The sequence below is a fragment of the Chanodichthys erythropterus genome, chromosome 5 (assembly GCF_024489055.1).
Source record: "Chanodichthys erythropterus isolate Z2021 chromosome 5, ASM2448905v1, whole genome shotgun sequence".
NCBI lineage: Eukaryota > Metazoa > Chordata > Actinopteri > Cypriniformes > Xenocyprididae > Chanodichthys > Chanodichthys erythropterus.
The window spans coordinates 30,444,068-30,516,156 of NC_090225.1; the positions used below are offsets into that span (position 1 = coordinate 30,444,068).

Consider the following 72,089-nt stretch of genomic DNA (forward strand, 5'->3'; position numbering starts at 1 on the left):
CATGACAGTTTCTCGTGCAATGCCAACTGAAGGCTCAAGGTCACGCACATTCTACAAAGGTTTCCTGCCTTGCCCACTACATGGGCAGATTTCTCTGGATTCCCTGAATCTTTTCACTGGGAATTTTTTCAAAGCGGTGAGCCATGACTCATCTTTGCTTGCAAAGACTGAGATGCCCTTTTTATATCTTTTCCTTTGTACTTTTGTCAGATAAAACATGATTCAAGAGAATTAACAAGCCACAGATTTTTGATTTTATTGCATTTTACAAAATGTCCCAACTTTTCTGGAACTGGGGTTGTATATTAGACCTGTCCAATAAACCTTTTGAGACACAATCTGAAGCTTAAAAAGTAGATCCAATAAATGGATCCATTAAGCATTCACCACTAAATTCTGTTTTTAGGATACAAAGTGAATAATGTTCACAATGTCTTGTATAATGATTCATATATATCATTTTATAACCTGCATTTTACTATGGCTTTGAACATGACTCAGCCCAGTAATAATTTAGAATCAGAACCATCCATTGTAAAAACAGCACCGTTCTTATCGCTGTGAGACCATATTAATATCTACAGTGCCTCTGTATGAGATTGTGTTTGGGACAACAAACATTTTTTCCCTCAAAAATTATGGTGGACACAGAATGTGGGAAAGGGACAAATTATAAAATAGATAGCTGTCTAATCATTGAGTTGTCCTGAATCTACCGGTTACATTATTTGTATTATTATTTTTTATTCCTGGCATTTTGTATTTACTGCAAATCCTACTTCAAATTGTCCCTAGACTATTAATCTGTTTTGCATGAAATTTGGAGTGTATGACTTGAGACCCTCCCAAGACTCTCTGCTTGTGTATACATTTCCAATTATTATCATTCATTAATAAACTTTTTTTAATCACATTGCCTTTGTCTTCGAACACCCCTTAGCACTGATAAAATCACCATTATGTCCAGCCTTCAGGGGCCTTTAGGATTAATTTCTTTTCTAAGAAACATCACTTGTTTCCGTCTACAGATTGTTACCTTAGCGACCAGAAACCACTCAATCTCCATCATTATTCTCCCATTAAGCTCTACTGAGACTGCGGCTGCTTCACTAATTAAGTGAATAAAGAAACATCCCCAGCACAATTGTCTGAACACTTGAACAGGCTTGGTAGGATTTGTTCTTTCATGAAATTTCTAATTGAGTGCATGTAGCTAGGATACTTATGTTATTGTATGGTACAGTTTGAAACAAACTCCCACCATTTAGCATTTAATGCATTTGAGAATAGTCTTATGAACAAAAACACTCATTATTAACACTCTAGTAACTACTATTAACTAACAAGTAACTCTGATGAATGAATTAGTAAGTAATAGAGCTCAGTTGAAGGTGGTAGTTCACTATTAACTAATCAGTAACTACTGTTTTTTTCATTCCTCCCAGAGAACTACTAAGAACTACTATATACAGGTTCATAATTAACATGAATGATTCATAATGTATAATTAATTCTATAGTAAAGGACTTGGTAAACCACTAGTAGTGACTGAAGTATTACTAAATACTTAAGAAAGAATTACTTATTATTTGGATCAGTATTCTAAAGTGAAAAACATGATAACTCTAGTAACTACTGAAGTCACTGTAAACTTTTGATGTTTTTGTATGTTTTTGTACAGTAATTCCTTATGATATATTTGGTAACACTTAAGTAATAACTAGTGGGTTACTATGATCTTCACTTTAGAATGCTGATCCAAAAAAGAAGTAGTTACTTTAGAGTTATATAGTAACTCTTGAGTTATTACTATCCAATACTTTACAAAAACCTCAAAAGTTTACAGTGACTTCAGTAGTTACTAGAGAGTTATCATGCTTTTCACTTTAGAATAGTGATCCAAATAATTAGTAATTCCTTCTTTGGTAATACTTCACTCATTACTAGTGGGTTACCAAAGCCTTTACTCTAGAATTAATTATACATTATTCATTATTCACATTAATTACGAACCTGTATATAGTAGTTCTTAGTAGTTCTCTGGGAGGAATGAAAAAAACAGTTCCTGATTAGTTAATAGTGAACTACCACCTTTAACTGAGCACTATTACTTACTAATTCATTCATCAGAGTTACTTGTTAGTTAATAGTAGTTACTAGAGTGTTAATAATGCATTACTCATTTGTTACTGTGTAGTTATTCATTAATGAAGGATCAGTATTCTAAAGTGTTACCGGTGGTTGTAACGTTAAAGCTGTTTGTAAGAAGTAGGTATTTAAATAACATTTCAGTATGTTGGTTTTCTCAAGCCAACAATTAATCTTATGAATACCTATAGTCAATTTAACACTTTTAAAAACCTTTTTAGGGCCTTCTCTTGCTTTTCTTCAAGATATTGTCTTTAAAATGACAGAACCAGTATACACAACTGTTCAAATGTTTGGAGTAACAAAGACATTTGCTGTATTTGGAACCACATACAAGCAGACTACATTTACTAATTTCACAATACCTTTCTATGGCAGAAATAGTACGAATAGTTTGCTAGTATGCAGTTCCAAATTCACCCATTCACACTAAGAATGAAGTGCACCGGCTAAAAGCAATCATTTATTTGCACTCACTGTCTGTGTTGGTTTAGTGCCCAATTCACTTAAAGGATTAGTTTACTTTCAAATAAACTTTTCCTGATAATTTACTCACCCTCATGTCATCCAAGATGTTCATGTCTTTCTTTCTTCAGTCGAAAAGAAATCAAGGTTTTTGATGAAAAACATTCCAGGATTATTCTCCTTATAGTGGACTTCAATGGACTCCAAATGGTTGAAACAGTTATTTAAAAAAAAATAAAAAAATACAACTGTATATGCTTTATAATCACAAATGATCACCTTGCATGTACTTCTGCTTTCTGTATTCTTCAGAAAGCTTACGCTGTATGTCTTACACCTTCCCTATTCTTCTTACGGAAAAAAATTAAACTGGCACCGCGTTCGTTCCGTAAGTAGAATAGGGAAGGCGTAGGACATACAGCGTAAGCTTTTTGAAGAATATAAAAGTGTCATTTTGGTGGAAGCACTTGGAAGGCGATCATTTGTTTATATAAAGCATATACATTTACATTTTGTTTTAGAAAATAAATGATGGCTTCTCTAGATTAGACCCTTATTCCTCGCCTGGTATCGTTTAAAGCTGAAACTGTAATTTTGACCTTCAACCATTTGGTGCCCATTGAAGTCCACTATAAGGAGAATAATCCTGGAAAGTTTATCAAAAACCTTAATTTCTTTTCGACTGAAGAAAGAAAGACATGAACATCTTGGATGACATGGGGGTGAGAAAATTATCAGCAAAAAGTTAACTAATCCTTTAAGAAATTATACATTTGTGACAGCATCCAAAGGTAATTTGCATGGTGAAATTACAAAAAAAAAAAATACTGTAGTGTGGCAAGGTCATCTAGATAGGTAGGTTTGATTTTCAGTACATCAGTTCTGCTGGGGTGTAGAAGATTCAGCAGACCACTATGATCTGGTACTGGTATAATATGATTCAGAAACTATAGATGCATCCCAATTTGCATACTTATACAATATTCTCTGCCATTTTGTAGTATAAATAGTGCGTACACTGAAAATTCCAAAAAGAAAAGAAAATGCACTTTATATACCCAGATGATGCATTTAAGTGAAAAAAGTGTGGAATGTTGGACACTTTAGAAATCAAGAAATCAAATCTAACCAGCACAGAGTGAGAAATGGAAAACCCTGCTGCACAAAAACAAGAGGACACGCACATCACAGACTGCAGCTGGAGAAACGGACGCCTCACTGGAGCTCAGCTAGAAGCTTGATTGAACAGCAAATGTCAAACAGAGGTTTCATCTGCAACAGTGAAGAGAAGACTGCTGGCCTTTAGACCGAGTCTCAGAGAATAAGACACAGCTGACACCAGCAAACAAGACCAACAAGGGTAGAACTATGAGATCGACGATAAACGATAACAAAAGAGTTTATGGATGGATGAATCTAAGCTGTTGGGAACTCTGTGATCGATCATAAGGACTGCAAGACACAATCAGACCTTTGGAAGGAGCTAGAGAAAGCATGAATATGAATATGATTTTAAAAAGAGAAAGTTCTGCACAGCTGTCATTGGTGTGTGTGAGGATTCAAAGTTTGAAGAATACAGCATGTATTTAAAACAAAATTTGATGCAATGTTGGTGAACAGAAAACATAAAAACATTTTAACGTTGTTGTATAATGAAATTTGCAGCACATCATTTTTAATTAACATAGACGTTTTGATGAATATGGGCATCTGGAATATGGAATCAGAAAAAATGAACACCATTCAACAATGTCATTTTCAATCTGTGAAACTATGGATCAACTTCCAAATCTCTGTTCATGTACAGTGTGCACTGCGATGTCTGAATAGTATATAATCATTCTGGAAAGTGAATGTTTATATTGACAACAAAAATATTCACTTGTAATAAAGCAGAAAAAGCAGCAAATGTGACCAGAGGAAACAGCGAGGAAAACAAGCGTGGGTGAACAAACAGTGGGCTGAAGCTGGAGATAATAAAACATTGATAGAAAGAGACTGTAAGAAAACCAAAAAATAACAGCGTACAGGTTTGGACTGGCATGAAGGCGAATAAGCAATAACTATTTCTTTAACATTAATGAGAAACGAACAAAAGCAAGTGGCAAGACATCTGTAGGATTTTTGATTAATGTTGAATCTAAGTATAAATAATGAATCATAACCTTTGCTTTCATAAAGTCATTTTATTATTTCAGTGGTTAAAGTCATAAACGTACTGGCCCAGAAACAGCGCCTGCTTAAGATTGTTTTCTGTGCAGCTTCATCATTTACAAGAAATAATTCAAGGATAAAAATCAACATTAAAAACCAAATCTGTCTGCCTTGGAATACAAATGAAAACATACAATGTAAAATGAAGTCCGTAGTGTACCATACATATGTTTTTTTTCTTTTTTTAAAAATGATAGCGTTGTTTGTAAAAGTGCATTCTGGCACTTGGAGGGAAAAACTGCTCACCTAAACCAAAGCTATAGATAATAACTACCCTAACCTTAATTACAAAAGACTTTTATTGTACCTGCCTTTAGAAAGCTGGAAGCACATTTGAACTGCGGCAGAAGGACTATTATGGTGATAAAGCACAGTGCAGGTCTGTCGGACAGGTCCAAAAGTCGGAGTGTTTCAGCTCACGGTCCTGAACCGCATTAGCCCTTATTGGATTTTAGTACAAAACATGTTCTTTACACACAATGGGTTATGAAGAAACACCTGGTAGTGAAATACAGAGCTGCCCCCTCACGTTCAGATCAGAATTAACCGTGTACGCCACTTTGTTCGAATGCTTTTCAATTCTGAAATCAAGTCCAAGCGATGGGAAAGTTCGTTGATTAAGAAACTGGCTACACATTTTTGTGTGTTTCTAAAATTGACACCACCTGAGCTGCCACACGTATATAAAAGTATCAATATTCACAAGCAACTATACAAGAATTTTTTAAATCAGTAGGTCCAAAAATGCCTGGGCTCCGTGTGTCACCGAAAGATAGAAATGCACCCAGTGTTTTGAAAAAATAAAAAAATAGAGCAAATATATATATATATATAAATTTCATATTTCTATATTAAAGATTCCGCTAAGACTTGTAGTGCAACTACCTATTTTGTGTCAGAAAAGCAAATGAAAAGCACTGGATTTGAAGAGTAAAAACGTGCATTCCTTCGCAGGTTATTGCTCTGGAGGTCTTTAGAAAAGAAGGCACCTTGTCGTGGGGCTCGCCCCTGACACAGATGAAGTTAGCGGGGCTGGAAAAGGGGCTCTGGTGGTCCCAGGAGAGCATGAGGGTGGTCAGCCCCTGGGAGAAAACAGTGAGGAATGGCTCTGCGGGGGCTTCAGGGAGAGACACATTGGGTAAGAGACATCTCGGAGTTAAAGCGGTCACACAGACGTGGTGGTCACTCGCTCCACAGCATTATTGACCTCGTTTTTGTTGGAATCCAGGCCTTTGGCAGCGTTCATGTCCTTTCGGATGTTCTCAGCCACCTTCTTCATGTTCTTGAGCTCGCCAGGGTGAGGAGTGGCCCGTCTCAACAGCGTTCTCTGAGAAACGGATAGAAAAAGAAAGATTGAGGAGGTCGTACAATTGCCCATCATGACAGCCTTCAAAGCATTTTAAGGCCCCATGAAACGTTAAGTATTCACTGTATTTCTGATTGAACAAAAGAAGGTTGAGGCTGGACACATTTTGTTTTAATGAGTTAGTCTCAGCATGGTGAGATGATAACATATTAGTATGAACTCTTACTATTCCTGCAGTTTGCCTACTCTGCACCAGGGTCAGAAATTAATAGGCAAAATGAACAAAAATACCCCTCAAATTCAAGATAAGGGGTAAAAAAATTGAACAATTAAACTAAATCAGATGATATTAAAGGATTAGTTTACTTTCAAATACAATTTTCCTGATAATTTACTCTCCCTCATTTCATCCAAGATGTTCATGTCTTTCTTTCTTCAGTCGAAAAGAAATGAAGGATTTTGATGAAAACATTCCAGGATTTTTCTCCTTATAGTGGACTTCAATGAACACCAAATGATATTCTACTTATACGATATACTATTACCTATTCTGCTTACTGAAAAAAATTTAACTGGTGCTGCGTTCGTTCCGTAAGTAGAATAGGGAAGGTGTAGGACAGAAGCACTTGGAAGGCGATCATTTGTTTACATAAAGCATATACATTTAAAAAAAAAATTCTAAAATGACAGATCGTTTTGCTAGATAAGACTTTTATTCCTTGCCTGGTATCGCTTAACCCTCTGGAGTCTGAGGCTGATTTGGGGCTTGGAGAAGTTTTGACATGCCCTGACATTTGTGCTTTTTTCAGTTGTTCATAAACATATAAATGACAAAAGTGTCATTACACTGTATTCAGCACAAACTAGGCTACAATAATATGTGAGGAACATGTATGTACATGTTTGTATTTTTGAAGGAATAATGTTTATGCGTGGTTATTGAGGAAAAAAAAAAAAAACTTAAGTCACTGAAATAATGAATCATCATGAATAATGGGTCATTTACACCTGGGAAGACAAAAGAATCACATAATAATGACCTGAAATGACTTGCATATTAATTAGGACTTTCAGTCAGGTAGGCTGTGAAAAAAACCCTCTGTAATAATGTCTCAGCTCATCATAAACAGCAATACTGTGAAATATTATTACAATTTAAAATAATGGTATTCTTTTATATTCTTTAAAATTTAATGTATTTTTGTGATGCAAAGTGTCTGAACAATTATGTTACCTCTGTGGCATTTCATATTGGCTTTTAGCTTAAAAGCATGCACATTTGGAGAAATATTGATGGATTCTTATATATTTATGTCAATTTTCTATACTGAGAAGTAATATTTATTGTCATCACTATGAGTGCTGGATACTGTGTTTTCAATTCATACTTGCAGCCGGAGGGTGCTCTCTGTACACCTTTAGGCCACAAATCCATATAAAGAAGAAAAGGAACTAGGAACTAACGGCATGTCTTCTAGAGATCGTTAACCATGGCTTTAACGTCCAAATAAACACTTTTCAAGACAATAAATACACGATTGAGATGATGAATGCATGTATTGCCTCTGAATTTGTGTCTGAATAGCGTTGGCTCCGTGGGCGTGGCCGCATTAGCGGATAATGAGCTGAATCACGGACTTCTGACATGGCTCTCTTTTCATACAGATTACATAAACACAGAATGTTTGTTTTCGATTTGACTTACACGATTTAAAACGTGACATTTCAACATTTCTTTAGATATAAGTGTCATTTTTTTGTCATTAGTATTCATAAGTTACAGTTCATTTTCTGAGAACTATCAGATTGGACTTCGTTCAGAGGGAGACGAGAGATCAAGCATCATGTTAGTTTTCTTTATTTTACAAAAAGCACAACATTTTGTTGTTACTCTGAGTGTACACAAATAAAAGAAGATATTCTATAGCTTCAATTGATATATTACTTATGTCTCTATGACAAGAAATGATAGAGTATTTTAAGTCTGTTTTGCTGCAATGTGAAAAAAAACCCTGAAAATCGCCTCAGGGAGTTAAAGCTCTTTGAAGCTGCACTTTGGATGTTTTTATCCAAAACCTTAATTTCTTTTCAACTGAAGAAAGAAAGACATGGATATCTTGGATGACATGAGGGTTAAATTATCAGGAAAATTTTATTTGAAAATGAACTAATCCTTTAAGTATTTTTCACTATAGGGGCTTATAGGAACTATTGGCTGAAGTACCCGGATTTTGCTGTGTTCAGGAACTAGGGATGATTTTAGTTCTAGGAACTCTTTTTGGGGGACTAAATTAGCTCCTACTTCAGAGTAGGGTCTAAACCAGCACTACAGGAAATACCAGTGATGTAAGTCTATGCTGATTGGCTGAACGCACACAAAACACCGGCACCCGCCATTTAAAAAAAAAAACTATAGTTTATAGCTTATATATTTACTCCACAAACTAACTCTACGAACATGGAAAACAATGATAGATGGACCTCTCGAGTTGCAGAGAAAATCCAACGTAACTTTGAGGGGACCAAGCGAAACATGATTATGTATTTCTACTCAGTTAGCGGCACTGGGCATCAACCACACGGCAAACGCTAATCCTTTTTCATATACTGTATTCTTTCTTTGTATAACAGTTCTATCTAATAACATATTAAACAGGATGTTATTGCATTACTGCATTACTGAAAGTGTTAAGTGATATCTTCCTGGCTTCCTCATCTCTCATCTTGAACATTCAGTGGGGCTAAAGGGTATAGTTCTGAAATGGTTTCAGTCCTATTTGAGCGACAGATGTTTTTCAGTTAACTATAATAATAAAATAACATCTTCCTTGGGGGGTCCCACAAGGTTCTATCCTTTCTCCTATCATTTTTTCTTTATATTTGCTCCCTATGGGTAGCATTTTTAGAAAGTCTCATTTCATTTTTATGCCGACGACATGCAAATGTATTTACCAATTAGACATTCCACAAATGCAGTTGAGTCATTTCTAGAATGATTAAAGGAAATAAATATTGGATGGCTAATTTTTTTTTAATGTTGAACGAGGAAAAAACAGAGGTTATTGTTTTTAGCCACCTAAAGAACTCGACAAGAAATGTATTAAATTCGAGCCCTCTGGCACTGTATTTGAAAACAGCAGAAAAAGATTTAGGTTTTCTAATTGATAATAACTTAAAATTAGATCAGCAAATGAACTCAGTGGTTCAGGCCTGTTTTTATAATTTGCGTCTATTATCTAAAGTAAAACCATTCCTAACAAACTCTGACTCTGAAAGAGTAATCCATGCTTTTATTCTATCACGGCTGGATTTCTGTCAGTCTTTGTACTCTGGCATCACTGCCACATCTTTGTCCCGACTACAATCGGTACAAAATTCTGCGGCGAGGTTACTAAAGAGGAAGGTGAAGAAATACGAACCAATTACCCTCATGTTAGCTTCCTTAAATTGGCTGCCGGTCTGTTTTAGAATCAAATGCAAAATTTTATTGTTTGTGTTTAAATCCTTAACTAACCAGGCCCCATCATATTTGGCAAACCTTTTAATTCCATATAATCCTCCCAAGAACACTACGATCAGAGATTCAAAATTTACTTGTAGTGCCTAGAACAAAGCACCTATATAAAGGCGATCAGGTATTCGCTGTGATAGGGCCAAGACTTTGGAATGAGCTACTGTACCTCTGCTGATCAGGTCTGCCAACCCACGGTCAATATTTAAGAAATTGTTGAAAGCACATCTAATGTTGGTAGCATACAATGACTAGATGTGGTCTTTTATATATTGATGTGGTGTTTTATGTTGTCGATGTATGTTTTCCATTCCTCCATGTAAAGCGCTTTGGTGCAACCTTGGTTGCCTTTTAAATTGTGCTCTATAAATAGACGACAACAATTTGAACAAAAAGCTGATTAAATAGCTTCCCCGCCAAAGACTACGACGTGCCCAAGTAATGTTTTTATTGCTTGTATCTTCTCTTTTTTTTGTCTGTGTTTTGATCTGGAGATTCTCTACTCTTTCAGAAGTTACGTCACAGCGCCCCCTACCATATAACAGTGAAAACACAGAAAGCAGGATAATTATGTTAATGGCCAGGTAAGAGTTAAACCGATGTGTGCCATTTGTTTAGAGATTGTAAACATAATGAAAATATTATTAGACCTATTCTTCCTTATTTATCATACAGACCAATACCTTTGCAAAGTTATAAAGCTCATTTGTTGCTATTTCTAAGACTAACCTATCAAAACGTATTTGATTTATGAAAGTTGTTAGTAGTCTCTAATGATAGGATTTTTATGAGTTTGTTGTCATAGTATTCCTCTCATATTTCAATATTCGTGTGTCTGCACTGTATAATGAGTGTGTTGCAGATCTGTGTTTTATTGGTTGTTCAATGGACTGTTCAATGTTCAGTGATATCGTTCTTCGGTGTCTTGGTCATTATCATTATAGCTACTGTGTAAACGTCCCTATTCTCATAGAATTATAATGATTATTAAAACTGTATAGTTATCATTACCATTATAGTTATCATCTTTGGTGTGAACATCTCTCTCTCACAGTCTTGTTTTCATCCTTATAAAATTAAGGTCTATTCTCTGTAAATAAGCTTTAGAACTTGATATGCATCACTTCTGCAAAACACCCAATCATGCTATATCTATTGAATACATTAAGCTGAGCCTCTTTCTTCCTCACCTCTTCGTCATCCTCATCATCATCGTCCTCCATGAAGCGAATGGTGCTCATCCTGTTCGTGGCTTTGTCGTCCCAGGTGTCGTCCAGTACGCCACTCTCCACGAGACTCTCCAGAGCACCACAGCGCGCCAGGTTATCTGAACCTGAACACAAACATCAGTTTTTGGTTTTGTTTTATACATATTTTTCTGTCTTTGGATCAAACACATTCTCTAATAGTGGTTCAGAAAAAAAAAGTGCAGGACAATTTATTGCATTTATTTTTCAGAAAGGCACATTGAGGAGTTTATACTCCAATGAGAGGCTGCTGGGAGATCACCGTTTCAAATCCAGTCTTAGTCAAGGCTTACAGAGAAACAAACCCCCCTCACCTGTCCCGGCCAACAGTGACCTGACCTCCAACACATACAAACATATCAGCTCCTCAGAGGAAGTGATGTCATATTTAATGGCCAAACAAACACACACAAGTCATTCCATGAAACAGGCACCTTTTCCATTTTAGAAAGCGGAGCAAACCTGAACTGATCTAGACTGAATGAGAAAAGTTGTCCACGAAAGCATTTTTCCCAAGACTAGTTTATCTTTCCAAATGTTTTCAAATGGGAGCGCAAAACGCCAGGAGAGTAACGAGGCACCGAGCATCTATTTCACACTGAAGCTCTGAGCGAGAGTTGATGAATGTTCAACTTTCGGTAAAACGCAGCACTCATCACTTTCACTTTTCATGATTTTAATGCATCCTTTCTGAATAAAATTAGCAAAGGGGTGGATGATTATGATTTGACTTTTTTAACTTTAGTTAGTGTGTAATGTTGCTGTTTGATCATAAACAACATCTGCAAAGTTACGACGCTCAAAGTTCAATGCAAAGGGAGATATTTTCTTTTACAGAAATCACTGTTTAAGAACTACAACAAACAGCTGGTAGGGACTACAACAAGCTTCTTCCTGGGTCGGTGACATCACTAACCCTTAAATTTACATAAACCATGTTGGGCTGCTTTAGAGAAGAGGAAGAGTTGTTGTAGTCGAGTGTTGTTTTCATGTCGTCATTTTACGCCGGACTGCTTCACAAACAAGGATCAATTCAACACAAAAGATGAACATGACGTCACATGCTAGTGGATGAGTTGAATCAACTCCACAGCAACTACATCAATTTATCCACTAACCATTCAGAAACGTCTAAAAGTTGTAACTTCTTCCTGAGTCTCTCCATCAGTGTCGACTCCGTTACTGACAATCCTCATTTTGGCTGCGTGAGATTCTCCAGCTTTGTTGTTGTTGAGCTGTTAAAGCTCCGCCCTCTTCTGGAGCAGCAGCTCAATTGCATTTAAAGGGACACACACAAAAACTGAGTGTTTTTGCTCACACCCAAATAGGGGCAAATTTGACAAGCTATAATAAATGATCACCAGGGGTATCTGGGGACATCAGACATTATAGGCTTTAATTTATTTTTCTTTTCTTTTTTTAAAAAAAAAATCATATTTACCCCAAACTTTTAAATGGTAGTGTATATAGCACAAGTGAAATGAAACTAAACTGAAAAACTACAGTACTCTTAACATTAAGCCCTGGTTTCCTCATAATGAAAGAGAGGTTAAAGGCTTTAGAAAAGACAAGCTTCAATGGCAGTAGGATAAGATACGGATGTGGGAGGGGTCTGTGAGCCGAGCTCAGAGAAGATAAGCCTCTTTAGCCGTCCAATCCGCTGCAGTGTGGAGAAGGCAAGGCAGCACATGAGGGAGGCCAGAGATATCAAGACCTGCTCAACATACACAAACTCATCACAGAGTCTGACGCAATCACACGGGTGTGTCGAGCCCCTGATAAATCCCACAGGATCGGCGCTAGATGAATGCAATACATTACTCCCGAAAACATCAGATTATTCTCACAGATAAACTCTGTAGAATGATGATACAAGTGCAAACCGTCTATCCATGCCTCGAAAGTGTTATAGGTGTTGATTTATGGCCGGAATGGAAACATTTAAAGGGATTATACATTTATTACTCCCCTCCCAGAAGTCCACTACTTTTAGTAAAAGTGGAAGAAAAAAAACTTTTTGGTTGGCAAACATTACACTATATCTACTGTAGAGAGATCTTCAATTCTTAATGCAAACCTATCCTACACACAGGGGCGGAAAGCAGTTTTGCTGACTTCTGCCACATTTGACCCGCTCTCTACAAAAACTCCCACTCGCCAAAAGAGCAGGCAAACCCCAAAGCCCGGAACGGATGAAAGGCAGAGAGTCCTCTGATGTCCCGAAATCAAATCCTTTGAGCCACCAGAGACACATGTCAGGTAGAGTTTTCTGCACATCATTCCATGAAAATCAGCTTACAGAATCTTTAAAGCATCGTCATGCACATATCAGAGCTTTACCTTTGTTTTCCGACTCGCAGGGTTGCTGAGGCAACAGTACACAGGTCAGAATCTTCTCTCCAGACTCGGGGTCCATATCCGTCTGGAAGGTGAGCAGGGGTTGAGACTGGTTCTCTGACAGCCAGAGCGCTTTGAGTCGTAGTGTAGTGAGGGTCAAGGGCAGGTAGAGCAGCCTTCACAGAGACACACACAGAATATCATTCACAAGAAGCACTTCTGCCTTCTTTAATGCTGCAAACTCTCAAAGCACGACATTTTCTATGCTCTAGAGTTCATTCCGTTTATGAAAACTATGACGAAAAATGGTTGTCAACAACCTTTTTTTTCATGACGAAGATACGACTATGAAGAGACGACACCCAGGTCATTAACTGATAACTGTGACTATATCAACATGGAACATCGCTAACAAAAAAAGACAAGACTAAAATGTAGTTAAAAAAAAAAAAAAAAAACTTCACCAAAATCTTTATTTTTGTCAGGAAAAAAAAAGACAATATTACAGACTGAAAATGAAAATTATCCCATGATTTACTCACCCTCAACCCATCCTAGGTGTATATCACTATCTTCTTTCAGACGAACACAATCAGGGATATATTTAAAAATATCCTTGCGCTTCCAAGCTTTATAATGGGAGTGAATGGGGGTTGAGATTTTGAAGCCCAAAAAAGCACTTAGATTCCATCATAAAAGCAATCCATATCCATGGTCTAGTTCTGGCAGAAGAGTGACCTCTGACCCAACGCATGATATATTGATGAACAAGGAAGCTCAGAAGATTGGTTTATAAAGTATTAAATATGGATGTTTTTCTTACAAAAACAACATCGCTTTGTTTCAGAAGGCCTTTATTAACCCCCTGGAGCCATATGGATTATTTTTATGATGCATGGATGCACTTTTTTGGACTTCAAAATCTTGAGCCCCATTCACTTCCATTATAAAGCTTGGAAGAGCCAGGATATTTTTAAATATATTTTTCTGATGAAAGAAGATAGTCATATACACATTTTTGGGTGAACTATCCCTTTAAATGAAAGTGGCATTCAGTCAGTCTGTTTCTTCATGAGCCGCTTGCGCTGTTCGCTGAAACTAAATGTCTAATGTGATGAACTGTAATAAATCTAAACATGAATCTCGATTATATCAATTGTGGTTGCTGAATAATTGCACTTACACAGTCACGCATCTGATTTACAGATACGATTTTTGCTGTTATTTTAAAAGAAAAAAACAATGTAATTTGGAATTACTATTAGGAATATCACTGTTTTCATTTTTGAGAGAAGTTTCTTGTCTTACCAGTTTTCATAATGTAGAGAAAGAGAGCGAATTTATATGATAAATGGCCTATAATAAATAAGGAAACTGTTTAAAATAAAATGTTTCAAAGATGAATGAAAGGCTTATGGGTTTGAAACGACAAGAGGGTGAGTAAATAGCTATGTTATAGCAATTTTTATGTTCATTTTGGGATATCACATGAATGGAAATGACAAGATGCACATATATTAAACAAATGCGCATAAAAAGCTTAAGGGATCAATTGAGGTGGATCATTTCGAATAAATCCCTCAATGCGCAACAAAAAAACACTCATGTGACTTTGCCTCAGCAGAGACTGTGACTGGATAACTGGACTAACCAGTGGACCAATGGCATCACAGCACCTCAAATGTTGGTTTGCTGGTTGTGAAACACCTGAGTCAAAGTCTGTCATCAGAATGATTTGGTTTAATTCCCTCCAGAAGCGTCTCACACTATTGCATTCCCAAACACCAGCATCCGAACACAAGATCACATGACAGCATTTATTGTGTTTCATCTGGCGCTCTGAGACCAACTCATTTAGGATGGAGGAAAAAAAGAGCCCAATTGCAGCAACTTCCATTTTTATTACTGATATTTTGTGCCTATTTCCCAAGAAGTGACTATTTTGTTCTCTTGAACACATAGCATGGAAACGCTGCTTTATTCGCAAATGTTTTGAGTTAAATTCGCAACTTTGGGTGGAAACATAGCTAACAATGATAGAATTTTCATTTTTGGGTGAAGTATCCCTTTAACATACATAATATACTCCTGTGGCTATACTTTAAACTGAGTGTATTTTTGCATTTCCATTGTAAATGCATTACCATAAGCACAGTTTTGTCTCGTTTTCACAAACTGAGGGAGGAAATGTTTATCATAATCGACTGCATCCCACAGACGTATTGAACCGGGATCTTTTCTTTTCCCCTTCAACGAGCCCTGCAGTCAGTAAGATCTGAGCCTCATATAAATGTATAACTGCACAGTGATGCAGACACGTCCGTGTCAAAGGAACTCATTGATGCGTTTGATGATTAGCGTGATGCCTACGGTCTACATCAAGCCCCAACACAAACCCCCTGATGTGATGACTTTGTTCTGACAAACCTGTTTCCAGACACGTCAAGCACGTGCAGCTCCGCAGCCTGCGAGAGCTCTGGAGGGATGCGCGTCAGGCGGTTCTCTCTCACACACAGAACATTCAGACTGCAGCAGCCACCGATCTGAGACAAATCAGAAAACAACATGAGCAAACACCCTTGTGACCACTGCTAAATGTTCCTGAAATCAACACGTTACCCTGCCACAAGAGAGCACAGCATTAGCCCCACCAGCATATGAATAACTGCAGGAAAATGACTGAGAAGACATACACACAGTAAATTGAACACAGCTGCACTCGACAGCAAGTAAAGCTTTCCTGAATAAGCCGTTTCAGTGAGAGTAAACGAACAGAGTTGAAATTAGAAGCAATCAGCAGTGGTCTGAACTAGAGTTAATGTGCAGCTAAATGACAATGAAAACACCCAAAGGTGAAAGATTTTGAATAGGAACAATGGATTGCTATGGAGAGATGCAAACATTCGCCTGCTAACTAAGTGGTTTTTTTTTTCTTTAGTGAGCGTGCCAATGATTTTTTCTTTGTTGGCCCATGAAACTTTTCAGAAAGTAAGTTTTGAGCCTTGGATCACATTTCTGGCACTGAAGACACAAGTATTGTTCACACCAAGAACCATCACTTTTACATTGCTCAAAAAACTTTAAGAAACACTTTGAAAACACATCAGATCTCAATAGGGGCTTTCACACTGAATAGTTGTAGAATAGTTCCCTGAGAACTAATTTCTCCCCCGGACCATGTCCCCGGTTGCATTCGCACTGGGAATAGGAACTGTGAAGCGGCCGACAGCGGCGTCTTTAAGCGCGGCATTTACAAACACTAAAAACCGGTGGATGGAGGATGTCATGATCGGAGCTGTTTGTTGTATGTTTCGTGATAACGGAGAATGGAATGTAAACGCATAATCTACATGACTGAAAGAGCAAAAAGTGGGGCTAAGATACAAAATCTCCAATGACAACTTTCAGTATCGAAGCTGGGAAAAGAACGCAACCCTGCAGACAACAGGTAAATGCCGTTATCGCTGTTTCCCATGTTTGGGAGGTAAATATGTTTAAATGGCTTTTTGCTTGACATGTGTTTGACCAATCAACGTACACTTACATTTCCGATAGTTCCTATAGTGCTGGTTTAGACCCTACTCTGAAGTAGGAGCTAATTTAGCTCCCCCAAAAGGAGTTCCTAGTGCTAAAATAGTTCCTAGTTCCTGCGGTGCGAACACGACACAATCCGGGTACTTCAGCCAATAGTTTCAGGAACTATGAAAAGGATCCTTTGGTGTGAAAGCCCCTAATGGGGAAAATATCATGCTGGATATCTATACTGATATGGACTGGGTAATGTGTTAGGAACGAAAGGATGCCACATCGTTTGAAGGAAATGAAAATTATCAACCTACAAAGGACTGAATTCAAAGACACCCTGAAAATCAAAGTGAAAAAATAATGCAGCAGGCTAGTCTATTTTGCTGAAATTTCATTGCAGCAACTCAAAAATGGTACTCAGTAGTTTGTATGGCCTCCACGTGCTTGTATGCATGCCTGACAATGTTGGGGCATGTTCCTAATGAGACGACGGATGGTGTCCTGAGGTATTCAATTCAATTCAATTCAATTCAATTCAAAAGCTTTATTGTCTAGCCCCACAGGGGTTGAAAATTGTCTTCAGACAAGGCTCAACAACAAAAAACATTAACACAACAACAGGACAAACAATAATTTAAAAACTTCACAACAACAACAACAACTCATCTTACAATCCTATTTAAAATATCAATGGCTGTCGGTACAAAGGTCTTCTTATACTTAGCCTTTTTAATCAGGGGCACTTTGTACCGTCTACCTGATGGAAGTACTGGAAATGAACTATTAAGTATCTGCCAAAATGGCAGAAGTCTTTCTTTTTACTGCAACAGTATAAAAGGTCAGACAAAGATACTTGCTTTGCTCCAATAGTTTTACCAGCCATATTTATAATTCTTAAAAGTTTGTTCTTACATTTAACAGAGAGAGAAGTAATCCAGGACACCATGTTAAAAGTGAGCACAGACTCAATAAGAGATTTATACACAACTATCAAAATGTCTTTTTCAATGTTGAAACTTCTCAGTTTCCTCAGTAAGCCTAGACGTTGATAAGCCTTCTTAAAAGACACTATCTGAATGTTTCCCAAACATAAACTGGGAGTCAATCTCTGTACCCAGATATTTAAAAGATCCCACCTGTTCAACTACCTCACCATTAATTATCAAATGTTTAAAAAGTGTACATGCATTGCTAACCCCACAACACATTTCCTTAGTTTTATTTATATTATGCTGCAAGGAACTCTGCTCAGTCCACAATGCAAAGGCAAAGTTAAAATAACTGTCCAGTGATTGGGTATCCTTCACACATCCCACTAGTGCCATGTTTTTCCTCCCAGATCTGGACCAGAGCATCACTGAGCTCCTGGACAGTCTGAGATACAACCAGGCAGTGTCGGACGGACCGAAACATAATGTCCCAGATGTGTTCTGTTGGATTTAGGTCAGGCAAGTGTGGGGGCCATTCAATGGTATCAATTCCTTCATCCTCCAGGAACTGCCTGCATTCTCTCGCCACATGAGCCTGGGCATTGTCGTGCACCAGGAGGAACCCAGGACCCACTGCACCAGCGTACGGTCTGACAATGGGTCCAAGGATTTCATCCCGATACCTAATGGCAGACAGGGTGCCATAGTCTAGCCTGTAGAGGTCTGTGCGTCCCTCCATGGATATGCCTCCCCAGACCACCACTGACCCTGTTAGACCAGTCATGCTGACCGATGTTACAGGCAGCACAACGTACTCTACGACTTCTCCAGACCATTTCACGTCGATCACACATGCTCAGGGTGAACCTGCTCTTATCTGTGAAAAGCACAGGGCACCAGTGGCGGACCTGCCAATTCTGGTGTTCAATGGCAAATGCCAGTCGAGCTCCATGGTGCCAGGCAGTGAGCACAGGGCCCACTAGAGGACGTCGGGCCCTCAGCAATAATTAAAGAAATGAAAAAAGACATTTCTCAAATCAGAACAACAGTCATTAATAATCTGATATAGCTTGAAGATCAAATAATATGATAAGATGACATGTTGCCGGCTATTGTGACTGAACCGGTGTGTTGTGCTGTCCATTGCATGAGGTCAGAGGTCACAGCTGAGCAAACTGTCTCAGAGAACAAGCTGCCTCATTCATACAAAGCCATTGTTTAAACAAGACAATAGCATTCCTCCAATCTCGTTCAGCTACCACACACAGGAGAGTATGGAAGAAAATCCCATTCAGAATAAGATGAGGGTTTCGAGAACATAGGACACTTGAGGACCGTTGAAGATGACAAGAGACAGAACAGTAACACAAAGAGCCGTGTGTTTGTCCGGGCGACCCCATCCCGAGTGCTGTAGTCATGACACAAAAACACACAGTACTACAGTTTGTACGAGCAGGCGAAGTCATGTGACTGGAGTCATGTGACAGGTGATGGCAGGTTGCCACGGGCCAGTATGCTAATAACACTGATTGACCTGAGGTGCGGTTTCACTGAACTGGATTCGGCCCTGAAACTGGATTTGCTGGTTAGGAAGTGTGAGAATTGCCGTTCATTAGACCAATTAAAACAGCAGGGTCACTATTCTAAATGCTTTTAATTCTGTTTTAGAAGTAAGGTTTAATTTTCTCATAATATACATTACAGCATAAGCTCTTTTCTCACAGTGTCTAAAAGGCTTAATAAAGGATTCAGTCTCTCTAAACCCCTCGTTTCTGAAAGACGACTCTGCTCTGATTGGTCAGATGGCTCAGTCTGTTGTGATTGGTCGACTGCTGACTGTGAAAGCTATTAAAGACATTATTAAAGTAATCCATGTGGTTTAACTTCAATTTTATGAAGCGACTCGAGTGCTTTATTTGTTTAATGATGTCTTTCTGGGGCTTGAAAGTGTTTCTCTCTTCTGTATGTGCAGAAAACACAAAATTAAAATTTTTATTCTTATTATTACTTGTGCCTTAATTGTTTTCTTAATCGTGACTCATGATCTGCTCTTGCTCATGACATGCAATTTGGTAGACATTAAAGAAAACGTAGTTTCATATTTATGTTTAAATAGTCAATGTTATGTTTTAAATTCATCCATTTGATCATGAAAAGTGAACAGCATACGTCTTATAGGCTAAATAAACCGAAACTCAGTGTATAGGCTGCTTGCCTCACAAACATGAGAAAAGTATCTATAGGAAATAGCTTGAAATATCTACTTTTAAATGAAATCATTCAAAACTAAAAGAAACAGGCTACTCTCTGATTATGTAATCCGAATTAAATATGCATTTTCTCTCTAAGCGCATCCATGGAGATGATAAGAGTCAGTAATGTCAACTTCATCTTTGCAGCCGACACCGATTCAGAAAACATTACATTTATTAATAAACAATTAAAATGTCTCCTTGCTGTTTGTTACATTCATAATCATTACTTTTGCAATTTCTTTATGGGAGAAAAAGTAATTAGTTTGATTACTCATTACTGAAAAAGTAACGCTGTTAGTAACACTGTTTATTTATAATGCCGTTATTCCCATGACAGGACACAACACACTGCTCCAGCTGACCAATCAGAGCACATTGTGTTTTTCAGAAGGAGAGGCTTCATAGAGACAGGAACTAAACAGAGTGTTACTGACAAACTGAGAAGAGAGGAGCTGCAACAATGGAGAATATGAGGAAAATAACCTTCATATATAAAAGTAACCTATTCTAGCAGACCCCAAAAACAAATTCAATGACCCCCAAAAACAATGCATGGCCTCTTTAATAATAAAACCACAAAACTATTAACTAATAATAATAATAATAATAATCCAGCATTGTGACATCACAGATAATCCAAATACATTTCAAACAGGTGATGGATACCATTTTCTCAATGTAAATGAACCTTTGTGACACTAGATCTTGTATCTGACTTGCAGCTCATTTCTTATCACAGCTGTAATTGTAACAACATAATGATCTAATCTTAAAAGTTTCTTGTCTTTCAGATATGACTAAAAAAAAAAGAGCCTTGTTCAAGTCACATTTAAAAAAAAAATCAGGACAAGATTGTTCTGGGGGAAAAACATCAAGGACTTGTTCTAGTCACAAACAACTCAAAGTCCTTCAGTGAAGGTAGCCATTAAAAAGAAGCACGCTGACATTTTAACCTAATGTAGGTGTAGTTTGGCATTTCAGTTCAGAAATACCTGCAGGATGACCTTCAGCCAATAGAAAAGACAACTTTTTTTCACTCACTTAAAAACATTTTATCAAAGTAATTAGCAAAACGTATGCAATAAAACATAAAAATGACTTCCATTCTTGATACTGCTAAACATGTTCTGAATATAGTGCATATATAGTGTATACACAGTGTATGGGTAAACAGGCAACAGCAAGAAAAACTAGTTCCAGGTACATTCGAGGAGTTACTGAGAATTTGCTGTAGGCGCCACTGTATTTACTGCACATGAACAGTAAACACAGTTTCACCAACAGAGGCACAGACAAGTGACAATTAGGACAATTACACCTGAAAATGTAAGCCCAAAAAAATGTGAGATGTTTTACAAGAGTTTCTTATATGATGCCATCAAGTCCTCCTAGGAAGTCCCTGTTTAGGTTGGGAAATCGAGGATATGATGAGTATTCGTGTGACTTGAAAAGCAGGTTGAAGCTTTCAACACTATAGCACAATGAAATGAAGAATAGGAAAAGATTTACATTAGGTGTGTAGTTTATGGGTTTTATCATTCTTGGGCTGCCACAGAGAATGCTGGGAAATGTAGTTATGTCACCTAAGCCTACTGCACACACTAATTGTCCTACTCGTGTTTTGTGAATGAGCTCTATTGACTCGGATGGCATACCTCTTTCGGTAAAGATGTTAGTCGATTCCTATCACAGTTGAAGTTGGACAGTTTCTTTAGTTTTCCGATACTTCTTGGCAAATTCTGAAAGATAAAGAAACAGACATTCCCAAATCACTTTACATAATCCTATGATCAATAACCAACAATAATAAGACTACATGACAACTCTAGTGAGCAAGCATAGGGCGTGATATAAGAGGCTCATTATTTAACGGATTTTGCCCCCTTAAGAGTAGAAGTTTTATTGGAGAAGTGCTCAATCCTGCTCCTGGATATCAACCTTTCTGCAGCTTAGCTCTAACGCTAATGAAACTCATAAATAACCCATCTTCTGGGCTTCAGGTGTGTTAGAGCAGGGCTGAAACTAAACTCTGCATATCAAACATCTTCCCACCAGTCAAAATACTCTCGTTAGTCAGCCCCGTTCTTATTGGTCGCACTCAGCGGTTATGATTTTTGAAATAAATGTCATTTGTAATTACAATGTGTTAAACTTGTAGTAAAAAGCTCCGCATTTTCTATAGTTTTCTATGGGAGGAAAACGCATAACGTGAAACATTCATATTCTGGGCTCTATTGGCTAGTCTGTACAGAGTATGCTTTATTAATAAGGTGTGTGCTGAATTTGGTCTTTTTATACCTGCATTAGGGGATTTCTTTATAATGGTTTTCTAAGTGCTAAACGTAAAAATATTGACATTCTATTTGGATTTTGAAGCCGTCTAAACAATAGATAGTGTTTATGACAAGAGAACTGTGAGGGAAAAGAGTTTTTCCATGGCTGAAGAACATTAAGCTATGTTAAGAGTTTAAGCATGTCCTGTTGAGAATAAAATGAGTAAAATCAGCAGCCGCAAGTAACCATCATATTTTGCGTATAAAAGCCACATGCCGTTGTACTGGTGATGAATGCAGTAATCTCTGATTTGTTTGACAAGCAGCAGCCGGGAAAAATTGATTTTTATTATCTTGCGCTGTAAGTGCAGTATTCTCATGAACAAGCTTGGCATGCCTGCCGCGTCTCTCCCATTGAAAATGAGTTGTGATCTCGCAGTTACAGTACAGAGGACGAGGAATATTCAGTGTTGGGTTTAAAGGATCAGTTCACTTCAGAATTACCAAAATTCCCTGATAATTTACTCACCCCCATCCAAGATGTTCATGTCTTTCTTTCTTCAGTCGAAAAGAAATGAAGGTTTTTGAGGAAAACATTCCAGGATTTTTCTCCATATAGTGGACTTTACTGGGGTTCAACAGGTTGAAGGTCCAAATGTCAGTTTCAGTGCAGCTTCTTTGAAGTGAAGTCCACTATGTGAAGAAAAATCCTGGTATGTTTTCCTCAAAAACCATCGTTTATTTTCCACTGAAGAAAGAAAGACATGAACATGTTGCATGACATGGGGGTGAGTAAATTATCAGGGAATTTTCATTCTGAAGTGAACTAATCCTTTAATGCATTACTAAGTAATTTAATTACTTTTAAAATAAGTAAAAAGTAATAAGTAAAATAAGGGATTACTCTTAATTTTCTGTAAAATAATTACAGTTACTTCTGATGTAACTGCATTAAAAATGGTATAGACTATAGAACAATTCTATATAAAACAATAGTGTATTTAACATCAAAATTTAAAGTCTAATGTTAAAGTTTCTCATTTTTATTTTTATTTTTTTCAATAGAAAATCAGGTTGCACTTTATTTTACAGTATGTGTACTTACAGTGTACCTACATAAGAAAGTATTGGGTAATAAAAGGTAACTACAGGGGTTAGATTTAGGTTTAGATTCAGGGTTATTACCCACACTGTAAAACTCGATAAGTTCAGAGTACTCAAAATTAGACACCGATTACCTCAAAAAACCTTCTGAACTCAAATCTTTTAAGTAAAGAACTATACTAATAATTATAAATAACAATTAAGTCAAACTGAATTTTTTTAATTTTAGTTTTATTTAACGTTTAAGTGCACTGTACTTAAAACTATTGTTTACCATACGTAATGTTTTTTTGGGTTTTTTTTTCTCAATTATTTTGATGCAGTGGTTGTAAAACCCAATAAATCCAGATAACTCAATACATTTAAGTAAATAAAAAAATTATTTTATACTTCACAAATTTGGTAATTATATTTTAATTGAAATATTGAATAAACTAACACCTAATCTTAACAGTTAAGTGTTAGTTAGCAGCAGCATGTGACCATCACTATGTACTTGCATGAACTATATATAACTATACATGCAGTATATATAACCTTGAAGCCATTCTCGACCTGACCACAGGCACTACTCTTCACCATAATGGTAACCCTAAAAACTTCAATATCACAGAAATACATTTAAATACCAAAAATAACAGAATATTAAATAATAATACAGCTTTCCCTGTATTAATCCTGTGCAAAAACACACAAAATAACACTCAATTTCAACATTTATTCTCCCTTACAGAGTGTGACGCAAAGCATGCTGGGAACTTGAAATCTGCTGCAACCCAGTTTAATGTTGAATGGACTCTTCCGATAATGTCGGTTACGTCAGTAACATCGGCAATGAAGTGACATGGTTGACGTCACTTTATATCGCTCAGTAAACTTAAGTATAATAATTTAAGTATACGGGTTTACTAAAAAATGTTGAGCTGCACAAAAATAAAACTAAACTCCTCATTCAGAAAATGTAATCAAGTTCCATCAATGATTTAGCACACTTTAATTGCAGCGTACTCGATCTTTGTAAGTTTTTAGTACTGTTTGGGTTTAATAAGTACATAGTATGTACATGAAGAACAGGACTGTAAAATAAAGTGCTACTAAAAATCAAATGTCCAGAATGTACACAGACCCTACATATAAAGCAAATGTAAAGATAAATAAAATAATTAAAAATTAAATAATTGAAATTTGAAATAAAAATAAATTTAAATATTATAGGAGTTAATCTGGCTGATGTTTTTATTTCTCTGATTTTCCCCGTGTTAACTGCAGATAGTCAGCAGGTTCAGGAGCGTAACTCACCACCAGCTGGTTCTCTGTCAGCACTAGTTCTGTCAGACTTTCACAGTTGCCGATGCTCTCCGGCAGTTGGACTAATCGGTTTTGATCTGCTTTCAATATTGAAAGCCGTCTTAATTTTCCTAAAGGAAAACATATATTACAGTATGATTACTGCTTGGAAATGATCAAACATCACAGATCACAGTTGTGCTCTTCTAACATCAACAACACAAGCATGAACAAATATAGATCAGCAGGTTAAACATCTGTTCTGTTCATATAAGCTCTGAAAAAAAAAAAAAAAAAAAAAAAAAAAACTCATTTTCTGGTTTCATTTGTCACTTTGATTAAAAACAAACCCCATCAATCTCTATCAATCATCTTATTACTGCAGGTCACAAAGGTCAACGACACACAGAAGCACACTTTAACACTCAGGGCTTAAAGACTGACCTATGCCCTCCGGCAGCATGTCTATGAGGTTCTGGGACACCAGCAGGTCAGTGAGGGAAAGAAGGTTTCCCATCTCCTCTGGGAGGCGCTCTAACTTGTTTTCCGATACATCCAGACACGTAAGGCTTCTCATACTACCCAGTTCCTGAGGCAGAGAAAGCACACGTGCACACAAACACACACACGTATGTTGGGGAATTTAATGCAAAATAACTCAGATAAAGAGCCAACAGCTGACAGATCCGACAGTTTTTGAGAATGACATCAACAGGACATTTCAGAAATACTTTACCGGTGGTATTTCAGACAGCTGGTTTCCGTCCAGCCACAGGTCTTTCAGGCTGATGAGACAGCCTATTGTCTCAGGCTGCAAGAAAACAAGTTTGACAGAGTTCAGATGCAGCAGCAAGAACACAGCAGGTGACTGTTACCGGCGGACACAAGAATGCAGGCCAATGAGAAACACTCGTGAAATGGCATTCCAGTGCAGACTGTGTTAAGTCCACCAGAGCCCTGCGTCTGTCAAACAGGGTCACATTCAGAGAAACAAGGGGTTTAAACCTGGACAAACAGCAGAAGACTAAATCAACAAGCCAATGTTCCAATTAATGTGTGAATCTCAAGAGAAACATGTTTCACACCAAAATAAACAGACAACAAAATAGCATTTTGCATAAAGTAAACAAATGACATTTTGAGTATTAATATTTTATTTATTTAAATTTTATTTTTTGCATTGTGACATTTTCATGACAATTAAGTCGCCATGAAATCAGCTGGTCGATTCTTATTCTTTATGCCATAATTTCAGTGTTATTAGAAGTGATTTATCCAAGTGCATCATTATTATTATTATTATTTCATGTGGCCTTGTAATCAAAAACATTAACATCCCCATCACTCCGGCAATGACATTTCTTCTTCATTGCTGACTTTAAGAACATTTTCCCCAAATTCACATTCTTGTAATGCAATAAATGAATAAATACGACATAAAATACTTCTATATTATGTTAGCATTTCACATCATTCCTTTATTCAAATTATTATTTTTTTTAATCCAGTGATTTTTAGTGTGCCAACTGTCATGAAATTAAAAAAGGGCCTCATTCATGAAACACAAGCAGAATCATTTTTTAGTTAAGCTGTTCACAAGTCGTTCTGATTTAATGTAATTAAAATTAATATGGAAATATTGAATAATTTATTAATTAAATTATATTAAAAATAAGAAACTAAAGCTGCCAGTAGGGGGCAGTAAATGTCTTAATGATTAAGTCATTGAGTCATTCATTCATTCATTCATTCATTCATTTGATTCGTTCAAACAGCTGATTCATTCAGGAGTGAAGTAAATTCATGAATTTTCACTTGATTTGTTCAAAACACGGATTTAGAAATGAATTGCCACTGTGTGTTGCTCAGAGACAAACAGTTCTGCTTTGTCTATATTTTTGTTGTCAAAATCAAGCAAAAACAGATAATACTGTGTCTTAACACAATATTAACTTATTTATTGAACTGTTGTTTAAAATCAGTATCACAATTCAGGACAAACGCAGCACTCATGTGATAATGCTTCACTACTATCATAAGATATAAAAATGGAGATAAAATCTCAAACAGGAGCCTTTTTTTCCCCATATCTTGAATTTTAGGGACATTCTAACTGCATTCTATAGGCTCCATCATGCAGTGAGTTCTTACCTGCATCATGTTCATCGTTAATTAACTGTATGAAATGTCACATGACCTACTAAGGTCTGGAGGAGGGCAAGTGCATTAAATGCATTAATAATTTTAACTTGTTAAATCGACAGCCCTAGGAAACAGTAATACTTTAAAATTTACCAAATAAAAACAAAATATCTGAGTTACTTTCTCAAATAAGTAACGCTAGGAAGTGAGACACGGTAGACACGATTAACCGGCAGAAATTTGTCAACCAGTAGGAATTTTGGACTATTGTCTCTATCGCGGTTACACTAATGTGACGTTGCTGTGCTGCACGGTCATGAAAGCTTATCGTTTGCATGCGTTTGTAAGCATTGTGGTTTAAAAACGGATGATTTTAAACAACTGAACCGCAATTAGCAGTGAAAGAGAACTCATTTCAGTATATGTGTGCTCTCTCTCGAGCCTGAACCTGAAGTCCGGACACGAACTAGTGTCTCCTTGTGCATAGATGCAGGATATGTCACAGCGCCACCCACAAGACTATTGCTCCTACATAACAGCTTATTTTTACATTGAGTATCCAGGTGGCATAAACAAACATAACTTGTGGCGCGCTCTCAGAGTATGCATTTATTTGTCATTTTTACTGACAGAAATGGAGTGTAAAATTGAACTTCATAGATTTCTTATCTTGTGGCCCCCTCTATAGGACAGCATTAGTATTACGGCCAATGTAAATCTATGGGATTTTTTGGAGTTTTGATCGTAATTTATATGAAAACCATTAAGTCTGATCAGTTAGAAAAGATATAGTACATTAAAATATTAGTTCACTAAGGATTAGTTCACTTTCAAATTAAAACTTCCTGATAATTTACTCAACCCAATGTCATCCAAGATGTTCATGTGTTTCTTTCTTCAGTCAAAAAGAAATTAAGGTTTTTGAGGAAAACATTCCACGATTTTTCTCCATGTAATGGACTACACTGGGGTTCAACGGGTTGAAGGTCCAAATGTCAGTTTCAGTGCAGCTTCAAAGAGCTCTACATGATCCCAGACGAGGAATAAGAGTCTAATCTAGAGAAACCATCGGCCATTTTCTAAAAAAAAATTAAAAAGGATATACTTTTTAACCACAAATGCTCATCTTGCACTAGCTCTTCTTCTTGTTGCAGAATTCTGGCAGTATAGACACTGATAAGTGTATTACTGCCCTCTACAGGTCAAAGTTTGAACTAATTCTAATATACTTGCACTAACATATTGTATATGAGAATTTAGTTTAAATCTTTGACCTGTGAAGGGCAGTAATAATAGAAGAAGAAGAAGAGCTAGTGCAAGATGAGCATTTGTGGTATATATATATATATATATATATATATATATATATATATATATATATATATATATATATATTATATATTATATATTATATTATATTATATTATATTATATTATATTATATTATATTATATTATATTATATTATATTATATTATATTATATTATATATATACACACATATACACACCACAAATGCTCATCTTGCACTAGCTCTTCTTCAAAAACCTTCATTTATTTTTGACTGAAGAAAGAAAGACATGAACATCTTGGATGACATGGGGGGTGAGTAAATTATCAGGTAATTTTAATTTGAAGGTGAACTAATCCTTTAAGTCAGAACAGTATGAAGGTCTTCTACAAAGTTGTCATGTTGATGGTGTCAAAATCACATTATCAGTTACTAGTCAACATCAAGCTTAAAACATCATGGCAGAGCATTAAAGTTGACTAGTCTGTGCAACCCCTAACACACACACACATATATTATATACACACACACACACACACACACACACACACATACATTGAGGCCCAGTAACTTTATGTAAAATAAAGCATGTAAAATGACCTTCATCATATTCTGGCTAATAATCCAGAGATGGCGTGACAGCAGACATGTCCCAAGCCTTGTGTAGCAGCTAAAGCCATATTATTATTATCTATTGTATATAGTCATTTTAAAGCACGCTGTGAATATATCAACACTTACCAAATTATACAGTTCATTGCTTCCTACATCCAGTTCTTCAAGTTTATGAAGTTGAGACAGAGACCTGATTGAAACAAAATAGAATAAACATTCACTTGCTTCTAACTTATGCATGCGCGCACACACACACACACACACACACACACACACACACACACACACACACACACACACAGCATTGTGAGGTGTGCACTTACTCTGGTAAATATGTCAGCAAATTCTCTCTGAGTTCCAGTGATACCAAGTTACAGAGGCTAGATGAACAAAGAAACATTGCACAATATTAAATTGTGTGTCTACATTTAAACCTTAAAACGTTTTGAGCAGTAGATTATCTTATCATGATGCATTTACTTTTCAGGGCCACTGTACAGGAACTATTATGCTTAATATGACCTATTATATTCCATCTTCATCTTTCTTTAGTGTGTCATATTGCCATTTGAGCATGAAAAAGCTCTGCAAAGCTCCAGTTCTTCTCTAAATATCAGTGTCAGTGTTTCTGAACTCCTGAAACACCTCCATTGAGTTTTCTTCACAATATTCCTCATTTAAATAATTCATATGCAGAATGAAGGGGTGGGGCCTGGTTGAGTTAGTTAGTAGTGTGGGTTGAATCTGGCGGTTATGGTAAGGGGCGGGACATTTCCCAAACACCAATCACAACGCACTGCTCCAGCCGACCAATCAGAGCACATTGTGTTTTTCAGAAGGCGGGGCTTCATAGAGACAGGAACTAAACAGAGCGTTAATGACAGACTGGGAAGAGAGGAGCTGCAACAATGGAGAATATGAGGAAAATAATCTACATTTAAGCAGGAAAACCTGCTCTAGTAAAGCCCAAAAACAACATCAAGGCTATGTAAAAGGGCCATTAAAGACCATCAAAAGAATACCAAGATGGCTCATTCAGAAACCAACATGGTAATGAAGTCTCAACCACCTTCACATATAAATTGTAGTGCCTTCAAATCATCCTGACCTGCTTGTTTTTGGATTGTGGGGCAAACCAGAGCTCCCAGAGCAAACCCACACCAGCACAGGCCTACTTATTCATCTTCATTTTCTATTAAAAAAATAATATCCACTGAGATAAGGTTCATCTATCAGAGAGAGGGGCGACGCGCTGTGGAAAGTACACTTAACACACATCCTGAGATAGCAATCACAATCTTCTAGTGCACTCAGCGTGAATCCTCAGTGACGAGCACACGTTCACCGCTCTGAGCCTCACAGACGGAGCCACAACAGTTCAGTTTATTTATTTGAAGGCTTTCAGGGGGCTTTCTGCTATTTAAAACCTGATATGGTTTTAAAAACAATAACTACACCAAATTAAGTAACAGTCAACAGGAGGGCAAGCGGACTTCCCTGTTCAAACTGAACACAAGCCAGTCATTCAGAGATAAGACCACTCACATTTCAAGAAAAACAACTTTCATGGTTAAAGGGTTTAATTTTTCAGTGGACGGATCAGAAAACAAATTGAAAGTGTGGCTATTTGACCTCTTCGGTCAGTCACACGGACAGCTTGATTTACAGGACAGGAAATGCTGCTATTTGTCACTTTAACTCTATGAAAATTTAATCAAACCAGAGAAGGGACAAAGGTTCAGCACGCTTTCAAACGTCTGGAGCTCAAGGCTACAGAGACAGCTAAAGTCACACAGACATTAATCAGGTTTGTCTCCTGAAATGAAAACGGAGAGAATAAAAGAGGATTATTAGTCGAGGCTGTAGCGAAAGGGATATTTCAATTCCACAAACTAAAGCCTTTGAATACTGCAGTAATAACTTTCTGCCATCACTGCAGGGAGAAAATGATGTACATCTATGTTTTCATTTGCTATTGTGAAAATGATCAGCAGAAGTGTTGATATAGTTGAGGGATGTGTGTGACTGAGGAAACTGCAGTATGTTCAGAGAGAGGATGACAACGAGAAATGTCAGCTTAAAGATCACACGGTAATCACTCTGGGATTGATATCTGTAAAAATCTCTCCTCGTTGACCAGCGGTCAAGTCTTTCTGCCTCTTCTCTCTCCATGGAGCAAGATTAAACCATCGACAAGAAACCATCTTTTATTCCTCTTTCAGGCATTGTGCTTAAAACTGGCATTTTTGCGTACATAAATGTACAAAAGGCAAGCACAAATTTGCCCTAAATTTTCATAATGCCCATACATTTTTACAGCCAGTTCAACAAATACTACCATGATGTACAAAAAAAAAAAAAAAAAGTTAACTTTTTTTTGCCATTGCAGTAATAATAATTAGTGTCCACACCAATGCCAGGCCTGGACCGGCCATCGGGAGCCAGTTGGCGACTGATTTGGCTCATACCCCGTTTTATTTTCTTTGTTAATATCATAATTATTTTATATTATTGCCTGTCACAGGCACGGATTATGACGTGATCATGCCCTGGGCACTGACCTGTCTAAATGTCCCCATGGGGAGGGGGGGTTGGTGACAGAGCATGTGAGCGAAGCGGAGCGGTGTGGTGCGGCCCGAGCGAACGCTCCACTCATGTTCTGCTCACGCTCAAACCCCACTCTGATATTACATTTCTCTGCACTATACGTCTTCATGCTTGTAATGGATTTCTTGAATGTCTCAATGGACTATATGCACGGAGCGTTCTTTAGAACTTCCGCATTAATATAAGCCAGCTCGAAAACTTCCGGCGAGAGTCATGTGCTGGTGTGTTGAGCATCAGTAGTGTAATACTTAGTTTATAATCAGAATATAGTCACTTAAATAGTGTGGCATAGCATTAATTTAGTTATTCAAACGCAAGACAGCATAAAAAATAAATAAATAAAGACGTATCTCAATGTTCCTCCTCGGCTAAATTCAATTCGACCATCAGTTTTCACACTTTTATGTGGAAAAAAAGCTTCAAAAATTAAATATTTATTGTGCACTTTAGTTAGATTAATTGAATAAATGTGTGTTTTCACAAGTGTGGCCAGACGTAGCAAAATTACTGACCTGTTCAGGGCTACAAGTGCAGGATAGTTTCTTCTGTCAATAGGCTACTGTAGCTTTGTCCTCATTAACTTAGCAGTTAAACTGCAAATGTTAGAAGTAGCACCTCATTACTACCGTCACTCAAAATTCTGTACGCTAAAGGACATCATTATTATCTACAGTAAAGTTGCATTACATTCATTTAACAGGTAGGGAGGGAGCTAGTGCAGACAACATCAAAAATATTTTTGTCAATATAATGCAATGCATGTTCAGTATTAGGATTTTTCTGTAAAGTTACTGTAATGATTCAGTTATCATTGCACTAATTTTGACATTTAGGCAATTTAGAAAGAGAGACAGAGAGATATCAGGAAAAATAAAGCTTAGGCCATGCCCCTGTGGCATTTTTTTCCTTACATTACTTTTACTTTTATACTTTAAGTAGTTTTGAAACCAGTACTTTTACTTGAGTAACAAGCTTGAGTTGATACTTCAACTTCTACAGAAGTCTTTTTAAACCCTAGTATCTATACTTCTACCTGAGTAATGAATGTGAATACTTCTGACACCAGTGTCCGGCCCTGATCAACACAATAATGTTCTGTTTATTATAAGTGCACACTGCAGTTTTGTCGTCTACCGCTTTAAATTCTTGATCACTATAAAGCATGATGGATTCTGATTGGCTGTCCATGATTTTATTGTTCATCAGCTGAAAATAATCACATCGTTCCTCTGTGCCGCTATCATTATAGTTGTGCTGTTCTTTTATCTTCCTTGGTGTGAACGGGCATTTGTAGTTGATTAATTTGTAAAATTCACTATTCATATTCAAACTCACTATTAATAAAAGGAATAATCAGGGAATTTCTAGACACCTTCTGAAGGGTCAGGCCGCCAGTGAAATGAGATAAAGTGATGACAGGCACGAAACAGGAAATTACACAGGAAATGAAGAGAGCCATGGAATCACACAAGGGAGAGAAAACAAAAGCTACCCAGACATTTCCCACATTTCAATCTGAAAGATGTCCAAGTTACTAAAGAGACAATGCCGAGAGGTGATATTAACATACACTGGAATAACAGGCCGAGCCACTCACATGCATGCCGGGCTGTTTTTAGGAAACAATATGTCGTCCTGGAGACTGTGTCATGGTGCACTCAGCAGCTAAAGAAATACAGCCAAACATTGACCAATCATAGACTAAACTACACAAACCACTGGAAGACTGGAAGTCTCAACAGGTTCACATTCATACAAGGTCAAAAACACTTTGAATTTCTCATAATATGCACTGCAGCATCAGCTCTTTTCTCTCAGTGTCTGAAACGGTTCGATCAAGGATTTGGTCTCTCTAAAGCCCGCCTTTCCAAGAGATTGCTCTGCTCTGATTGGTCAGATGGCCCAGTCTGTTGCGATTGATCGACCGCTTCCAGCACGTTAGAAACCAAACGGCCATTACCATATCGGAATTTTTAGCCCTTCCTCAATGATGTCATTGTTTGTGGACAGCCAATGAAGACCATAGGCTGGCATTATGTAAATTTGTTACAAACCCACGTAGGTTCGAGCAGGAAGTGAGACTGGAATTAGTGACGACTCGTTTCAGCAGTTCAGAATCACTTTTTTCTTTTGGGAGACAAAAGCTCCATTTATCTACACTTTGATCTTTAAAACTGTGCAGAACTTTTACATTCACAAACAGCTGCTATATTACACACTGCATTAAAGTTAATACAGTATCTGACAAAAAGCATAATAGGAACACCTTAATGAAACTGATTTGAAAATGTGGAGTCAACTGTCTGAAATCAGAGACATAGATTTAGTTATTTCAATAACATATCAGTAATAGACATCAAATCATGGGATATTATTACTATAGCTATTCAAAGCTTTTCAGATACTGATATAGTGTATATCAGTGTATATGCTCAACAAATGCAACACAGGGAGGAAAGACATCACAACGAGGGTGGATAATAGTAAATAAAGTCAGTCCATCTAAATCATATCATAAGAGAAAATATATTGCAAACCAAGAGCCACTCTCAATAAAACGAGTGTGCATGAAACACAGGACTGCAGCTGAAAGATGCACAACAGAGGAAGAAAAGAAAAAAAAAACACTTACTTTCCAATGTTGTCTGGAAGTGCTTGTAAAGAAATGTCATTGATGGAAAGGCATGTTAAATTCTGTAATTCTGGAAAACTATCTGGCAACCTGAAACAAAACAAAAACAAACATACAACTCACAGTTCACAGCGGGAATGACAAAGAGATAAATAACTGATGAAGAGGACAGGTGAAAGACATGATCGCTCACTTCTCTATATTAATGACCACACGAAACAAAACAAAAAACTGCTAACAAGACAGATCTGCCAGTAAACTAAACCATAAGGTTAAAAAAATAACCAGAGAATACAGCAGGGGTCAAACATTGTAACATCCAGCAAAATGGGAGAATAAATCAGCAAACTGGGCCAAAGTGGATCCAGTGCTAATGCATAACGCATGACCTGTCAAGCACAACGCTGCTATTAGGATATCATCAATAAACCGTATTTGTGTGGTGTATTACACATGCAATTAAGACGCGTTTAAAGAAGCACCCACACACCACAATAAGCTCAAATGACTGTAGATCAGTGTACAGCTTTCAGAGGAGCTACTATTGTCTATCCCCAATTTAAAGTGGCTAAGTTTCTCTTAAAAAAAAAAGCAAAAAAAGCAGTAGTTAACTTCACAACAAGCTACCAACAAAAGTATCCTTTTAATTATACTAGATTTATTTATCTGACATGAACACAATTAAAATCTAGGGTCACAACATCAAAACTGTACCCTACTTTAGTACTCCATCTTGAAAACCTATGATAAACAGCATTACTGCAGTAAATATATAGCATTTCTTAATGAACAGACACCATATATTAGGAGTTTTAGCAGTTATGCAGGAGCAGAAGATGAAACGCACATCAATTACCTTGTCAAAGGATTTCCACTAAAATCTGCTACTTGGAGGGTTTTACAATATGAAATGCTTTCAGGGAGTTCCATAATGTCTGTGAGAGAAAAAAAAAAAAAGATGAAACAGATTTAATCCACTTACAACAATAAAAACCTTGCAATATTCAAAACAATGGCTTTGTACCAAAACCTACAAAGCTGCCCATGTAGGCAGCATTTTAAGGCATCATTGGTACACTTCCAACATGAAGGCAGTGATACAGTTTCCCATGATCTTGCCCAACAATTGAGATTTAACACAAAACTCCATTGGAATCAGCTGTGAGTTGAGTACACGGTGCGCTTCAAGTGAGGAGCTCTATAGTGGCGTTGATTTCGGAAGTATTTGTTCGAGAGTTTTAAGCTATGAGGTGAATTACAACATTACAATCTTTAATTTGAAGAAATAAAGTATTTGAAAATCAGACAAAGTTACAAGACATAGTGAGGGAAAGTATGGGAGGCAGTTCTCTCCCGCTCCCAAACTCATTCACACACGCTCTATCACAGTCTCTTGCACTATCAATCTTGTTGGAAAGGTCTTGATTGTGTCTTGAGCTACGATTGACCCAAGTTTGGGAATTACTTGCTGAGGCCTTCGCAAGTTATAAGCTGCAAAGTCTGAGCTCGTGGATGGGACCTTCAGGTTTGTCTGATGTCTCACTAAAATTCAGTGAATGAATCTCCATTGCTCTCGGATGCAAGTAATTTCATGCAGTCCTGCTCACTAAAAGATTTATCTGCTGGATAAATTAATAAATAAAAAAATAGGTACATTTCAAACAATAGATAATTTATATCAGCAACATATCATCATATCGCCCAGTCCTAAAAATGCTCTGTATTAAAGGGGTGGTGGGTTATGATTTTACTTTTTTAACTTTAGTTAGTGTGCAATCAGGGTTGGGAAGGTTACCTTTAGAATGTATTTCACTACAGATTACAAAATACATGCTTTAAAAAGTGATCTGTAACGCATTTCGTTACATTACTCAACTTTAGTAACTTAATCTAAATACTTTGGATTACTTTGAAATACTTAACATTAAGGACCATATTAACTTGATGTTCTGTTTACAACCTGTAAATAAAAATGACCTCCATTTGGTTTTCCACTAAATTCTATTTTTAACATCAGTTACAAAATATATAGCTGCAGTCTATTAGACATAACCTATGTGTTGGTAAAGAATTTCAATATCTTGATAAACAAATTAAGAAAATATTTGTTTCTTTTAACATCACATCCATATATAATTACTTTTGATATATCATTCCTAAAATATATTTTTATATTTGTAAAGATGTGCATCAGAAGGATTATAAAATATTAAATAACAATAAAATATTAATAATAATATAGGTTGTTTTATAGGTATATAGAGTCGAATTGTTAAACAATTTAAACCACTGTGTCAAAGTTTGTTTGTAACATTTAGAATGTTTATAAAGAAAATGAAGTGAAATGTCTACCCAATAATCCCGAGAGAAGGCGTATATTCAAAGCTGACACACCTACGATTTCTCAACAGTTTTTTGCATCTCTCCACCACCACAATTTACAGGTTTGGAAAAAAATATGATCATTTTGTGTGAACTATCCCTAGTATAAATATGTTTATACTGATATTTAACCTTAGTGCACCGATAGCGGCATTAATATTAACCATATAAACAACAAACAGCAAAGAAAAAAAAAAACTTTTTTTTTTTTAAATAATCCTTTATTTATTTTTTTAATTATTATTAGTGATGCACCTATTTTGATTTTTCATAGCCAACAGAAGCAAATTGGCCGATTCTGATAAATTTGCTTTAATCTGCAAACAGTATTTGTTGTTTGTTTGTTCAAAAAATATGTGTAGTTCTTTGATATTAGAGGCAAACACTGGATTTTTATCACAATCCCAACAAAGATGTTATGAACATGAGCATGATCATTTGTTTTTCATTTCAATTATTGTATAATTTCAAGATTAACAGCAAAAACAGCCTGGTCTGACTTTAGCTTTGTGAAATTATGCTACATAAGACACCTGCATAAAATGTAAATTCACTCTCTGACAGTAGGTGGCGCTTATGGAACAGCAGCGATATAGCATTTCCATGGTTACCACTATATACAAAGCAGTGCTGCACTGGAGATAAGAGGAAAAACCACAAAACCTTTCTGAAGACAGTTCCCTTCAGAGATACATTCATATCACCCCCAATTTAATATTTATATTGTTCTTCCTATATTTCGCGAGCAGTGAGCCTGTGCATGGTGCAGTATTTCCTCTGCGGCGCGTCTGTTCTCCTCTTTTCAGTGTGTGCCCGTGTTAACGTCCTGTTGACAGGCTTACTAAATTTTTCCTGAAATTTTGGGAAATTATTACAAAGCTGTTTGTTTGCAAGCCCGGAATAAAGATCAAAATAAAACTAAAATACCTTTGGATTTATGACCAGTGGACTACTAACGTTACATATTTTTGATCATGAACTCACGTGCGCCATATAAACATTTGGAATGAATGAATTATTACGATTTGAAGTTTGTCTGTAAACTACACCAAAAAAATTGTCTTTATAAAACATTTAACGCATGATTAAGTGGATGTTAATTCTAAGAGGATTTTGTGTTATTTTTCAAACACCTAATAAATTCTTATAAATATTATACGTAGGCTAATGATAACCATATAAAGCTCTAAGTATTAGTAAATAGGAAAATACAAATACCAAGAACAGCTTATAGGCCTACCTCAAGATGCTTTTTCAGATTAGATGTTGAATCCTTTGAAGCCGATCAAAGTATTGCTGCAGGTAAACATAGCTTGCATTGCACTATGATGTTACTGTACGTCCTTTTTCATGTTTATAAGTAAAACTGTCTTTGAATTTCCACTAGAGAAATGCATTATGCCCTGTTTTCCTGTCCATTTTTTGTGTGTGATCTCATGTCTGCACTCTGCGGGTTGCTTTATCTGAACAGGCTGCGTGCACGCGTTTTTAAACGGATAGAGTCAGAGAATCATCAACATTGGCTCGTTGGTTAAAAATCTTCAAACAGTTTACGTTAATAGCCTATTAAATGAAATAAATGACATAAAAATTCAAAGTAATCTCTTTGGTAAACTGTAATTTGATTACCATCTATTTAAAAAGTAACTGTAACGAAATACAGTTACTCAGATTTTGTATTTTAAATACGTAACGTCGTGACATGTATTTCGTTACTCCCCAACCCTGTGTGTAATGTTGCTGTTTGATCATAAACAACATCTGCAAAGTTAAGACGCTCAAAGTTCAATGCAAAGAGAGATATTTTCTTTCACAGAAATCACTGTTTAAGAACTACAATGAGCTTCTTCCTGGGTTGGTGATATCACTAACCCTTAAATTTACATAAACCCCGCCCCCGAGAACACACAACAAACGGGGTGAGGCCAAGTTTTGTTTATAAGTTATAACCATAATTAAACTAAACTATACCTGTTCTGTCTTCATGCAGCATATATTCTCTGGCTCTGTAGGATCTTACAACAGTTCCCACATGAGCGATTTATAGATTATCATGACAGAATATGCTAATCAATGACTTTAAGATAGTTAACTCCACATCAGCTACATAAATTCATCAACTATCCATTCAGAAACGTCCTGTTGTGTTCAAAATGTTGTCACTTCTTCTTGATTCTCTCAATCATTGTCCGACTCCGGTTTGAACATAAAAGGCTGAACAGTTTCTGACATTTGCAGTGAGGTAATGCTAACAGGAGCTCTAGAAACTCCGCCCTCTTCTTGGGAGCAGCAGCTTATTTGCATTTAAAGGGACACACACAGAAACAGAGCATTTTTGCTCACCCTCAAAAAGCGCCAAATTTACATGCTATAAAAAATTATCCGTGGGGTATTGTTAGCTAAAACTTCACATACACACTCTGGGGACACCAGAGACTTCTTTTACATCATGCAAAAGTGACATTATAGGACCCCTTTAAAGCATATAGTATGGTATTATAGACATATATGACCATCTGTAAAGCAGCTCTGAAACTATGTGTTTTAAGAATTCGTGGCCACGATTTACATATGTAAGCCATTCACCTTGAACCGCTATGCATTCATTTTTTTCAAAGAAAGAGAAATGTGTAAAGATCTAGCATTAAAGGTGCCCTAGAATCAAAAATTGAATTTACCTTGGCATAGTTAAATAACAAGAGTACAGAACGTGGAAATGAATTGTGACGTAACAGTCGGGATCATTAATATGTATGACCCCAATATTTGCATATGCCAGCTCATGTTCAAGGCATTACACAAGGGCAGCCAGTATTAACGTCTGGATCTGTGCACAGCTGAATCATCAGACTAGGTAAGCAAGCAAGAACAACAGCGAAAAATGGCAGATGGAGCAATAATAACTGACATGATCCATGATATCATGATATTTTTAGTGATATTTGTAAATTGTCTTTCTAAATGTTTCGTTAGCATGTTGCTAATGTACTGTTAAATGTGGCTAAAGTTACCATCGTTTATTACTGTATTCACAGAGATGAATACAGTGTTTAATTTTTAAACACTTGCAGTCTGTATAATTCATAAACACAACTTCATTCTTTATAAATCTCTCCAACAGTGTGTAATGTTAGCTTTAGCCACGGAGCACTATCAAACTCATTCAGAATCAAATGTAAACATCCAAATAAATACTATACTCACATGATCCGAAGCATGCATGCAGTATGCATGACGAACACTTTGTAAAGATCCATTTGAGGGTTATATTAGCTGTGTGAACTTTGTTTATGCACTGTATTATAGTCAACAGCAGGGGGGGCAGGGAACATGAGATTTAAAGGGGCCGCAGCGCAAATCGGTGCATAGTTAATGATGCCCCAAAATAGGCAGCTAAAAAAAAATGTATTAAAAAAAATCTATGGGGTATTTTGAGCTGAAACTTCACAGACATATTCAGGGGACACCTTAGACTTATATTACATCTTGTGAAAGAACGTTCTAGGGCACCTTTAAAGATCAAATCATTGACAAGTATCTTTTCTTATAAAATCAGTAATCGGTGTTGAACTAATGTGGTCTGACAACTTTAACATAAGCTTAAACCATCGATCAACAACCTCACAGCTCACAGCGTTCAAAGTCAGTTGCCTATAGAGAAACTGAATGGGATTTTTACTTCCAGAACCAAAGTGTTGCACTTAATTTGCTGCTGCCTAATTACAGCCTATTTCGGTCCCTGGCAGCCGGGTTACAGGTCCCTTACCTGCCTATGAGAGCACTAGACAGCAAGGTAGCTCACAAGGGTTTGGAACAAAGCCAATGTTTCAGTCATTTATGTGCATGCCATAAAAAAATGCTATAACTAAGAGAGATCAGAGTTCAACCAGAATATGACGTCATTTATTTTTCAATTTATAAGGAAGGCACTTCCCAGATAAGACTGTGTAAACGCTCAAAGAGCACAAACTGTTCTTAAAGAGACAGTTCACCCAAGAATTAAAATTCTGTCACCATTTATTATTGATGCTCGTGTTGTTCCAAACCTGTATGCATTTCTTTCTTCTGCGGAACACAAATATATATCTATATTTTAAAGAGCATTGGGGTCTAAACAACATTCAACACCACTGACTTTCATTGCATGAACCATAAAATTAACAATACATTTTTTTGAGATATCCTCTTTGGTGTTCATAGAAGAAAGTAAGCCATACAGGTTTAGAAAGACATGAAGGAGAGTAAATGATGGCAGAATTACAAGCTTTTCATGAGAAGACACATGGCATATAAAACCACGAGACACCACAAACCATGAAGTCTAGTTTTAAAGATGGCGCTTGAACAAAAACAGTAAAAATAGCTGAAACGAAAACTCAATTTTGGGCGTGGATACGCGGTGATCCAGGCTTGGAATTACTGTGAACGACGCTGAAAAGTTGTACATAATTGCGGAGCACAGAAAACCAGCTGCTGAAATATGTTGGGCGTATGCTGGGAGCGTGTGGGAAGGGCAAGACATGGGAGGCCAACGTTTCTCAGACACTTACAGTAATTAAACAGTGGTCTGATAAACCACAGAGCTTCTTACCATTTCGAGAGATGTCTAGCTCTACGAGCTGGTTGAAGTTAGCTACATCCCCCGGCAGCCGCTGGATCTCATTGTCACTCAGGCCAAGTTTTCTCAGCTTAGTCAAATTGAAAAATTGCTGAAACAGAGCAAGAAACAACAATTAATTGCTACTGGCAGTTTGAATTCGTTATGCACGTTATTTGTAATATATATTGTATGACTGAAGGACTGATGTTTTTTGTTATGCTTTGACTTTTAAAGGGATAGTTCTCCCAAATATTACAATTCTGACATCATTTTCTTAATAGTATTTCCAAACATGTATGACTTTGCATATATGCATATTGGTTTGGAGGGTGAATTAATGATTCCATTGCCATAATTAAAAAAAATTGGGGTGAACCATACCTTTAACTTTCCAAGCTGATTGCATTAAAGTATATTACGTTAAAAAGGGGATATTGCATTTTTAAAAATCCAAGATATGAGATGAAAACATGGGATGGAAATTGTGGAAACAAGGGATGGATATATTTTATGCAATATTGCAATTTTTCGAACAAGTTTAATTGACAACTTTGGATGGAAACATGCTGTACCTTGTGACAGAATGGAATACTAGATTATTACATAATGAATATCAGGCAGTATACACTGTATAATACAGACTCTTTGTTGTCAACAAGTTGTCATTGTTATCTCATGACCATAATATTTTACATGTAAATATGCCACTCAATGATCCCCTTGTAAATAAACAACCATTTTAAATGTATTATTCAGTATTGTATAAAAGCATTGTAGGTCAAGTCAATTGCAATGCATCATGCAGTATGCTTTGTTGTATACTGCACATTTTGCAAATGTAGTAGCTTATTCCTCACATTTGTATACTACATCCTGCAGGAATAGTAAGAGCAGTACATGAGTATGCTACTCCATACATAGCCTATGCATTGTTTAGAGAGGATTATGGGTAATTCTGATGCTCTACTGACTCACATTTGAGTATTATTGACATGCTAGTCTAGAAACACAAGACACACAAACTCCCCATGCAAAAGGGGTACGAACCGTTCCAGTCAGTGTGTTCCACAATCAATCCACACAAAGAAACAAAACTAGTTAAAAAGGTTAGTAATTACTAATGTCCAGTGGCCTGGCAAAAGCGGCTCAGTGTATGGCTCTCTGTGATGTAATCAGCTATTCATGTCTATCTGCCTGACCTACTTGTTGAGTTCCTCCCACCTCTCACTGGCACCGCGGCTGATGCCGGGGAAAAAAGTACATTTGAAGCACCCCATAAAACAGCACAGTCAGACGGACGACAGAGGCCGTTAGAAACAAACAACCTGTCTGCGGTTACAAACTTCCTGTATGTGTTCAACTGCAAGACACAATCGAGAAATTTAGGAACAAATCAGGGTGCAAAATGGGTCTGCTTTACAATTTGGACATAAACTAGTAGATCCTGTTGTACTCAAACCTTACAGAAAAACTTTTTAAATCCTTAACTACACAGACCATGGGAATTGTTAGGAATTTAACATTCTGGTTCCACTTTCAATGATTATATTAATGACTCTTGTACCTCTGTAATTCAACCAACCTATAGAGTAGTGATAGACTGATATTTTGGGTTGATTAATAAGCTTATATTTGGCCATTTTGAGCCAAAAACTGCATCTGACCCTTTAGCCAATTGCATTAATTTACCGAATGTCTGGTATTTTCACACCGGAGGAACATTTTCAGAGTTCCTAACTACCGCTGAAAGTACCTACTTTTTGTCATGTTCACACCACAGGAAATGGAAATGATAATTAAGCTCCTACTTCAGAGTAGAGTCTAACCTAGCACAATAGGAACTACCAGTGAAGTATGCTGATTGGCTGGACGCATGCCATATAAAATGTCTGCACGTTGTGTTCTTGCCTCAGCCTTGATGATATGTAGCACTGCAGAAGATTGTGTCTCTTAGCTCTCCTTTTCGCCCTTTTAATCTACTTTCCATCTCTTATCACAAAACCCTCGACACACAACAAAAACAGCTCTGCTCACGGCATCCTCCATCCTTCAGTTGTTGACACTGTTGAATGCTGTGCTTAAATTACGTCGCTGTCAGCCTGCTTATGTCACTTCAGAGTTCCTACTGCCGATGCGAATGAAACCAGGAAAATGGCCCTAGGGGAAGATGTAGTTCTCGGGGAACCGCCCTGGTGGCTAGTTCCTATAACTAGCCAGTGTGAAAGCACCTTAATGTAAAGCTTACCCATCTCTCTAAAGGGGTGGTCACTTTCACCATTGATTGCAAAATTCTGCGGGCAAAATCCAGTCGTTTCATTAGGACTCCACACATTTGGGAGTTTCACGTGAGGGCGAAGCGTTCCCCGTGTGCATTTAGCTCATATTCAACTTTAATGAGTGAAAGAACTACAATCCTATGAAGCATTGCGAAATGACAATCAAACTGAAAACTATTCATTTAAAAGTCGTTGATTATGTCTATTGAAACAATATACTTTAAAAGGTGCAGTATGTAAGAATTCTGTCCGCTAGAGGTCGCTAGAGGTCTATTCAAAACAAAGGCGTAGCTTGATAATGCCAAGTTTGAGCGCGGAATCTTGGGACATGTGGTCTCCACCTCAACGGACGGTGCAAAAGAATTGGGATAGGACTCGGGAAGAAATCATGTTCATGGATGTGATTATTAACGTTACTGTAGTGTGAAGCAGAGCAGGAGTGAGTGTTGTGGAGCTGAACGAGGAGCTGGAGCGATTGATCAACACACGCCTCACGAGCAGCGGGACTTTTATTATGACACAGTCGCCGGCGCCGCTTCCGCTTTTCCGGTCATGAGTATGAGGAAACACAGCTCTGTTTATCATATTAGAGACATTTGAGCGTGTAAAAAATGATGTTATAACGTTACTCTGTGCGTTCACTCGGCGGCTGCTGTGAGACACTGTTACACACTGCAGTAAGATAGATCCATTTTACAATATCACATTAAATGCTGGATGATTGTGTTGATAAATGACATGCAATTAATTTTAAAACATATTGTATGATGGAAAAAAAGCTGTATTACTGTTACTAAAAATAAAGCTGCATCTGATTATGCTATGTTAGCTACTTCACAAAATAGTGTTTTTCTCTGAGGCATGGTAAAGCATGGTACAAAAATTAGATTTAAACAATAAGACTAAACGTGTTGAGCTATATAACAATAATTAGTTTTCTGTCTATAAATATATCAAAACAGTTGTTCCCTCGTCTATTAAAACATGTAAATATTAAAGCGTCTTTGGTGTTTCCATGGTTTCCGGAAACAGAGGGTAACACGGGTATGACGCCATTGACAGGCGACTCCTCGCACGTCCCGGAGCCTTGGATAAAATTGCAATTTTCTCACGATTTACAAATAGTTGGAAACATTTGGGATATTGTAAGTACTCAAGTGAACAAAATATATAACACTGGCCTAGAGGTTTTTGGGTATTTTACTGCAAAAATATTACATATTGCACCTTTAAGTTTATTGCTTGTTAATTATTTCCTTCGTCGTAACTCTATGATTGGGAAATTTTCTGTACAGCATCACGGGTAATGTAGTTTTTCCACAAATTCCACTGTTAAACACGATCATTCATTGAAAGTAAGCTGAAATAATGTGGGCTGGTAACTTATAACATTGATTAAGAACCTCACAGCTCACAGTAGGTCTGCCTTTCAAGGTTTATAAGTTAACATTAAACATCAATTTCCTTATGGGGAAAAAAAGAATGGAGTTTTTACTTTTGTAACCTGACTGTTTTACTCCATTCAAAAAGATCAAGTGAACTTTTGCCCTTCTGCTCAGTGGGAGGTTTCTGTCCTCTTTGAACTTGCTTTAGGACAGGGTGTTGCCTTAGTTTGCACTTTCTTAAGACAGTGACTATTTGCCCTGTTTTGCCATTTAATTTTTTGTGTCCATACATGACATCTATAAAGTTTTGAGTGACAGAAAAACCCTTGAATCTGAGGCAACAACCACCAACTAGGCCAAGACTGAGGAGAAAAAAAATATATATTTTATTTTCTTCAGGTAGGCTTTACAACTCTTTTGGACAACCAGCAGAGAATGGTGTGAAACTGACTTCAGAAACGGTGTGACGGCTCTTTGAGTTTCATGCAATAAATGAATAATGCATTACATTTCGCAGAGCTTTTCAAACACTGCCAAAGCATCTGAAGACCTTGACGGCGATTTAAAGGAAGCTACAACAAAGAGGATCAATTTTGGACATCACAGTGTCAAAAAAAATGCATGCAAATAATTTCATATGCCTCACATTGCATGGATAGATAAAACTAAACTATGGGGATTAAATAAATGCAAGTTGAGCTGCGCCGACCCGACACAAACTCACCTCATGTTTACGTTCACGCGAGAGTGACAAAATGCTTTATTTAATTCAATATACACATAGAGACCTCACTTTATAAGACAATTTCGAAAATGACCCACCTCCATCGAGATTTCTTGTACTTTATTTGCAAAACTACTGCGCTGGTGAGCATTGTAGTCGTTGTAGTCCAGAGCTGCGCTTGGAGTATTTACGACAGTGTGATTCACTGAAGGAACCTGTAGGGGGAGCTTCACAAATCTTACTGAGTTCCGCTTTAAGGCGATTTAGATCTATCAGACCTATCAGACCGTTACCATTTTGTTTATTTAAACGGGGAATTATCCAAGTTAGCGTCAGTAAGTTATGGAGTGCCGCAAAGCTCTGTTTAAGGCCCTCTGCTGTTTTCAATATGCATGCTGCCTCTTGGCAATATTATTAGAAAACTAGTAAAAAACTTGTTTCCACTGTTATCCTGATGATACTCAGTTATATTTCTTTATGACCAGATGAAATCTCTAAATTATCCAAGGTGACAGAGTGTGTTAAAGATAATTATTTTCTATTAAATTTGGATAAGATTGAGGTATTACTTATTGGACCAAAAAACTGTACACACAATCTCTTAAGAGTATTATTTGCATCTATAAGGATTTACCATTACTTCATCCTCTACAGTTAAAGACCTGGGTGTTATATTACACAGCAACAAAAAAAATCATATTTCATATGTTACAAAAACAGCCTTCTTCCACCTCAGAAATATCGCTAATCTATGTTTCTGATGCAGAAAAGCTAGTGCATGCATTCATTACCTGTGGACTGGATTACTGTGATGCATTGTGGTTGTCCAACTACAGTTAGTCCAAAATGCAGCTGCTAGAGGGACATATTGTTCACAAGCTGTTTTACTGACGTCTTTCCGCGACTGAATCACTGATTGAGTGATTACATGATTCATTTCTGTAAGTTGTTCTGTATCTTTCAACATACCCTCTGAAGTTCATTCATGTCATTTTTGTGATTTATGTCACTTTTTTGTGATTTATAGGATGGGAGAAGTGAAGTTTGGTTCACATATCAACTGAAAACATCACAGACAGACAGAAAGATAGAGCCTTGGGATCGATATCAATTCATCAAAATGAGAATCAAGAAATCAATATTTTCAACACAGCCCTGGTTTTTTATTATTGTATGGTCATATTTCAACATAACAACAAGAAAACAACACAACTGTCATCGGACACACGTGTACACAGACACATGCATCCTCAAATAGGCAAAATTACTAATTCAACTGCACTTGACACTTGACCTCCTGCACTGACCTTCAGCAAGATAACCAACCAAGTAACAAATGAAACCAAACAATGTGAATAACTGTGCCACAGTTGCAGAACCACAAACAGGTCATTATCAAAAAGAGAAGAACAGAAATGTTGCTCTTCTTGTTTTCAGTCCTCTTCTCACTCTGCAATAAACACGTTAGGGCCACACAGGAAGAGAACATCATCTAGACAATAGACACACAGAAACCTCCCAGACTGCAACAGGTACGGCACACAATAGAGCTCTTTAGACTCGGAAGTTTACGCCACATTCATCTCAATACTTCCGTTACAAAGGCTGCTATTGTTTTAAAAGGTAATGAATGAAACCAGCAATCTATGAGAGGACAAAACCATCAAGTGGTATTGGCGCGTTACTGGGCGGACGCATCGACAAACCGGCCGCTGAGGCGGAACACTAACCCGTTCTTCCTGTTAATGAAGCTTGCCGGCTGTCGCCCCTCCTCCACCCATCAGCCTGCAAATACAAGTTTACATTAACCTTTTTAACCCCTCTGTCAATATTTGAAGCCTGACTGGAATCAAATACAGTTAGACACAAAGCTAACTCAGTCACAATGATAGCCTTCCCAATCCAAGAAGATCCACATTAGGCAACACAATCTAAACTGAAAAAAATAAAATGAAATAAAATATTTCTTCATTTGGAAATTAAATTACTCCTAAATGTTTAGTGCAAATGAAAAAAAAAATAATAATTTGCTAGCAAATTTATTTTAGATAAAAGCTAGGTTAAGAAAATGTGAGTGGTGCTTGTCAGTCCAAAACTCTACTAGGATGACTTTCTTTTTATCTCATGTCATTCTAAAGAATTTCTCATCATTTTTACCGGTTTACCTTATTAAAACTCAATCAGAAACGGTCTGTTTTTGCTCCAAACATTATCGTTTGTTGTTGTTTGTTTGTTTTATTTTGGCCGATCTCTGTTCCGGACTTGCACAAACTGAATTGCGATCATTTCCCAAAATGTTATTTGTGTGGAAATATTAAAAAGTCTGTTAACACACCAAAGACAGGACACACTGAAGACAGACGCAAAAAGGAGAGGACACTGTACCAGACACAGCAAGCTCACCGTTCACGGTGCTCAAAATATTAGAAGAAAAATATAAATATTGAATTAGGGGTTTATATGAATGTATCTCTGAAGGGAACTGACAGTCTTATTTCAGACTTATTTCACATTATTCCAAAAATGAACATTCTGTCATTTATTACTCACCCTCATGTCGTTCCACACCCGTAAGACCTTCGTTCATCTTCAGAACACAAATTAAGATATTTTTGTTGAAATACAATGGCTCAGTGAGGCCTGCATTCACAGCAATGACATTTCCTCTCTCAAGATCCATTAATGTACTAATAAACATATTTAAATCAGTTCATGTGAGTACAGTGGTTCAATATTAATATTATAAAAGGGACGAGAATATTTTTGGTGCGCCAAAAAAACAAAATAACGACTTATTTAGTGATGGCCGATTTCAAAACACTGCTTCATGAAGCTTCGGAGCATAAATGAATCAGTGTGTCGAATCATGATTTGGATCGCGTTTCAAACTGCCAACGGCTGAAATCACATGACTTTGGCGCTCCGAACCGCTGATTCGACACACTAATTCATTTATGATCCGATTCTTCCTGAAACAGTGTTTTGAAATCAACCATCACTAACGGTTTTTTTTCTTTTTCTTTTTTTTTTTTTTTTTGGCGCAACAAAAATATTCTTGCTGCTTTATAATATTAATATTGAACCACTGTACTCACATGAACTGATTTAAATATGTTTTTAGTACATTAATGGATCTTGAGAGAGGAAATGTCATTGCTGGCAATGCAGGCCTCACTGAGCCATCGGATTTCATCAAAAATATCTTAATTTGTGTTCTGAAGATGAACAAAGGTCTTACGGGTGTGGAACGACATGAGGGTGAGTGATTAATGACAGAATTTTCATTTTTGGGTGAACCAACCCTTTCAGTCCTCCTCTTACCTACGTATAATGCCTATATTAATATATTGTCTATAAGTGCACCGCTGCTTTGTGTACAGCAGTACCAAAGGAAATTAAATCGCTGCTGACCCATAAGCGCCACCTACTGTTAGAGAGTGAATTTGCATTTTCATTCAATCCATCTGTCGTTTATATTTTGTGCAGGTATGTTTATGTAGTATAATTTCACAAAGCTAACATCAGACCATTGATTTTGCTTTAAATTTTGCAATCTAATTTAAATGTGTGTAGCATCTTTGTTTGGATCGTGATTAAAATCCAGTGTTTTTTTTTTTTTTGTAAAAATATTTTTTATGTAAAATATTTTTTTAGCCTGTAATATCACAAATAAACAACAAACACATTTTCATAAAGAAAAAACAAAAATCAATTTTTATAAGAACTGGTATAGGAATCGGCCCATTTGCAATTGGAATCGACCATGAAAAATCATGATCAGGGCACCCTAATTAAAACCTTTTTAGACGATCATCATCTTTTACATCAAATCTTATATTTAAATCAAATTCAGTTAGAATAACAAGACACTATAGGGCTGTTAACAATCAAATAAAACCAAATACCATCAAAATGACCTGCAGAGATGACACAGAAGCTGCATCTGAAGTGGCATTTATGCCGTTTCCACCTGATATTAAGATATGTTTTGTCGACCAGATCACAAGTAGATGAGGGAGACACCACATTTACACCTGGTGTTTTAATCCATCTTTTTCAACCACTTCTGTCCTAATTTCTTCAAAAAGAGGGTCTATGGGTGGGCAAATATATGTTGTTGTTTTTTTCAGATCTTCCAATCTAATGGACAAAATAAATTTGAGCAATTTACATATAAATGCTACTGGAGTTGACAACAGAGTTTAAATCCCATCTGGCTAAAGCTCTTCCTATAATGTTTATGCATTAGGTCAGTAGGAGGAGAGTAAGAGGTCTTTAGTTGCTGTTCGAACACATTTGACCACATGAGCGTCTACACTGTGAAAGCAATCCGGTCGAATACTACCTCTGGAAGTGGTCAATCTCAAAGTGTTTTAGACCCGTTTACACCTGTATTCAGCATCGTCCACTAGAGATTGGATTGATGAAAATGAATTCTAATGCATGTATAAACAGGACCTCAGGTATATTTACACGGACTGTTTAATGCTGCTCAGAGGTGGCATCATTTACACTGCAAATGCATAAAAAATGCTGTGAGATTAATGTTAAAAAAACAAACATAATATTTAAATATGAAATTATTTTTAAACAATTAAATGATACTTTAAACATGAAAAGTCAGCGAGTGGCTGTCTTAATGAGTCATTCATGCAACCAATTCGTTCAGACAGCTGATTCATTCATTCAGTGACTCCCTCTATCTGAATATGTCTACTTCTCACCTATTTACTACAAAAATGCAAATAGAGGAATGTGTAAAAAAAATCAGAGTTTTCACTCAAAAGTAGGAGAAAAGTCCCGGATGACTTCAACCGAGATTCTGAAATGTGCATCTGATGGACATTTGACAACTCATAACAGGTCTGCTGTGACTTTCTTTGACAATATTGTGTCTAAAAATGTAACTGATAATATTAATTTCTTCTTGATGTTTAACTGCTGTATAAAAAACACGTTTGCAATCATGCTGATATTCCAGAAAAACAGCCTTCCTGCTCGTGTGATATTGCTGAACTATAGCAGAGCATTCTAATAGGCACGCAGTGAAAGCCTTACAAATGTCAGCTCACACAATGATAAACAATTAAAATATTATCGCAGATAATACATATCACACATTCCTACTATCTAAACCGGTATTCAACATAAAAAAGGATTAGCAAAGCTGAGAGAGACTAGCATCAGACCCAGCTGTATCCGACTCTGACCAACAGGCACTGGTTCCCCCACACACATCTTTCGTCACGATTAACTCTCCTCACAGCATTCCTCACATTTTAGGCCAAACAACAAGTCTCAGATTCCAGGAAATCTCCACGATAAGAGCATTCGTATATAAACTGACAAGAAACAGGCGTGTTTTTTCCACCTCTTCCTAAGCTCATCTTTAACCTCAGTAACATCAGTCTAAACTCTGCGCTTTTGGCTTTGATATGGGCTCTTGACTAAATGCCCTGCGGTCACACTGGGCCCACATGGTACAAAGGAGGAGAGTGAAATGTCCAACCATTAACTAAATTCTGTCTCAATATACACTACTGAGATGTTTATATTTGTCTCCAGAGCTTTGCTGGAGAATCCCATTGGCTGCTCTGCTTGCTCTCACAACAAACGTCCAACTTAAGTGACTCTGCCAACGGTCTGAATTCCACAAACAGAGATGTCAAACAGGATGACAGCACATTTTACAGGAACTGCAATCATTCAGAGCATTCAGGGGTCGTGTTCTGGTCAAAAACGCACACTTATTCCCTCAGATGTTTAAGAAGAAAAGTTTCCAAGCTTCATAAAGGACAAACTTACATCATTATTCACTGACAATCTCCCCCTCCGATGAGCTGATGATGACCACTGTGAGCAGTCAGTGGGTGGAACTTTTGTGAAGCAGATCAATTCATTTAATAAAAAGAATGATTCATTAACCAGCTGGATATTACTAGTTCTCAGGAACTGGATGAACATCAAAATAATAAGTTTAGAATTTCCATCCGTTTCTCACACAAAACTATTGTATACTTTCAGATACAACACCACAGTACTTCTTAATGATACTTTGATGGTGCTTTCAATGCTTCAGGAAAAGCTTCATTTATTGTAGTATATGCATGGGAGAATATTATTCAAAGTTCTTCCTTTCGTGAACAACACAAAGTTAAGTAAATGTGGACAGAAGTTGCATTAAAGGATTAGTTCACTTCTGAATGAAAATGTCCTGATAATTTCCTCACCTCCATGTCATCCAGGATGTTCATGTCTTTCTTTCTTCAGTGGAAAAGAAATGAAGGTTTTTGAGGAAAACATTCCAGGATTTTTCTCCATATAGTGGACTTCACTGGGGTTCAACGGGTTGAAGGTCCAAATGTCAGTTTCAGTGCAGCTTCAAAGAGCTCTACATGATCCCAGACGAGGAATAAGAGTCTTATCTAGAGAAACCATCACTCATTTAAAAAAAAAAAAAAAAAAAAAGTAATCATGTTGGAAAGATCACACGTGACATAGGCGGACGTACCATGGTAGGACGAAAAACTCTTTTTTTTTTTTTTTTGTAAAGGCCGTTTGACTTAGTCTTTGCACGTTATCTTTGTAGACACTGGATTGGTACTTCTCTTTCCAACGTAATGCATGGCGCATTGCAGAGCAGTGCAAGAGGAGCATTTGAGGATAAAAATATTATTTTTTTATAAAATGGCCAATGGTTTCTCTAGATAAGACTCTTATTCCTCGTCTGGGATCATGTAGAGCTCTTTGAAGCTGCACTGAAACTGACATTTGGACCTTCAACCCGTTGAACCCCATTGAAGTTCACTATATGGAGAAAAATCCTGGAATTTTTTCCTCAAAAACCTTCATTTCTTTTCGACTGAAGAAAGAAAGACATGAACATCTCAGATGACATGGGGGAGAGTAAATGATCCGGACATTTTCATTCAGAAGTGAACTAATCCTTTAACAGTGCACAATAAAAGTTACATTTCACTCTTACAAAAAGTTTCCAAAAGATTCTCGCAGCAATGCCATAGAAGAACCATGTTTGGTTCCCCAAAGAACCTTTCAAAGAATCAGTTCTTAAAAGAACCATTTTAATAATCTAAAGAATCTTTTTCTGCTATAAAGAACCTTTTGTGGAACGGAAAGGTTCTGTGGATGTTAAAGGTTCCTCATGGAACCATCATAATAAAGAACCTTTATTTTTAAGAGTGTAAAAGTAGTTCCCTTAAAAGCATTAATTGCACAGTATATTTTAGAGGCACTGGAAATCAAAATGAACATGCTGTGACACGGATAACTGATATCTGAGTTCAGTTCATGTCGTTCCCAACAATAAATGGTTAAACTAGAATACTTTCGGTTCAACAACTCACTCCTCAAAGGGAAAGTCTGATATGTGGCCAATTTACTGGCGTTTCATGTTTCCACATGTCTGTTATAAAACACAGCTTCACCTTTTTATCTCAGCAAAGACGTGGTGGAGAGAGACTAATAACAGCTATTAATTATACAAAACCTTTGATAAGTTATGCATTTTTACATGACTTTCTTGTTCTCAAAACTCAATGGTTTTTTGGAGAATGATTATTTGTTCATTTTATATATTAGTCCTCTCAACAGCTGGTATTAACAAAACCAATAAAACAGCGTAACTGACCTGTAAAAGTTGTTTTGTTCCCTTTTCTCGTTGCCTTGTGTTGCTTTGGCTTCTTGTGTGAAGAGCATTTATCATGTTCACGCCTGACTTAATTCTGCATTCGAGTTTTTGATGAAACCAGCTCAAGGTCTTTTTCAAACACACTTTCGAGGAAAACACCCTGGAATTTCCTAAAACAAGATTATCCCTTCAAGAGATCCCACACAGATAAGCTCAAATAAGACAGAGAATGTTTTACTGCTGCAGTTGATGAGCACAGCATTTGAATCCATCACTGGTCTGGAAGATTTGATTCATTACATGCCAAAGAATGGCTGAGAGCGGTGCTTGCGGTCGGTCTATCAGCACTGCATGCAGGATTTACTGCTTTACTAGCATGAAGAGCAAAGCAAACGTGTGCTCTTTACAAACTATCTTTGATATCTTCTGCTCTTTTCTGAGAGAGTTCTTCTGTTACTGCAATTACAATCTTCCTCGTGTAATCTTTACCGCATCCTAAAAGCGTGATTCAAGTAGATGAGAGGGAAAAGGCTTTTTGAGTTGATGCACCGTAATGAGAGCTGAAGGAAGTTGAATCATGGTTTAAATCTACATTGAGCCTGAAAAGTGTGCCGCTGGTATTCTCCTGAAGGTGGTTTCTGACGCTTCACGCATGGGTCTGCGGTCATGAACCAATGCTCCGCTTTTGCACTACAGTTGAAAACCATCACTTCTACACTGTGGAGAAAAGCTCTGCGTGACCCTCTCATTTCATATTGCATATTAAATTGTCAGTATTACTTCGCAGCGAATGTTCCTATAACTATTGACAGAAGTATCCACTTTTTAGTGTGTTCACACTGCAGCAACTGGGAAGATTTTAGTCATAGGAACAACTAAATTAGCTCCTACATCAGAGTCTGACCCAGCACAACAGGAACTACCAGTGACGCAAGTGTCTGCTGACTGGCCGAACGCATGAAATGCCAGCACCCGCCATTACTAAAAAGCAGTGTAAACACACAGTTTACTTACTCTACGAACAACATGCAGAAAGCTAATGTTAACGGCATTTACCCGTCTGAGGTGCTGAGCTCTTTTCTCAGCTTTGATGATATGCAGCACTGCAAGTAGTAGTAAATTTCATCTCTACCCCTCCTTTTTGCTCTTTCAATCGCATAAATTTATCCATCTACATTCCATCTCCGTTATCACGAAACCTGTGACAAACAACAAACTCAGCTCTGATCACCGGCATTCGCTGTGTCGTGTTAGTGGATTCATTATGTCGGACTCACCGCAGGTAACTCATAATCTGCAGTTGTTACTCCTGAAAAAAACATTGCATGCGGCGCCTGTGGAGTGTGGAAAGTTACTGGAGCGCGCAGCCGCGCTCGTCTCTGACAAGGAACGTCATGGCAGTGATTGACAAGCCAGAGGGCCAATCGTTTACGCGATGATCGCGTAAACGATTGGCTGATGTTTTTAAGGCCCTACCTCGTGCACAGATGATGTATATTAATATTATTCCTCTCAGTGCACCTAATAAATAGTCTTTTATCAGTTAGTAAAGACAGTTTCAAGTAATATTGCAAAAATGTATAAAACAAAACATCCTCTTTAGCACCTTTAAAGGGAGTTACGCAATGCCTTGCGGAACTTCAGGGTTCCTACTGGCGGTGCGAATGAAACCAGGAAAATGGCCCTATGGGAAACTGTAGTTCTCGGGGGATTGTCCTGGTGGCTAGATCCTATAACTATCCGGTGCGAAAGACCCTCTAGTTTTAAAGGTTTTGCTCATGGTGATAGTTAATGGATAATTCCTTGTGGGTTTTAAACTTAAAGGGATAGTTCACCCAAAAAATAAAAATCATCCCATAATTTACTCACCCTCAAGCCATCCTAGATGAATTCGACTCAGACGAACATATTAAAAAAATATCCTGGCTTTTCCATGCTTTATAATGGGAGTGAATGGAGGTTGAGACTTTGAAGCCCAAAAAAACACATAAAAATAATCCATACAGCTCCAGGGTGTTAAAAAAAGACCTTCTGAAATGAAGCGATGGGTTTTTGTAAGAAAGATATCCATATTTAAAACTTAAAGGATTAGTTCACTTTCAAATAAAATTCTCACTCCCATGTCATCCAAGATGTTCATGTCTTTCTTTCTTCAGTCGAAAAGAAATTAAGGTTTTTAATGAAAACATTCCAGGATTATTCTCCATATAGTGGACTTCAATGGAGCCCAAACGGTTGAAGGTCAGAATCTGGTATCATTTAAAGCTCTTTGAAGCTGCACTGAAACTGTAATTTTGACCTTCAACTGTTTGGTGCCCATTGAAGTCCACTACATGGAGAAAAATCCTGGAATGTTTTCATCAAAAAGCTTCATTTGTTTTCGACTGAAGAAAGAAAGAAAGACATGAACATCTTGGATGGCATGGGGGTGAGAAAATTTTATTTGAAAGTGAACTAATCCTTTAATAGACTGTAATCACTGGCTTCCAGCAGACAGCCGTACGCATGGCGAAAGAGTAACCCGTGACGCGATGAACGACACTGAAATGATAATGAAATGAAAATGATTTGTTCAAACAAATAGGGCTGTGCAACAAACTCAAGCTCCTTTTCTATTATATTGAAATCCTCTGACATTTCTCTTTAAAAGAATCTCATTTCAGACTTCTAATTCGAGACCGGTGTTTTGTTTTGCTCTATCCTCTGCGCTTCCGCGTTCCTCAATACGTCATGTCAGAGGTCACTTTCCACCAGAGCCAGAACTGTGTACTGCCGCTGCTGGAAGTTAGTTAATATAGTTTAAATATGGATATTTCTCTTACAAAACCACTCACTTCAGAAGGCCTTTATTAACCCTCTGGAGTCGTATGATGGATGCAGTTTTTTAGGCTTCAAAATCTCAAGTGACCCATTCACTCCCATTATAAACCTGTATTTTTAATATAACTCAAGATTGTGTTTGTCTGAAAGAAGATAGTCATACACCAAGAATGGCTTGAGGGTGGGTAAATCATGGGATAATTTTCATTTTTGGGTTGAACTATCCCTTTAAAGCCTTTCAGCTATCTGCCCAAATATTTCTCCACCCCACTGTGTAATGAAGGAAGAGTTTGCTGGTACCCGCCACTGTCATTTTCAGGCCCCACAATGTTTTTCTCAACAACTTTATGCTGAGTTCCAGTGTTCTCCGCACAATGACAGTGGTTGAGTTTCAAAGCCTAGTGAGCAACCTAACTAGACAGCACTTTTGGGAGTCATACGTGCATTCATAAAACATAGCATCACAGAAATGTACAGCTCAGCATATGATGTCCAAAAATGCTGCTGACTCAGATTATGTCTACAATGCTGACTGACTCCCAATGATGCTGTGAAGGCCAAACTTTTGTAACCCACACCTGATGCCCAAAAGTGCTGCAGACTCTAATCTTCAGCCGGTCAAACGTTTGGAATGATTAAGACCTTTTTGAAAAACAGTAATATTGTAAAATAGCACTGTGATCAGCACCATTACTCCATTCAGTGTCACATGACCCTTCAGAAATCATTCTAATACGCTGTTTATGCGTGTTGCCAAGAGACCTGCTGCTGACTAGGAACTGCAGCTGATGGTGACCAAAATTGCAATGTGACTGTCCAAAACTAAAAAAGCGTCCTAATATCCAACATGCTCGGCGGAAATGTTGACTGACTCCTAATGATGCCCAAAACTGCTGCTGCTGCTGACTGGGCATGTGCGTGTGATGCCCAAAACTGCTGAATGAGTGTGAACACACACCTGACTCTGATCGCGCGCACACACACACACGCAGAAGAGCTGTATCAACAGACGCTTGTTAGGTTTTGAGACACGGCCCATAAATGCGTCTCATTCATCCATCCATTTGCGGGCAACAATGGTCCCAGCACAGGCTGGCGTCCTCTTACCTTGGGCAAATCCCGGAGCTGGTTGGCGTCCAGCAGAAGCTCTTCCAAACTGCCTCTGTAGCGATAGATCTCATCCGGGACGAAGAGGAGCGAGCAGTGGCGCTTATCGATCGACTCGATGTGACGGTTGCACCGCCACAGGGGGATACAGTGAAACATCACGGGATGGTGATCCGAATCCTGGATAAATCCGTAATGCTGGAAAAGTTTCCACAGCAATCAAAACTAAAACAAACAAGCGCGAGACACTCGGAGCGCCGAAGCAACTAGTGTCGGACACAATCTATCGATCCGCAGCGCAAATGTATCGCGCACAGAAACATGCAATCATAAAAACGTCGCGCTCCCCTTCGGCTTTGATCCCTGGAGTTTTCTTTCCGCCTTTTTCACCTTTCTCGCAACATCTTTACAGGAAGGCGCTGAAGAGTCCCGGGTCTTTCTTTGGAAGCGGTTACATGTCTGTTTAGCGGCGCTTATGTCGTGTTTTTCTTATCCCGGAGTTTATTTCCTCTTAGTCCAGTTTCTGACCCGGAACATTCACTCCCTCATTCCAGGTCGACGTCACGAATCCCATCGGCTCCTCCCTTTTTTCTGTCGCTCGCTCGCTCCCTCCTCCCTGCGCGTAAACAATAACACACACCAGAGTCAGCTGAACCACACTTCCCAACACACACCTGACCGTCCTTCAACAAGTGTAGATCTATCTATCTATCTATCTATCTATCTATCTATCTATCTATCTATCTATCTATCTATCTATCTATCTATCTATCTATCTATCTATCTATCTATCTATCTATCTATCTATCTATCTATCTATCTATCTATCTATCATAATTCTTTATCTATCTATCTATCTATCTATCTATCTATCTATCTATCTATCTATCTATCTATCTATCATAATTCTTTATCTATCTATCTATCTATCTATCTATCTATCTATCTATCTATCTATCTATCTATCTATCTATCTATCTATCTATCTATCTATCTATCTATCTATCTATCTATCTATCTATCTATCTATCTATCTATCTATCTATCTATCTATCTATCTATCATAATTCTTTATCTATCTATCTATCTATCTATCTATCTATCTATCCATCCATCCATCCATCCATCCATCCATCCATCCATCCATCCATCCATCCATCCATCCATCCATCCATCCATCCATCCATCCATCCATCCATCCATCCATCCATCCATCCATCCAAAACTTTATGATCCATATTATGATTTAAGAATATTTCAAATCATATTGTGTCCGTCAGCAAATGCAAAGAAATATGTCAGTATTTGATATTGTCACTGTCACAAATCTGCCTATTTTATTTTAATATTTCTCATAGCTTTTTGTTTATTTTACATGTTTCAAAATGCTAAATCTTTGTTTATTTACAGTTTATTTCTTCATATTTTTATATATTTGATTTCTTTTTAAAATTTTACATTTTAACGATACACATGCATTAGAAGGGGTGGATGATTATGATTCGACTTTTTTAACTTTAGTTAGTGTGTAATGTTGCTGTTTGATCATAAACAACATCTGCAAAGTTACGACGCTCAAAGTTCAATGCAAAGGGAGATATTTTCTTTTACAGAAATCACTGTTTAAGAACTACAACAAACAGCTGGTAGGAACTACAACAAGCTTCTTCCTGGGTCGGTGACATCACTAACCCTTAAATTTACATAAACCATGTTGGGCTGCTTTAGAGAAGAGGAAGAGTTGTTGTAGTAGAGTGTTGTTGTCATGTCGTCATTTTACGCCGAACTGCTTCACAAACGAGGGTCAATTCAACACAAAAGATGAACATGACGGCACATGCTAGTGGATGAGTTGAATCAACTCCACAGCAACTACATCAATTTATCCACTAACATTCAGAAACGTCTAAAAGTTGTAACTTCTTCCTGAGTCTCTCCATCAGTGTCGACTCCGGTTTGAACAATGTAAGGCTGAACACTGTTACTGACAATCCTCATTTTGGCTGCGTGAGATTCTCCAGCTTTGTTGTTGTTGAGCTGTTAAAGCTCCGCCCTCTTCTGGAGCAGCAGCTCATTTGCATTTAAAGGGACACACACAAAAACGGCGTGTTTTTGCTCACACCCAAATAGGGGCAAATTAGACAAGCTATAATAAATGATCTGTGGGGGATTTTGAGCTGAAACTTCACAGACACATTCTGGAGACACCAGAGACTTTTATTACAACTTGTGAAAGGGGCATAATAGGACAGTTTTAAATTTCAATGTAACAGAAAGAACAAGAATCAAAACAACAAAAACATGCTTTCCAACTCCACCATGTTTTAAGAACAATCTGAAAGGTCCCCAAAGTCTGTAAAAAATCGTATATTTTTCCTTTGAAATATAAGTTGTCATCTGAAGATTGGAACGAGGACCTAAAGGGTTAGTTCACCCAAAAATGAAAATTTGGAGCATTATGAATCTTTTGTGTCGAATCATGATTCGGATCGCGTGTAGAACTGCCAAACTGCTGAAATCACGTGACTTTGGCGCTCTGAACAGCTGATTCTAAATAAAAGATTCATAACGCTCCGAAGCTTCCTGAAGCAGTGTTTTGAAATCAGCCATCACTAAATAAGTCGTTTTTTTTTTTTTTTTTGGCGCAACAAAAATATTCTCGTGGCTTTATAATATTAATATTGAACCACTGTACTCACATGAACTGATTTAAATATGTTTTAGTACATTAATGGATCTTCATTTTTGGGTGAACTAACCCTTTAATAGAAAGGAATCCCAACTCAATGTTCCTTACAGCGGTGGAAGAAAAAGGTTGTAAATAAATGTAAATACAGAACATCTACTGATTGCAATGTTGATATGAAAATTGTGGGATCTCAAATCCAATAACATCTGTAATCTATCATTTCAAACCGGTACATTTCCAAACAAAATGAAAATAGCCAAAGTTGTTCTGCTGTATAAAACTGGGGATAGACACATCTTCCAAAATGTTCCAAAATTCTAGAAAAACTATTCACTAATAGATTAGACACATTTTTAGATAAACATAGCATGGGATGGGGGGTAGTGTTGCAGTGGGAGAAAAGTTGTTGAAGAGACAGGAAACTATTTGTGAAGCTGGGGGAATATTCCTTGTTGTGTTTGGACATTGCTTGTGGCGTCCCCCAGGGGTCAGTACTGGGTCCAGAATTATTTCTGCTTTAAACAATATTTGTAAAGTATCAAAAATAGTAAAATGACCTATTTGCTGATGACACAAATATTGCTCTGGGGGAATTTAAAGGAGCTACTGGACACTACTACTTCAGAAATGTGCAAATTATACAGGTGGTGTGACAGAAATAAAGTATCTTTAAACATGAATAAAACTAAATGCATGATATTTGGTAAGTGTAGAAAGAGTACACGAACCAGATACAGATAGATGGTGTGGACATAGAAAGGGTTAATGAAAATGAGTTTCTTGAGGTGATAAAAGATGACAAAACAAGCTGGAAATCTCACATAAAACAAACTTATAAAACATAAAACAAACTTTCAAAAAGCATTTTTGTACTGAATAAAGCAAAGCATGAATACAAATCACTCCACTGATATTACCATATTTACATTACTGTGAGGAGGTTTGGGGCAAAACTTATAAATGCATCACTATCTATGTTGCAAAAGAGCCATACGGATCATTCATAATAGCCACCAGTTATAGAGATCACACAAATTCATTATTTTTAAAATCAAAAAAGTTTACTGATTTGGTTCATTTTCAAACAGCACGAATAATGGATAAGGCAAAAAACAACTCCCTGGCAATATTCAAAAATTATTATAATTTTAGGGGCGAGTGCAACTGAAAACATATTTGTGTCTGTACAACATTATAGAGTTTTTGGAGTGAAGCCGTGGAACGGATGAAGTTCAGTGCTCAAGTAATGGGCTAAAAGCGGTACAGAAAAGTGTTTTCATCAGGTACAGGGAGGAAGAAGGGTTTTCATTAGGTGTTCTCACAGAATATTTATTTATTTGTTTTTTCCCCCATACTATTTATTCTCTATGTAAATGGATGTATGTTTTCTTGGTATTTTTGGGTATGGTGGGATAAACGTAATAAATTGTAAATAATGTATTAAGATGATATGATTATGAAGCCAATCTGATGATTATTAAAGAGTATAGTGGAGAAGCAGTGGGGTAGAATTAGATAAGCGTATTTCTTCCTACTCCTTTTTGGACACGTATAACTTAATATATATATATATATATATATATATATATATATATATATATATATATATATATATATATATATATATATATATATATATATATAATGTATATATGTGTGTGTGTGTGTGTGTGTCTTTTATTGTGTAATTTTTACATGTTCAAAATAAAGTCATTCATTTGTTTCCATTTCTCTCAGCCAGTGTCCTGTATTTGGTGCACAAACAGGTTTTGTTTGCAGAATACACACAGGTCTATTCCTTCTCATTTAACTTGATCTCTAATGTATTTTGTCAGAATCTTTTTGCCATTTTGGCTACTCTCTCTCTCTCTGTTTGTTTGGGGGATGGACATTGTTACTAAACTGAATTAAATAACATAGACTTCTTCATGGTCAGTGTTTGCATTTTTGGCATTTTTCATTCTGTAACCACTTGTTCTACAGATCGGTCTACTAGTGTTATTATGCTACTGGTCTGATTGCATTGACATCATTTCTTACAGATAATATCATGATGATCATTGTGAATGTGGTGTCCTGTTAGCTGTCTGAGAGCCTTTTTTTGATTACCCTCATTGAATCATTCAGTCAAACGATTCGTTCAAAACGGCTGATTTATTCAGAAGTGACTGATTGAGTCATCGAGTCATTCATTAGAACGATTCATTAAAAAACGTGGATTCATTCAGTAATGAAACTGAAACAGATGCCACACTTGCAGTCTTTGCACTTGACCACTCGTCTGCTTACATGACGTACTCCTGTATTTGGCTCAAGTGTTCAAGTGGGCGTGAAGACTGCAAGTGTAGAGCTTTGATGGGACACACACATAGTGATACTTTTTTAATGATTATTTTCAATATTTTGCATTTTAAAATAAACTTCTTCAGCAGTTGCTATGTAACTAACAGAAGACACAATGGGACAGTCTTGCGCACTTCCTGTCGAGTGCACGCGCTCTCAAGTGACCAAGACCACAAGTGTGGGTATTAGACAGGGCATGTGTTGCTGAGAGACGCACAATGGATTTACTGTTTGTTTTTTCTCAACAAAAATGGTTTCAAACAATATTATGTTTTAAATGTAAGTCACCTAATAGCCTGTTAACTTATTTTTTATTGAATTATTATATGAAATCAATATCACATTTGCAACGTGCCGATATTCGGGAAAACATCACTTTTGCTTGTGAGATATTGTTTATAAATACTAAAAACATGAACTTATAGAGACTTTTTGCACCATATCTTGGTTTTTGGAAGCATTTTTATTCATTTTGGTGACATTTTTGCCCAAAGTCCCTGTTCATTTCTGACTGTGGTGTGTGTGGCATGATGCCAGTGGGTGGGGCTCTTTTTCAAGCACAAGTGGAGGCCCTTCTGTTACAAAGCCCATTTCAACTTTCAAAATGGGTGAAACAGCAAAGGTCGCTACTGCTGTCAGTTTAAGTGTTGCCAGGTATTACTAAAAAACCCTATTTGAACTGAAACAAGTTCATATCTTGTGTTTTGGAAATAACAGCATTCAGAGTACTTAATTTTATTTTTGAATATGAAAAAATGTATTTGGCTACAGCCATGAGCAGTTGTGATGTAGAGGACATGACCGCAAAACTCCTCTCTCAGCGCTTCCACTGCATGTGATCATCAGTCCACATTTCCTGATTAAATGTGTTACATCTTCTGTCTGTATACACACACACACACACACATTTTTATTAAGCATATTTAAATGTCCTTCAAATTTCAAAGAGAGTTAATTCACTCATTTGTTGACAGTTTTCTCTTTTGCAACAGATAAGATATTTTAAATCAAACTGTTGCCTCAACCGGTTTTGCTTCAGGATTTTACATAAATCTGGGACCAGTAGCTTTTTCCACAATATTTGTGCATGCAGAAAGTGTGTTTGACCACTAAATATTGCATCAGTATTAGTCGGATTACAAACATGAATTTGCACAAACAAACAAAAACACGCAGGATTTGAATACGTTTGGCTACAACAACTGAGATATTTGGTACGCTCATTTCTTGTTTTATTATCACAACTACTGTATGCATGATTATATGCTTAGTTTGGTCCTTTTATATTTTGCAAGTGGCATTTCCCCTGCGGTCTGTGACCCTCAGAACAGCTGATCCATTTCAGAAGTGAAGTTAAACTGCAGCCCACTTCCACTAGATGGAGACAAACACACACGAGGTTCAACAGCACACATGCAGTGCGAGTATATACTGTACTGTACAAGCACCAGAGCAAGCAGATTTTGTGGTTATTATAGTTTTAATTTCAGAATTCATTTAGTGTCCGTCATGATAGAAAAAAATCAATACAAAGACAGTTTGATTTCAAAGTGCAATTATTGTTCATATGAATAAGTTGATCATATTTCATCAATCCTGTAAGCATTTGTGGAATTACAAATAACATTGAACAAAAAAAAAAAAAAAATCTCTCTAAACCATTTAGACAATAAGGGTCAGCCAGGGACAGTGTATCTCACGTATATCCAATATCATCTGCATTCATCTGCGACAAAGCTGCTTTTTAAAGGCCTTCAGGGACTTCGCCATCATGGGCGCCACTCCTGTGAACGTACAAGACAAACACTCAAACCACTGATAAACTACATTTCATCTACACGTGCCTTAAATGAAAATCTGTTCATTAATAATGTTGTTGAAGTTGAATGCTCATTATTACAGAGGTTTGATAGATTTGAATGAGTCTCTTCTGCTCACCATGGCTCCATTTATTTGATGAAAAATACAGTAAAAACTGTAATATTGTGAAATATTATTACAGTTTAAAATAGTTTATTCCTGTGATCAAAGCATCATTACTCCAGAAATCATTCTAATATGCTGATTTGATGCTCTATTATTGGTCCGTAATTATTAATAATGGTTTCTTATTATTATCAATGCTGAAATGCTGCAGTTGTGATCCATGTGAAACTCACTTTTAATCTTGCGGGGGTCTTGAGCTTGGCTGGAGGTGTTGGTGGAGGGTTTGGAAGGCTCGCTGAAGCCGGGTCTTGCCCGATTCTCACTGGGCTTCACACTGCTGTGGGTGAGCGACAGAGATACTCTGAGTGCTGTTAATCTGCACAGTGACGAGCATCACACTAGCGGAAGGGAAAACCCTTCCTGAACTGACCTGGCTCTGTCTGTCGGGTGAGGGAGCGTCACGGGGCCGGCCGTGCCGTGAATCTCCTGCTGGATCCGCACATTTCTAGGTGGCTTAGCAGCTGAGTGAATAAATGCCATTTTCACCTGCCTTCCTGAGAAACAAAAGCCCAAAACACAGCAAGTGTGACATCAGACATCAACAGCAGAGTTTCACGCATTATCAGAGCGTGACAGCTGTTATAATGCCGTCAGGGAGTTGAGAATCCATTTTAAATTACAACTGACTTCCTAAATTTCAACTATGTGGCAAACAGGATGCAAAGCTGTGGAAGCTTGTTCCACCGTGGAATAAAAAACTAAAAAGGGTAACTGTGACTTTATCTTGCAATTTAGACTTTATTCTCTACTTGTGATTGTGAATTCACAATTCTGAGGAAAAAAGTCAGAATTGTTAGACAAAAAAAAGTTGCAATTACCTTTTTACTTTACTATTTGCCACCTGATGTCACCTGATGGAGTTTGGGTTCCTTGCCGCTGTCGCCTTTGGCTTGCTTAGTTGGGGACACTTGACATTTGATATTCAACAGTATTCTTGACATTTATTCAACAGTGCTTTGATCTGCCTGCATTGACACTATTATTTAAGAGCTGCTGTGCAGCCAAATTATGTACCAGTTATCAATGTAAAGCTGCTTTGACACAGTCTGCATTGTAAAAAGCACTATATAAATAAAGGTGACTTGACTTGATCCAGATGGCGGAACCAAGCTTCCATACAAAACTGAAATCCACGTGAATTCACAGCAGTCTCAGTTTCATTTATTGCAATTGCAAGACGGTTGCTGTGATTCCATATATGGTTATATGGTAAAAAAAATCATTTAGAAGATTGTGCAAAGAATAAAATGAGTCAAAACAGCCCTTTTTGTTTAACACAGATTGCAAAAGAAAGTTTGAAGGCATTAGAATTAAACGAATTAGAGGTGCTGCACGATTCTGGATAAATTGAGAATCACAATTTTTTTTTGTTGTTTAAAATAGAGATCATGATTCTCCCACGATTCTGAATAGACAAACAAAATAATATTTACTAGAGGTTCTGACATGTTTATTGCTGTAGTCTGTAGTCTATTAAACAAATATTAAATTAATTTAAAAGGCACAATGTACATTTTCGCCACTAGAGGTCGCTTATTCAAAACAAAGGCGTAGCTTGATTAATCTTGGGAGTTGTGGTCTTCACCTCACAGCCAGTGGAAAATAATTCAACAGGAGTCTGGCAGAAATCATGTTCATGGATGAGATTATTAACGTTACTGTAGTATGAAGCAGAGCAGGACGAGTGCTGTGAGATCTGAATGAGACCGCTGGAGTGATCGTTAATGAGAGACGAGTGCAACACACGCCTCGAGAGCAGCAGAACTTTTATTGTGCTTCTTCCACTCAAGAGTATGTGAGGAAACGCAGCGCTGTTTATCATATTAGATACATTTGTGTGTTGAAAGTTGCTATAATGTTACTCTGTGCGTTCACTCGACAGCTGCTGTGAGACACTGTTACACACTGCAGTAAGATATTCGATATTAACCATGGTAACATGGTACTCACAGTAAATCAAGAAAATGAGATTCAAACAATATGACTTACTGTGTTGAGCTATATAACATGATTCGTTTTCTGTCGATGAATGTATCCAGAGTTGCTCACCTGTCTAATAAAACAATATATTAAAGCATCTTTAGTGTTTCCCTGGTTTCTACAAAATAATCTAGGAAATCTAGGCAAAGGCGGATATGATTTCATTAATAGGTGATGGACGGACATGGTCTTTGTCCTGGTAAAAGATGCTTATTTCTTTGGATTTAAACATTCTCGGAAACATTTAGGATAATGCAAGTACACAAGTCGACAAAATAATTAACACTGTTCTAATGGTTTTTGAATATATTGATCTAAAAATCTTACATATTGTTCCTTTAAATTAATTGAGCGCATTACTGGGCTGCGTTCCACTCCACTTTTAGACACGCACTCACAAACTTCCCTAAGCACTTCCCCTTGGGGGAATCCCAGCCTTTTTTCCCCTAAAACAACCCCAACACACCTATATTCATACAGAATGCTGCATTAAACATAAGGGGAATTTTTAAAAATAAATAAATAAATAAACTCCATAGCAGATTCCCAGTGATCAAGGGTTTAGGACGTTCCAGTACAGCCCATAGCAAGGGGAAGAGCATTGGGGGAGGGAAGTTAGCAAGGGAAGGGCATTAAAAAAAAAAAAAGAATAAACAAACACACACTGAACTGGAACGCAGCCTGGGATAAATCAGTGTTTTTGAACGAATCTCTTGAATGAATGATTCAATGACAAATACATTTTTAACAGTCACTTGTCACCACCTACTGGTGCAACAATGCAACAAACGCCAGCTATTGCATAACTACACATGACAACTGCTCTGAATGTTCTGTGCTCAGACTTGTCAAAGGTTTAATAGACAGAGAGCCAAATCGCTGTCATATAAGAATAAGATCGAGATCTTTTAGCGATGAATCGTACAGCTCCAGTATCTCTCCACTCTGCGTTTTGCCACTAACCACAGTCACAGTTGCTCTTCAAGTCTATTCATAGTCCGAGCAGACAGATGGTCAGAGCCATGTTACCACAGAGGACAACTGCATTTATGAGCCATCGAGCTCCCGCTCTGGAGAAACACTTAAAGAGAAAGCTTACAGATTACACCTACAACTGATCTCCCAACAGTCAGTGAATGTCTGTCTGTAAGGACTGAATTAGATAGACATCAGCTGACAATCTACAGTAGGAGGGAGCAGCACAGATCAGCTGTACTACAAGTTAGTAGTGGGCAGCATGATCATTATTAATTTAATATATACAGCATGCATAACACTGTCCAGGGCTGCTTTATTAACATGTGTGGGGAAGAAACCAGGAATAACGTGAAAATGCAGAGCACAACGCAAACGCAACTACCTTTGGGCTTCCCGGAGTGAGCAGAGACGATGCTCTTCGTGAGACGCTTCAGTTTCCTCTCTCTCTCCTCGGACAAGCGCAGGTACATCTCTCTCCAGGACTCGTACTCCTCCAGCCGGGAGTTCCTGAAGTCCTTCTGACAGTGTCTCTCCCACAGGTGGTCCGTCACTCCGATGTACACCTGTGTCCAAACGTAACTATACGGTTAATCTATTTGTAAGATATACCAGTCACAAGTTTGGGCACAAATAAATGTATATTTCTCATGATCTTTTTGAAATAAAGGCTTACACTTATGCTTGCAATTTGTTTTGTAGACAAATTGTGCCTACACACATTTTTCTTTACAAAATGCAAAATGCAAAAAAAAAAAAAAAAAAAAAAAAAAAAGATGAATTGGACCAACAATGTAAAAAAAAAAAAAAAAGTGACATTGCAATAGTTTTTCTGTGATGTATATTACAATATGAAAAGCATTTCACCAGAAGAATAGTTCTATTTGGAAAGACTGAATAATTCTAGAATGATTGGGGTGATTTTGTAGGGGATTGAATCTGCATAGAAAATAAACTAATTACAATATAATTCATCTTTGTTAAAGCTGATTTTGTGTTTTGTTCTTTGATTAACATTAAATGACAGACAGCAGCAGGAATATTAGGCTGCTGTCACTTTAAGAGCTAATGCATGGATCAAATATAGCAATACACATTATTCTTGCTCAATTGTTTACATTCATGAAGCCATAAACGACTAAGTGACTATGAGGATACTCGCTGAGACAGGCATTTTGACGTAATTTTGCATGCGTGTCCATTTAAGCAGACAGACACAGAAGAAAATTAAATTCAATGTCACACGGCTCTGTCTGGGCACAGAAAACAGCGTGCGAGTACCGAATTGAGTTCTTTCGCATCTTTGTGTGCTCAAATGGTTTAAAATCACTTGAAGGTTTAAACTGACGGGACCAAAAACTTGTGAAAATGATAAACGCTCACTCTACAATTGTAAATAATCCGAAAATCACATGCGTTTCGAACTGTGGTGCCTGGTCCATACGAATCATGTTTCAACTACGATCCCTACTTGACAATTGCACATGTGAGAAATGTGATTTGAACAGGATTTCAAACCACTTATGAATGTAGCTCAAAATGGATTTATAAATCACATTTCATGGGATTTATTTTTTGGCCATTCACGCTTGCTAAATATGATCAGATTTGGACCGACAGTTTGAATGCAAAAAAAGTGGAAATCGTAATAAAAAAAAAAAAAGGTTGCCTCCAAAAGTGATTGCGAGTGCAAATTTATTTATTATGATTTTATTGAACTAAATGCGAACACTTACGCTTGCAATTTTGTTGAAAAACTGTGCTTACACATTTTTTTACAAAATTTAAAAAAAAAAAAAAGGATAAATTACGGCAAAAAAAAGCAAGTAAAATTTGTCATTATGTAATTCACACACTTTGATTGTTGTTATGTCATGGATTTGATGACTTCACTATTATTCTAAAACACTGAAGTCGTAATAATAAACATAAGTTAGCGCACACAGTTTCCATCATTCTCACTGTGAAAGACAACAGTTGACTTCTTACAGGATTATACTCCTCGATCCGCAGAAGCTGCTCAGGTGTGCAGCGCTCCAGCACTGGCTCCAGTATTTCAAACGGCACCCCTCCGATCTCATAGAGAGCTGCGAAACAGCCACCGTCTTTAAAACCAAACTCGACTCACCTCGTGCAAACATCAAGATCATAACCTCAGGTAACGTACAGTCGATGTTGTTCTGCAGCGCTCGGATGCATTGCTGGTAAAGCGTCATCATAGAGGGCAGATACGTCATCTTACTGCCGGAGTACACCTGCATCTTATTCTTCAGCCTCTGTCCAATGAAAACTGGAGCCTCTTCACAGTCATCAGTGATCTTTCTATCAGCTAGACATATATAATGAACAAAATAATCTATTATGGCAAAATCAAGCTATAAAATGAAAATGCTCAGTACATGACTCACCTTTCTTTTCACTGAAGTACTGATACTGAGAAACGTCCTCACATTCAGGGAAACTTGTTGGTAAAGGAACGTTTAACAAGTCCATTACGGACCGCTCAGGAACCTGGAGTTAAAGGGAGAGTTCACTCAAAGATACCAAATCATTTTTAACCTGTATAACAATGGGGCTATAAATCTCCAAAATGACAAAGCTGTTGATCTCAGATCAAATTTAGTAACATATAGGTGCATTGTGTCAGGTTTGATATCAACAACATCACTGGTTATTGTGTGTCTCGCAAACTGATCCAATGAGACTTGATCTGAAAGATACAGAGTGAGTAAGGGCTAAAGAAACTCATGTGGATTCTGGAGTAAATTTAGTAACACTTTAATTAAAGTCTTTATGCACCAGAGAAACAAGCACACAGATTGTTTTTGAACTGTGTTTGAACTTCTGTTTTTGCAGCATCACCGTCAAACAGTAATTAGCTGGTGAAGTGGATTTACTTTTTGTAGAGTTAACAAAAGTTATGAGCATTATAATGTGTGAAGCAGATGTCATACTAACGAGCGATTCATTCATAAATCCGTAAGATCTTACCTTCACACTGTGGAAATACAAACATGCATACACACACACACGATCAGGCATAACATTATGAGCACTGACAGCTGAAGTGAACAACACTGATCATCTCTTCATCACGGCACCTGTTAGTGGGTGGATATATTAGGCAGCAAATAAACATTTTGTCCTCAAAGTTGATGTTAGAAGCAGGAAAAATGGGCAAGAGTAAGGATTTGAGTGAGTTTGACAAGAACCAAAATTGCGATGGCTAGACGACTGGATCAGAGCATCTCCAAAACTGCAGCTCTTGTGGGATGTTCCCGGTCTGCAGTGGTCAGTATCTATCAAAAGAGCTCCAAGGAAGGAACAGTGGTGAACCGGAGACAAGGCCATGGACGCCTGAGGCTCATTGAAGGCTGGCCCGTGTGGTCCGATCCAACAGACGAGCTCCTGTAGCTCAAACTGCTCCAGAAGTTAATGCTGGTTCTGATAGAAAGGTGTCAGAATACACAGAGCATCAGTTTGTTGTGTGTGGAGCTGCAGACCAGTCAGGGTGCCCATGCTGACCCCTGTCCACCGCCGAAAGAGCCAACAGTGACACGTGAGCATCAGAACTGGACCACGGAGCAATGGAAGAAGGTGGCCTGGTCTGATGAATCACGTTTTCTTCTACATCACGTGGATGGTCGGGTGCGTGTGCGTCTCTTACCTGGGAACACATGGCACCAGGATGCGCTATGGGAAGAAGGCAAGTCGGCGGAGGCAGTGTGATGCTTTAGGCAATGTTCTGCTGGGAAACCTTGGGTTCTGCAATCCATGTGGATGTTACTTTGACACGTACCACCAACCTAAGCATTGTTGAGACCATGTTCACCCTTTCATGGAAACGGTATTCCCTGGTGGCTGTGGCTCTTTCAGCAGGATAATGCTCCTGCCACAAAGCAGAAATGGTTCAGGAATGGTTTGAGGAGCACAACAATGAGTTTGAGGTGTCGACTTGACCTCCAAATTCCCCAGATCTCAATTCAATCGAGCATCTGTGGGATGTGCTGAACAAACAAGTCCGATCCATGGAGGCTCCACCTCACAACTTACAGGACTTAAAGGATCTGCTGCTAACATCTGGTGTCAGATCCCACAGCACACCTTCAGGGGTCTAGAGGAGTCCGTGCCTCAGAGCTGTTTTGGCAGCAAAAGGAGGACCAACGCAATATTAGGAAGGAGGTCATAATGTTATGCCTGATCGGTGTATGGGCTTGAAGTAAAGTGTTTGAGATAAATATACTTTTAAAGGACTGGAGAAAAACAAAAAGGCTTTTTTGTAGTACCATTGTCATTGGTTCTTCTGCCACAGCCTTGCTCGCCTTCACAAGAGACACACAGGAGTTCTCTTTGTGTGCCGTTTTAAATCTCTTTTTTGGACTTTTAGTAATGCTGAAGCATTTTTTGCGTTTGGGGGGCTCGAGGTCATAGCTCAGGTAGGCTTCAAAGGACATGGAGGGCATTTCAAATCCTTCCTCTATCGGTTTCTCACTCTCCATCGCTACTAATTTGTCTTTGGCTTTCTCCAGCTTTTCTTTCTTGCATGAGTCTCCACTCTTCTCTTTCTGCATTTGAGTTGCTTTCATAGATTTTTCAAGTTTGGCATTCTGCTGACTTTTAATACCAGAAAGCTTTGTATGTGCAGAGCTGGTCTTTTCCTTGCCTGAACCGTGAGTCCAAGAGTCATGATTCACACTTGAATCTCTTTTTGGCTCATCCTTTTTTTCATCATTCAAGTAGAATTTGGACTTACTAGGCTTGATTTTACATTTATTGTCAACATTATGAGAGATTTTCTTTTCAGCACTGGAATTCTCCATTTTTGGCTTCTTTCTTGAATTGGTACTCTCTGACAGACGGCCGTTCTCCCGTTTGCTCCGCTCTTGAACTTCTCCATGAAGCGGTTCATTCTGGGTCAGGCCGTCATCAGGCTTTCCTCTCGAACTGCAAGAAAAACAAAACGAGAGGAATAAGAGTATAACATGCCACATGGAAACAGTCACACTCAAATAAAAATGGGGTGAATTACAGATTTGAAAGACCTTAAAGAGTCTTTTGGAACAAGCGTTTTCCATCGATTCACCAATATTTTTGCCACCTTTCCTGCTTCATCATGCTTCCGAAAGGAGTTGACGACTTTTCCAATTCCAGTTTCCTACAAACATTAAAGGTTCACAAAAGCTTATCAAAACAGTTACAAGAGGAAAATAACTTTAAAATATGATATTTAATAATAAAAATACATTGATCTCTTACAGAGAGGATTTCAAGTGTAATGTCCAATGCT

The 72,089-nt window shown here is 37.5% G+C and overlaps 2 protein-coding genes across 3 annotated transcripts in view; both read right to left on the minus strand.

The window, feature by feature from the left end:
- Positions 1-4,763: 4,763 nt before the first annotated feature.
- Positions 4,764-57,349, minus strand: lrrc1 (leucine rich repeat containing 1). The gene is made up of 14 exons (XM_067385457.1): positions 56,830-57,349; positions 40,861-40,978; positions 34,744-34,822; positions 33,888-33,977; positions 28,972-29,028; positions 28,775-28,838; positions 25,338-25,412; positions 25,046-25,190; positions 24,614-24,732; positions 21,593-21,676; positions 15,656-15,771; positions 13,232-13,404; positions 10,835-10,977; positions 4,764-6,154 (listed from the first exon to the last, which is right to left on the minus strand). Exons 1-14 carry the CDS (start codon positions 56,986-56,988, stop codon positions 5,993-5,995), a joined length of 1,584 nt encoding a protein of 527 aa, XP_067241558.1. The 5' UTR covers positions 56,989-57,349; the 3' UTR covers positions 4,764-5,992.
- Positions 57,350-63,334: 5,985 nt separating this feature from the next.
- Positions 63,335-72,089, minus strand: part of eloal (elongin A, like) — an 11,457-nt gene continuing 2,702 nt past the window's right edge. The window contains exons 2-11 of one of the 2 annotated variants that reach the window (XM_067386870.1): positions 72,059-72,089; positions 71,845-71,957; positions 71,089-71,746; positions 69,211-69,313; positions 68,970-69,131; positions 68,792-68,889; positions 67,188-67,368; positions 64,218-64,341; positions 64,021-64,121; positions 63,335-63,645 (exon numbers count right to left, since the gene is read on the minus strand). The exon at positions 72,059-72,089 is cut by the window's right edge and continues 26 nt beyond it. In XM_067386870.1, the coding sequence (XP_067242971.1) occupies positions 63,584-63,645; positions 64,021-64,121; positions 64,218-64,341; positions 67,188-67,368; positions 68,792-68,889; positions 68,970-69,131; positions 69,211-69,313; positions 71,089-71,746; positions 71,845-71,957; positions 72,059-72,089 (1,633 nt within the window). In that variant the 3' untranslated portion in view covers positions 63,335-63,583. Of the gene's footprint in view, positions 63,646-64,020; positions 64,125-64,217; positions 64,342-67,187; positions 67,369-68,791; positions 68,890-68,969; positions 69,132-69,210; positions 69,314-71,088; positions 71,747-71,844; positions 71,958-72,058 lie in introns of both variants that reach the window. The other variant, XM_067386869.1, reaches the window with a different exon arrangement.

What these genes read in the sequence shown, in the direction of transcription:
- lrrc1 (XM_067385457.1), bottom strand. Translation starts at nt 56,988, where the DNA reads ATGTTTCACTGTATCCCCCTGTGGCGGTGCAACCGTCACATCGAGTCG. An exon ending in AGTGGAAATCCTTTGACAAG is followed by an intron (nt 33,978 to 34,743) that starts GTAATTGATGTG and finishes GTTTTGTTTCAG; the next exon opens with GTTGCCAGATAGTTTTCCAG. An exon ending in TTGCTGACATATTTACCAGA is followed by an intron (nt 28,839 to 28,971) that starts GTAAGTGCACAC and finishes TGTTTCAATCAG; the next exon opens with GTCTCTGTCTCAACTTCATA.